The following is a 71823-nucleotide window of genomic DNA, read 5'->3' on the forward strand; positions in this document are numbered from 1 at the left end:
GAAATAAGAAGGCTCATTCCCCAGTTAGATATAGGTGTAGCCTCAGATGAGTAAAGGGTAATGAAAACTTAGCTGGCTTCAAGTGATGTGGAGGTTCATTGGGGAGACACTTCAATAATTGGTTCTCAGCCCTAAGAGATTTTGTATACAAGATAAATATTAAACTTTATATGGAGTCAAAACTATTTATTTCACTTATTCCCCTCCACACAGACACTCATCTCCATTCCCACTGTTTTAGTATACACAAAACTTTCTAACTGTCTGAAGGTTAGCAGTCTAATTTGTTTGGACTGTGGGTTTCAAAAAACTGAAATTGTGATTTGTCATAGACCAACTCCCCAGTTGACATGGGCAACTGGTGCCTCTTGAGTCATGGGGGGCACAAGCCCCCTTTGCCCCCCCCGACACCAGTCAGCAACCGGGGGGGTGTACCCGGCAGCCAATCACACTGACCTCAAGGGTGGGATCCCCCACGGCCGATCTCACTCACCAAAAAGCAGCTGCGCCGCTTTTGCTGCCAGCTCTGCTTCCCAGCTGGTGTTCACAGGGGGGGCAGCAGTGCTCCCACTCGCCCCCCTTGCCCATCGCCTAAACAGGGAGCATGCCTAAACAGGGAGTGCACCCCCGTTCACACCCTATGCATCACCGCTGCCACTTTGGCAGTCTTTGGTAAGTCATCTAGTTTCTCTGGGTCTCAGGTCTCCATTTCTACAAAATAAAGGTAATATTTTACCATCCTGTCTCTAGACTGTAAACATTTCAGGGCAGCTATTGCCAATTCTGTGAGCTTGAAAAATGCATAGCATATTGGTGCTTTACAAAACACAGAAGAAGACTGAATCTTTGTCTCCCTGCCCAAGTAGCTTATCCTGTAAAACAGATTCAAACATCACAATTCTAGGGGAAAGGTGGCGTCCATACAACAGTTCAGTCATGGTTGTAAGTCACATTGTTTCTAGGACAAGCTAAAATAAGTGTCAGGAATTGCTGTGTAGATAGCTACCTGTTGGAACAGGAAAAGCAATGGCTATAAATGACTGGAGCACAGACGTGAAGTCCTTGGCTTTGTCAGAGCCATCCTGTAAGAAATCATGCAACACTACTGTGTTCATGTCAGGGCTCCTGATTGCCCAGGAAACAAAGTGTAGCAGCTAACAGTGGGCCTAACAAAGAGTAAACTATAGCAATCAAAACCCACTTTACATCTGAATGACAGCATCTGCCAGGATGCATCTTATCTGCATTCTCTTAGTATCTTCAGTAAATTCGCCCTGTCTTTTCCTGGATGCCCCTGCGTAGACAAGCCTTCAGTTCCCCTCGGTATAATATCCTGCTTCTTTACTTCACCAGCATGTTTTGAAGATAAATTCACAACTCCATGAGGGGAATACAGCATGATGCTAGACACGACAGATAGGAACATGAAGTAAACATGTTGCAAACCTCCTTTAGGTTCTGCTGACGCAGATGAGCCTGTGAGTCAAGAACTGTTTTGACAATTCAGGAAGCAAAAACTGCTCCTGCGGCTGAATAAGCATGAGACTCACTGGGGTAGGGAAGGGCTTTGCATGTGTACAGTGTGCTTCAAGGCCCTGCTGCAGCAGGAATGCAAGTGGTAGCAGTAATAGAGGCAGGATGAGGCATGTGTTTGGCCTGGGAGATGAGGATGCAATTCTTGGCTCCGGCTCAGCTACTTGGAGTGACCTTCATTAGTCTATTCAACCTGTGCCGGAAGACCGGTGAAATGGAGCCACTCCTCTCTGTCTGCCAGGGTCCTGCCTGGATGCTTGAGACACTGAAGCACAGACAGCCCCTGGATCTTCCAGGTCCAGCTGTGTCCCTCTACCACTTCCCTGCTGGTCTCATTTGTAGAGGGCAGGCATGTAGGTTGTAGCCATGTTGGTCTAAGGACATAAGCAGACAAGGTTCTTTGGGTAAATCGGATAGCTTTTATTAGACCAGCTCAAATATTTGGAAAAATTCTTCTTAGCAAACTTTCAGGTATAAATAAATACAGGCTGAGGAAGCATCTGCACTTGCTGCGAGGACATGGCTTCAAAAACCTGGTGTGGGGTCAACCCAAGAGGAAGGGGAGGCCTGCCTGATCTGGGAAGGGAAAGTCAGGGGGACATTTTCTTTCTGTAGGTGACTTCATTGTTAGGAAGTTTACTTAAAAATCATTCCTGCTGAGGGAGCGCGGTGCCCGGTTTCCAGCTGAGACCGCCTAGCACGGGCAGGCGCCGCAGGAGCGGGAGGGGCGCCCCACCACCCATCCTGCAAATGACCTCAAAGCGCGTCTGGAAAATTTGGGGGAAGGGAAAGAGGCGATGGCACCCTCGAGCCTTTGTCCTTGAAAGCGACTGAGGGAAGCGGGGGTGGCGGCACTCGGTCCTCCAATCACAGTGGTGCGAGGCGCGGAGGAAGGCGAGCCCGGCAGGCCCCGCCCCTTCCTCTGCGGGCTCCGCATCATCCCTCGCGCCCCAGGCTCCCGCCGCTGCTGTCTCACCGCCAGCTCCTCGCTGTTGCCTCGCCCGCTCTCGCCTCCGCCTCGGCGCCCGCCCGCAGGTGCGTAGCCCGCGGTAGCCCCGCGCCCTCCGGCTGCAGCGGCGCGGGGTGCTGGGCTCCTGAGCCCTCCCTGCCGCATCTCGGGCGGGTGGTGCCGGACCGCCTCTGCCTCCTGCATTGCTGCCCTGGGGATGCGCGGTGGGGGATGATGCATCAGCGCCAGCACTTGGAGGGGTGGGCAGAGGAAATGTCTCTCTCTCTTTCTCTCTCAGCAGCGGGGAAGCGGAGGAAGCAGGGCCTGGGCTGGGCTAGGCTAAGGGGGAGAAGCCGCCCGCCCCCGGGGATGGTGGGGGATGTAGTGGGAGGGTTGTGTTTCATTAGAGAAGTAAGGCTAGACCTCAGGGGATGAACTTTATAGTCCCCCTCCCTGAGCAACGCCTGTGTGAGGCCTGTGTTGCCTCGGGGCTGGCCGCAGTCTCATTGCAGGGCTTTGATGGTGCTTTGTATGGGGCTGCACAGGGCTGCCAGGGGCTTGGGCTAGATCAGTGGTTCTCACCCTTTTTTTAGAGCAGGGCCCGTATTGTAAACATGGATGGCCAGTCCTCACCCAGTGCCCCTCACTCCCAACCCGCTGCCCCACAGTGTGTGGGGCAAGGGGGGGCCCCAAGCAGCCTTTTGCAGGGACTGGTAGTGGGAAAAGGGAGAAGTTGTAGATTCTCCTTTAAAGGAGAAAGCCATCTTTAAAGCTTGTTTGCAGCCTATTCCTATATTGTTGCAGCCCACTTTTGGGCCATGACTCATGAGTTGAGAGAAGCTGCTCTCAGTGACCTTTGCAGGTCCCTCCTAGCTCAGCTTCTCACCCCTTCCTCCCATTTCCCCCTTTGCACGGGGCTTCAACAAGAGGATCCGGCCTGAAGGTCACCATCCTACCCCCACCCCGGTAACCCTCCCTGGCAGCAAGCCCTTTGCACGGGGCAGGCCAGGAGGACCTGTGGCCACAGGCATTGTTGCAGCCAGCATGTGACTCACGGTGATGGGGTGGTGCTGTGCATGCACAGTGGACATTTCTTTTTGGCAGTAGGAGGCTGTCACGCCCATCTCCTGCCCTGTTTCCTGCAACGTAGGCTGTGCTTGGGAAGCTGAGGGTGGCTCCTGCCTAGCAGAGTCAGTGCTGCTGTTGCTGCTGCAGGGTTAGGGCAGAAAGCCCAGTTTTAGGAGCCACAGGTAAGGCTTTACAGTCGGTCACGCAGCCAGGCTGGGAGGAAGGCTCCAATGGCCGAACCTGGGCTTCTGGGCATAGACATGTGCAAGCCCCCTGCTGGGTGGAGGACCAGGTGCATCCTGTGCCCTTGCCACGAGGCCTGGGTACACCAGTGCAGTGACTGGAGTTGCATCCTCAGTCCCTTCCTGAGGTTCTGGCTGCACTTCTCCCCGCACCTCTTAGCTTATGTGCTCCCCACCTGAGGGTAACTAAAATTCTGGCATCTCCTGGTCAGCTGCCTCGTGGCTGTGGCCAAGCTTGCCGTCTGTCAGACCAGGAAGGAGGTCTTGGTCAGGGGGAACACAACCAATTGTGAGGTTGTTTTTCTGTCCCTCCCTGTAAAGCTGTTTTCCAGTCCCTTCTCCACTCATGTCTTCCCTGCAGAGTTTTGCTGGCTCATGTCCACAGGCTCCTTGGTTTCGGAGGAGGAGCGGGTGTTGGCTGGTGGTGCTTTGCTCTGGGTCCCTACTTTGATCCCCTGTTGCTAACTTATGACCATTGCTCCCATCCCTGTTTTCTCGTGTTGGTCACCGTAATACTTTTAGTGGCTTCCGTAACTAAGGAAGGCTTATAGTTGTCTTGGTGAGCCTAGGCCTACTGTTCCCCATTACGTAACAAATAGACTTGTCTGTTCTCTGCAGCAGCAGCAGCTTCATGCTCTGCCCTAATGCCACCTTCTCAGCCATCTGCTTAATAATGTAGGTAGAAAACGTTCTGTGGAGAAATGCAGAGCCTGCTTTCAAGAGCCTGTATGAAAACCAAGGAACATATATTTCTCTCCTCCCCCCAATCCCTATTAAGATTAGTTAATTCCAGAATTAAGCTTGCCCATGTAACTTTAATTTGGCTCCCTTGTGCCATTTTATATGTTGTGATGTGCATCTTATCTTTCAAATTTATTCAACAAATGAAATGGGATGTGGCCATGCCATTTCTGGAAGAAAAATTCTCTCTTCCTTTTTTGCCCCACCTGACAGCCCAGTATGCATTAGGAAATTCTTTCTTGACCAGTGCACTCAGTCGCTTTCAAGAATTTCATAGAAAAATGAAACAACAGTTCCTGATGTAGGTGGATTAGTTGTTCTGTTCCTGCTGTGCCTGTGATTCATGAGATGCATGTGCTGCTGCAACACATGCGTTTGAAAGTGGCATCTAGTTTGAGGTTCCTGAAACTCTGCAACTGAAATCTGACTTGCTCCTGTGGGCTGCTACAGATTGATACACAGAGATCATTACCCAGGTGCTCGCTTTTGCTCTTGCTTTCTCTCTCAAACCCCCTGTGAAGCGAGTTAATCTCACGTAATATATCTTGGAGGATCAGGGCAGTGTTTGCAAATGGCTGTCAACATGCAGCTTGAATATATGATGTGCCTAAAGTTAAGTGAGAGGTTGATGCAATATAACTTTGAATGTTTTACTGTTTTGAAAGAGAGAACTCAATGGGGAAATGGGCTCAGTGGTACGATGGAGTAATCTGCAAATTGATTAGGGTAGAATATCTGAAACCAAGTAAAAGTAACTGCCAAAATTAGCTCAATTCCAGTACAGATTATTAGACACATATTGTTTATAATACTCATTATAGTGCTGACTTGCACTATTTATGCAGGGCAAAGAGGGGCATGGAGATTCACTATAACAACTTAACTAAATTATCATGTTTTTCATGTCTTCCATCTGTGTGGTTTGAAAGGATTTACAATGATAAATATCCTCAATGCACCTCAAAAGTTACCTCTACCCTGTCACAGTTCAACAGCTCAAATACAACAGTGACTGCAGAGAGTGAGAACATTCTGGCCAAGTGAGATTTGAAACTTGATTTGAAGAAATTTGGTAGGTAGGCTGTATCTATTCAGGTGGAAATAGGCAACACCAACAACATAGTGCCAACATGTGTGCAGTGCTACAGGCACTGCTGTATTCAGTAACTTGGAGATCCATATCTGTGTATGACACTTAAATCTTGAAGGCTACTTTTTAACATGGAGATTGAGAGAAATGTAATTCAGTTTGATCTGTGTTTCTTTTTCTTGCAGAATACAATGTCTACTTTAAAGGAGAAACTTATCACACAAATAGCATCAGAAAGAACCATCCCTAACAGTAAGGTCACTGTTGTTGGGGTTGGCCAAGTTGGTATGGCTTGTGCTATCAGCATTCTTGGAAAGGTATAGTATAAAAATGATGCAGTGCTAAAAAAGTAGCAATTTTAATGTATTGAAAAGTTGGGTTGCCTTTGTTTGAAAATGTGGTGACTATTAAAATTAATTACATTAATCAATTATATTCCTTCAACTTGGCTAGGTAACCCCTCTGCTTCATAAGAGACTAATTTTGCTGAATTTATTTCCAGTTTCTCTCCTCTGGCTCCTACAATGGCCTGTTCAATAAAAAGTTTAGTCGTCTTTATCCAGAGGTGAATACTTGACTCCATTGTTCAGGCAGGTAATTAAGGACTTGTGAACAAGTCCTTGCCAGAATCTTCTACCACTGATTCTTTCATCAGGCTGTTCCTTTGGGAATAAGTTCAGAATTGACTTTACTGCTGGGCTATCATACTAGGTATACAAGACAGGTCAGAGATCGCTGTGAAATGCGGGGTAGAAAACAAAATAATGTATAGTCTTATTTACTACTGTCTTAATTCATGTGAGGCCTGATCTGCAGCCCCCTGAAGTTGGTGAAAAGACTCCCTTTTGATTTAAGTAGGTGTTGACATAAGCTCATATTGCCTGGTTGTATAGCACTCGTATCTGTCAAAGCCTTGTGTGCAAGTGTTGAAGAAACTAAAAATTCGGCACCAGATCTTTTCATGACCCTGGTTTTATGTTGCCTTTGCTTAACCAGGTATTTTTGAAACCTCAGGTTTCTACCTGTTAAAGGACTAGTTTCAAGCAATCTGAGAACCTTAAGATTGACTAGTTTTAGTGAAAGCACAAACGAGCAGAAGTTCACTATTTAAAAAAATAAATAAATTAGAGGTGCAGGTTAGATCTCTAAAGGCATTCAGGCCCTTAAAGATATAGACAGGTATTTAGTAGGACTTAAACACACAGGTATCTAACTCCCACTGATTTCAATTATCTTACCTTCATCCTTATGCATCTAAATCCCTTTAAAATCTGGTCCAAATGAAACCTATAGACAATCCCCTATATAGAACAACTTGCAGATTTAGTAGTAAGTGCAGTGACTTTTGCCCTAAACCTCTATTTAAAGTGACACTACTCAAGTGACCTTTTAAAGAAGTGCATTCCTTCTGTTCCAGTTGTCTTAAAATTATACATTCTCTCAGGTGTGGAAAAACAAACAAACAAACAAACCCTTAACTATTTTCACCTTCTCAAACTTTCCTTCTCTGATATTTGTGATTCTCTTCAGTCTTCATCAAAGAGCTCTCCTGTGTCATGTTCCTCTCCCAGAGACATGAGGAAGGGTATTGTGGTACCCCAAATTGTCTATGTCCCTTCCAACTATTACAATTGGGCCACTAAAATATCACTCACAAAAATCTTTGCCTTCTGCAAGGAATAACCTTGGTGAACTCTGCAAGGGAAACCCTGGAACTTGCATGGAGAAGTTATAAAACAGAAAATAAACTTTTTTACACGTAGAAGAAATATCTTTAGATAATAAATAGTTCATAATAATACCTGTAAAATTCATACAAGAGGAATCTATTTGATGCGACTGTTAAACCCATTATTAAAGAGAGACTTACAGTCATAAGAATTTTTTAAGGATATTTGCCTTCAGAATTTCAGGCATGCACCTCCAGTTAAAATCAATGGGTGTTATAAACGTAGGACTAGCAAGGGTCTCTTGGGTCATTGAATTCAGTTCCCCACATTTGTAGGTAATTCTTAACCTGAGGAATCCCTCAAATTCGTGCACAACTACAAAGCACAAGCCCTAAAATACCAAGAACATCTGAAAACATGCCACAAAGTTGAGGCCGCCATCAGTACCCTGGCACTGCATTGATGAAGGAAAGCAAAACCTTTTGCAGTCTGACCTAGGGGAAAAGTGTCTTCCTGACTTGAAATTAGGTGATTGGAATGACTCTCAGTAGCACAATAAGGCCCAATAGCCAGGATCCTTTTCAAAATACCAGCAGGAGCATTAGTGCGCCTCAGTCAAAAACCTCCATCCTTAGGTATGGACATCATCCCAATACCTTGGAGAAAGGTAGGAGGGGTGGGAAATGAAACAATAACATTCATGAGGGGAAAACTACTCCTTGGTCCCAAATGTTAACTGTGAAGCTTTGGATTACCATTCACCTTGCACACTACTTGCATTATGTCCCAAGCTGGGGACCACAAATACCATGATTCGCCAACATTGGTTGTAGAGCCAGTATTTCCCATCCTATCAAACCATGCCTGCTTTCCACAGACCCATCCAGTTCAGTTTTGAGGTGATTCAGGTTCTTTGCCCCTTCCACTTTGCTTGAGAGACAATTCCAAAACTGTATTCCTGATGATTACAAATCTTATCTTAATTTCTGATACAAGCTTCTCTGTAGCCCACTTTACCTTATGGTGATGGCATAGTTTAAAAAGGCCGCCTCCTAATATTCACCTCTATAACCTATGGTAGAAATTGGCCCTTAATATTTTCTTTCATGGGGCTTTTACTTTGTCAATTGCACAAATATCATTGCTTCATTGAGATGGATTACCTCTAGCATCTCATCTCAGATTTCATATTTTTGCTTTAAGTCTGCTGGCTGCAATTTAAGATGTATTTGTACTAAAGTATTTTTGGGTGTTTAGTCATCATAATAATTATGCCTTGCTCTACAAACTCTTAGATTTTGACCCAACAAAATGCTGGCTGCTTTCAGTTAAACCTTAGAATGAAGCTTGCCCTTACCCAGATTTCCAGTGATCTCTTAAAATCAGACACATTTGCAGTTCACATTTTTTAACTATCAAATTTGCCACAAGCTGTGGCATTTACTAAAGTTCAGTTTAGTTTTAAAGGTAAAGGATCATGTGGGAACAAAATATTTTGATGGGATGGTTTTAATTTCCCTTCCCATTTATTAAAAAGAAGTCATTGAGATTTCTGTACCAGTTTAGAAGAAGTATAAGTACTTTTTGTCACAGCTTTAAAATGAGTTAGTTTTAGTAGCTATGTGCACATTTTAAGCTCTATGTGAGCCTGATCCTTTGGAACTTTATTCATGTGACTGTTGCCAGGGAACCAGATATTTCCCTGGGCAAGTATCTTTCAGTATAAATCCCTCCAAGCTATTGGTCCTGGTCCAAATGTTCTCTGACTTTAATGAGAATTTGGCTCCTGATTTCACTGGGCCTGATTAGATGAATAAGGGATGCAACAGGAGGGCCCTGAGATCTTCATGCATTATATATATTTAAACATTTTCCATTCTCAAAGCACTTTACATATGCTAACAATGCCTAACTCTGACGTAGGGAAGTACTGCTAGTTTTATAGCTGAGTAAATAAAGAACAATGCTTGTGCAAGGTTAAAACTTGCAAAAAGCATTTAGTGGCATAGATGCCAATCCTCAAAAGAGATTTAAATACTTAGAAGGTTATTTTTAAAAAGTACTATTTAAAAAAAATAAATAAATAAAGTGCTGCCCTGTGTTTCGATGATTTGTTGACATGGCAAGCTATGCAAGTGCTATCAATGTATCTCTAAATGTCATACTTTAGAGAAGGAATAGAAAGTGTTCCTCTGTCCCCTTAAGTAATCTCAGGACATTTGATGAGTAGGAAAATATTATGTTTATCTCCTAGCTTTTTGTGTGCAGGCAACAAGTAATTGAGTTCAGTTTAACAATCTATCTTGGTGTTTGAATATTTCTGGTGGGGAAAAATTGGGAAATAGATCCACTGTTTTTTACTCTAATTAGACTATTTGGTGAGAACCTTTAAATCAAAAGATTTACTAAATTATGAAGCAGTGGAGTTAATTTGAAATGGCTGTTTGCAAGCCAATTTTACATTGTAGATCTAGAGCAAATACTTCAAAGGAATGAACTTTCTTGCCTGGATGTTAAGGAAATGTAACTATTGTGACTAGAAAAGAGATGCAAGTTTGTTTTGAGTTAATTAACTACGTAGAGAATTGTTTTTATGGTAAACAAGATATCATGACTGTAAGGACCAAGTAAGGAATGGAACATGTGGAATGAATAGCACATTTTTACTGTTGGTATGTGTCATTGTATTTTGGTTCTGACATGTATTTCCATAGTCAGCTTTTGGACAGTATAATATCCCTATTTTTACTTTAGAGATTCAGAGAAAAGATTTTTCTACCGTGTGACATTTGATATATTGTGTAAGTTGGTGGGATACTTAAACTTGATAATGAATAGTGGTTCTGTGCATAACTTCAATTATTTTTTTTGTCATTAGCGTCTTTGTGATGAGCTCGCTTTAGTTGATGTTTTGGAAGATAAGCTGAAGGGGGAAATGATGGATCTTCAACATGGGAGTTTGTTTCTTCAGACTCATAAGATTGTGGCAGACAAAGGTAAATTCAGATCTTCTTTCTCAAATACAACTATACTGTGAATATACTTTGTTGAAATCTATACAGGGCCTCCCATTGTGACACCAAATCAGGGCTTGATGCTTTAAAATTTAAGGGTGAAGTTAGGAATTGAGGGGGAGAATTGGTAACATTCTTAGATGAACAATCAAAGTTTGTCTAGACTGGCAACTGTTTTGGATGTTAAAAGATCTTAATCTCATGGCTCTTTCATGTTTTTAATTACCCTTAGTTGGTAGGTGACTTCTTCAAGAATAATGAAACAGATATTAATGGAACTTCAGGATTCATTTTGAGATAAAGAGAGTGTTATTCCTGTTTTGTACACAAAGAAGCTCAGATGCAGAGGGGCTAAGTCACTCAGCTAACATTACAGATTGAGTCACTTGCAATGTTAAGAACAGCATCCTGAACCCACTTCTGTTCTTACCAGTAAACACCACTATTTCCTGAGATGCTGTCAGACAGGGCAAGATGCCACCTTAGAGACTAAATCATTCAGCAAGGCACAAACTTCCTTAAGTGACAGTCTACATTGTCAGATGCCCCTATTGCTATTGAACATGTTCCCTTTTTGGCTTCAGGATTTATGTACCTGTAGAGCTAATGGAACAGTATTTACATTCTGCTGTTAACATTAAGCTTATTCAACTGTGTTCTGTTTCAAATATATATCTTCTCCCCCCTCCCCCAACCTTTTTAAAATTAATTAATTAATTATATATTTTTTTGTTAGATTATGCTGTCACAGCTAATTCCAAGATTGTGGTAGTGACTGCTGGAGTTCGTCAGCAAGAAGGGGAGAGTCGCCTTAACTTGGTCCAAAGGAACGTGAATGTCTTCAAATTTATTATTCCTCAGATCATAAAGTATAGTCCAGATTGCACCATTCTTGTGGTTTCCAACCCAGGTAAAAAGGCTTATTTTTAATAAGCAAGAATTTTTGGCTTCTTGAGAACTGGACTTTTATTTGATGAAGCTTCCTAAAAATAAGTTCAGTCTAACTACTTGAACCAGAAGAATATAAACAGTCATGTGTTCAGAGTACTATGGTGGTTCTACTAGTGGTGAAATAAAAACATATGATTTAAATTTACTCTAGCTTAGCGTCACTAAGGACTCTGAACTATGCTTAAGAACCCTTCCTAACATGTTTCGGAGCTATGTATATGTTGGCTTAGAAATAGCTACTAGTTCAACCAGTCTGGCTTGGAACCCCATGGATGCAAAAAACTAAACAATGCATTGTAGCGATCGTCTTTGTTGCATATGAGCCATTAAGTATACAGGTACAAAGATATGTCTATTAATCTGAGTGAGGAACCCAGTTCAAGAATGTACAGTATAATCACTAATAAATTACAAAAACAATGCTGACGTAAATTTTACCTTTTGAGATTTGTTTTCAGAAAAATATTTCAGTAATGAAATTTATTTACTGATGAGCATTGTCCTTTTTATTGCTGGCTCAGTGGGTAAAACCCAAGTCATTTAATATAGAACAATGTATCAAATTCTTATCAATTTAGATCTCATCAGTGGACATGTCTGCACATGCACTGTAATGTGCATTAGTGTAGTTTAATGTGCATTAAAGCATCACAAAGTCCTCTTTAGCTAATGTGCATTAAAATAGGCTGCCTGCGCATTTTTTTTCCTAGTAGTTCAGTGGAGGTACTAGTTTTAATGCACAGTAATGAATGTGTAGATACGCCCAGTAGTGTTGCATTCAGCTCTTGCTTTTGTAGACATTAACATCTAAGAGAATGTTTTCTCCATATTTATAGTTCCTACTTTTTCTGTGGGAAGAGAGTTGAGGTGCACAGCTCACATAGGTTAATATGTGAATCTGTGTAGACTCTTTTTGATTTCTAGCAGGAATCCACTGGCCTTGGTTTTTGGGAAGCCCTGGCTGATCAGAACACAAGCCATCACTAATGCATCTCCAGCTTTCAGGAGTTGAATTAACAAATTGGGTAGTTTGTACTGGGGGAAAAAAAAATAGTTGACCTTTTGACTCTCAGTCGCTTGGGCCTGTAGGTGGGCTTTTTCATTAATATTGCCAACCTTTCATCACGTCGAAGCACAAAAGTTATTGTATGCCATGATAAGGAGGTACATTTAAGCATGACTATTCCAACAAGAAGTTTTGATGTCTATGCAAGACTTATTCAGCCATACATTTTCTCATGCACAAATCTCTGTCCATTTTAATTCAGTCACATTTTAAGTGATATTCTCAAGAATAAGATCACCACACACGGGCATCTTCCTGAAGGCAGGTAGTCCAAAAATTCTACAAGTTAGATGAGCACTCCTATCCTCTACGTTGTTTAGGATCTAATTCCAGTGACTCAATCTGCACCTTCAGGTCCTTTAGCTTATAAGCATCTACCCTGCCACATGTACTAAAGCTGCTGTATGATATGTGTGCATTTTGTGGAAGAAATCAGTTTTGCTCACTGCTTTTGTTCTCATTCTTAGTGGATATATTGACGTATGTCACATGGAAGCTAAGTGGACTGCCCAAGCACCGTGTGATTGGAAGTGGTTGCAACTTAGATTCAGCCAGATTTCGCTACCTGATGTCCGAAAAGCTTGGCATCCACCCCAGCAGCTGCCATGGCTGGATCTTAGGAGAACATGGAGATTCTAGTGGTAAGGAACATTTCTGGAACATGTCACCTGACTTGTAAAAGTCTGTGGTTGACATTTTCAAGATGGCAAAAGGATTTGGCTACCCATCCTCCTTTTTAAAATTTAATGCAAGTTTTATAGTTAAAGCCTTCACTACAATAATGGAGGAAGCATGACGGTCACTGAAACTTTCGTCCTCTCTCTCAATATATTACAGTGGCTGTTTGGAGCGGAGTTAATGTGGCGGGGGTTTCCCTCCAGGAGTTGAATCCTGCTATGGGTACTGACCGTGATAGTGAGAAATGGAAAGAAGTCCACAAGCAGGTGGTTGAAAGGTATAGTGAACTGAGGAGAGAGGTAGAATGTTACCCACTTTCAGCAGCATGTGCATCATCAGGCATACTCTCCCTCTCTTTCTTTCCTTAATTGTGCTATACCTTGAATACACATTCATCTATATGATTTTTATTTGTAGTATTAGGACTGAGCTAAATGCAAAGCAGTACTGGTATATGTATATTGGTTTAGCATGCCACCTCCAATGTGAACTGGTAAGTAGGCAGACTTCATCATTTACAGAGCCACAGTCAGCACGTGCTTTTTTCATGAGTTGTCCATACACGTACGGTTCCCAATGATGGGGAATTACTGGAGGGGGGCAACAGCAGGAAGGCAGCATGAACCTGTGAACAGAACACTGGAATTGAAGTTATGAATCATGTTCTGTTCCTGGCTGTCATTTCTCAACTTTAGAAAGGAACTCATTACCCCCTCTCTGTATCATTTAAGCTTATGTTACCTTGCAACTGCCTTTTATTTTGAATGCAACTTGAAACCACCTAATTGTGTGTTCTGCAACTTTCTCTTAGTGCCTATGAAGTGATCAAACTTAAAGGATACACTAACTGGGCCATTGGCCTTAGTGTTGCTGATCTACTTGAGACCATGATGAAAAACTTGTGCCGGGTTCATCCAGTGTCAACAATGGTAAAGGTAAGGGATAATATTTAGTCAGCTGCCCCAACTTATTGTGGCAGCATTATGTATGCAGCTCTGCTGGATCTGCCAAATATTTGAGGAAGCCTTGTAAAATGATGCTACTCTAAACTTAAACGCCAGCAGGAGCATTGTACATGGATTATTGCTCGTAGAAATCCAGCAGTTGAATTATCTTGCCTCCCTAAAAGGAATTGTGAAGTGGGTACTTTTCTTGTACCCAGTGTGGTATTTCATTTGGTGTTAAATTCCCCTTTGGTAGGGTGCTGCTGAACAAGGAAGATTCATGCAAAGGGCAGAAAACTTGAACTTCCACCTCTGACCCATAAGATAATTTCTTACTGATTGTTGTTAGGGAGAGGAGCAGAACCAGCATTTCTTGTCACTGGCCTGGCCCTCCTGGGATAGCTGTACACATTTCTAGGCCACTCTCTGTCACCACCATGTACCAAAACCTTGAATCTGAGTCTTTTGTAAGCCACTTGCCATGCACATATAAAACAGTTGAGATTTTCAAAGCTAATGTTGGGAATGCCAGCTATATTACTGTAAGTGTTTACTACACCCTTAAAGGCAGTTACTACTTTCAGTCACACTGGTATCAGCTCTGAAGTCTAAGAGTTTTTTATATTGGGTTCACAACTGTATTAAGTAGTGATTCTCAACCAGAGTGATGCAAGATGCTTTCAAGGGTTCTACAGGGTGCCATGCAGTTAGCACGGTTAGGTATAAAAACATGATTCACAGAATAAACCCAGGGCATCCCAATGAGCATGCACATGCATTTCCCTGGGGACAAATAGCAGCATCACATACTTATGCTGCTGCTACTTGTCTCCTGGGAACACCCCTGCACACATGCTCTGGCATGTAACAAACTGCCCCCAGCGCAGTAGGGGAGGCTGCCGGTCCTAGGAGCCTCCCAGGGCTGCAGCAATGGCAATCTGGGTGTGTGGAGCCTGGCCAGCATCCAGAGTATAGCTCTGGCTAGCCAGGCTCTAGTTTTGGGTGGCACATGTTCCAGCCATGTGCACTATCATTTTTATTTTATTTATTATTTTAAAACAGGGGTTTTTTCTTGTTTTTTTTCAATACTGGGATTTTCCTTTTTACGTGTACCATGTGCATCTTGCAGTGCCTTAAAAGCATTTGAGGTGCTGCAAAGTGCATGTTCACCTGTTCATCTGGATGTGCCCAGAGATTTCAAAGAGGAATTTTTTATTGTCATAAATAGCAAAGATCACAACAGGTCAGAAGGAGTTTTGCAACAGAAGAATTGCCCTTTTAAACAAGTGAAAACTAAGAGCTGGCATAGTCTGAGGTGTGCCTTGTGCCTAAAAAGTAGGGAACCACTGGCATAAAGAAACAATTTGATGCTTCTTCCAGTTTCATCTCTTTACTGTTTGCTTGTGGCAGGGCATGTACGGCATTGAGAATGAAGTCTTCTTGAGCCTCCCTTGTGTGCTAAGTGCCTCTGGACTGACAAGTGTGATCAACCAAAAGCTGAAGGATGATGAGGTGGCTCAACTGAGGAGCAGTGCAGATACGCTGTGGAGCATCCAGAAAGATCTCAAAGATCTGTAACCTGTATGCTAACTTCCAGCAATAGGAAAACTGCATTTTGTGTGAGCATTTGGGCCCTCTAGTTATCCATCTCTGTGGCTAATGTTTTATTGCTCTACCTAAAATGAAATGAGCTTTTGTCCACAGCAACTAACCCTATGCTTATTTGTAATGCGCAGAACTTATGAACAAATAAACTTTCAGGTGTGCTTCACTTGCCTCAAGAGTTCTTCCTCCTCCCTTTCCATCTGTCTACAGTCTCTCCATTGTTTACTTATCATGTAATACACATAATATTTTTGAAGGAACTTTGTAGGAACTGTTTTCTTGTCTATTACTAAGAGATTCCATTCATACAGAAGAATTTGGTTAACATGCACAGTTATCCAAGGTCCTCCATCCAAGTACTGAATAAGGGGAAGTCATTTCCCCACATCCTTTTTAACAAGGGAGCTTCTCCATCCCTCACTTTGAAATGACTTGAATAGAAAAATCTAGACCTCATTTTAGTATTCAAGATCAGTTCCCAAAAGGGACACTGAGCTTAGCTTATTTTTTAGCCAAAATGTTAAGATCTTGCAGACTGCTTGGTTAGAAACAAGTATTTTTTTTATAATTAGAAAGCTGGGGATTACTGTCTTTTTAACGCTAAGCCTTACGGTGAAATCACATAATTCTGATTTACTACTGATCTTGTTTCTTTTTTTCTTGGTTCTATTTTTGTGTGCTTTTTAGTGATCTCTATGTTCTAATTTTAGGTGCTCTCAAAAGATAGTGTTTTATCCTCTGTGAAAAACCTTTAAAAAACAATATTCATATGTCGTAAAGCACAGGGACTGCCAACCAGGAGTACATGTACCCCCAGGCATGGGCAACTGGTGCCTCCTGATCTTGGTGCCCCCCCCCCCCCCCCCCAGTGGCTGATTGCTGACTCAGGGGGAGGGGCAAACCAGGGTCCTGGCCGTTGGCCTTTGCTGGCTTGGTCTGGGGGGCGGCAATCTCAGGGGAGGCACATGCCTTCCCCCTCCCCCCCCCATGTCCTTCCTATGCATTGCCTATGCCCCCAGGAGCACTTAGATCTTCAAAGGTACACGTGGGCTGGCAGGGATGGAGTATGCCCTGGGGCACAGTGGCAGTGTCTCCCCCAGTATATTTGCTGCTTAGGAGGGTTGCACCGGGCACTGCTAGCCCCACACCACATCACGGTACCTCCCTGACCCCACCCCAGGTTGCTCCCGATTTGGTTGCTACTCAGCCAATAGCTGGTGGCGGTGGCAGCCATCACATGTGAACTCTTTCCCCCCCTTTACCCCCGTTCCTAGCATTACTCCTATGCGCACCTTGGGTAGGAATGGGGAGTGTAAGCCCCTGGATCTGCGTGTGGAGCGTGGTGGGCTGGGGCTGTGCTTCGGGGAGGGGGCACTGGTGCTGGGAGCAAGGTTGGAGGGGCTATGGCAAATTGTGGAGTGGCTGCAGCCTCTCCCGTATCCACCCTGCCTGCGCTACTGCTGCCCACCCCCAACACAGCCCAACCCCATCGCTAGGAAGAGCTCAGCCCCTGCCTGCTCCATGCACAGATATGGGGCTGTGCACATTCTCCCCCCTCCCCACCATGTCCTCCTGGAGTGTGCAGCCCAGTCCCAGGCTCTGCATAGCTGTGCAGCACCTGCCCCTGCCCCACTTTCTCCCTCACTGTGGGGGCCTATGGGGGGTGGGCTGTAGTCACTCCAGAATTTGCTGTAGCCCCGCCAGCCCCACTCCCAGCATTGTCACCGCTGGCCATGAGCACAGCTTGACTCAGCCCCTGCCCGGAAAAGCCCAATGCTGCCCTGCCTTCTACTTGGTTCAATAGGCCTCAGCCTGCCCTGCCCCGCCCCATGCAAACTGGTGGCGCACATCCCTCCATCCCTTGCTGATGGCATGCATAGCAAGGGGATCCACACCCCTGCCCACATGGCTCAGTCCCACTCCCCACCTTGGCTAGGCAGCCCCTGCCCCAACCCCACTCCCTCCCCCACCACTGGCCTGCCCTGACTTGCACAGATCTGGCAGGCACGTGCTCCACTTGCCCTTCTGAGGTGTGCGCAGCGGTGGGAGTTGCCCCCTATGCCCCCTGGATCAGCTGCTCGTGGCTCCATCCCGCACCCTACCCCACTCTGGCTGTGCAGCACCTGCCCCAGCCCCACTCCCACACTGCAGGGAACTCAATCTCCTCCCCCCCCCCAAAAAAAATATATAAGGAGGTACAGGACCTGAAAGCGAGTCAGAAGGGGTACACTTGTTAAAAAAAGATTGAAAACCCCTGATTTAGAGGACTATACTCAAAAGAAATAACAGCTCAAGTACTTTGGCCTGTCAATGGACAATGGGAAACCACCTCACAGAGGACAATCTTTTGAAAAACTACCTCGGAGAATGTGAGTCGTTAGCACAGGGCTGTTTGATGCCTTGGTTTTGCTTGCACTATTCTCTCCTTTCCCACAGTAGGGACTGAATGGAACAAAAAATCTTGTCCAGATCAGTATTTTGTGAATGTTTTGGATGCTTGATCATGCTTCAATGTGTCTTGTAGGTTTAGACCTGAGAGAGGTTCAGCTCTACTTTTCAGAAACCATAAAGGTGCAAACTGGTCCCTGTTCTGTAGTTAAGGAAAAATGGCTCATAATTATTTTTTTTCTATACAATGAGAAATAAGCTCAACTAGAATGTATCTTGCAAACAACCTGCCCTCTCTACCATTGCTCATAAAAATAAATAATTAAAAATCATGTGGGTTTATCCATAAAGCAAAAGCAAATTTAGTTTGCTACCATTTGTTTCTGTACGCCCGAGATAATTCAAACAGAAACATTTATTCTGTACATGCACATGTGCTTTGCAAAGCGGAGTGTGTGGCTTTGTTAAACTGTAGCAGGCTACTGGCTCATCAAGCTGTTACAGTTGTGTTTCTAGTGGTTGCTACCTGATGATTCACAGGAAAACACCACCCCTCTCCCTCAGAGCAGGTGGCCCACTCCAAAATGCCATATATGGATTTGGTTTTTGGTTGTAGCTGTGCTGGTCTAAGGACATGTGATAGGAAGGAAGCAGGGTTGGTTGTAAAGAACACAGAAAATCATCTTCCACCCAGACACAGATGTCAAACTTTCTAGTGCTACATAACTTGGCTTGAGAAAGGCCCAAAGCACAAAGTTCAGAGCTAAAGTTTAAGGGGGTTTTGATTTGTGTATAATCTCTGCTCATTTATGCATGGCTGCAGCAAAAATTAATGGTCATGTTACTGTTTCCTGTTTTGCTTCAACTGCGATAGTACTTTGCGAGCGCTGAGTGTTTCACTGTGCTTTAAAGGCCTACGTTTTCTGCAGTGGGCTTGGTGTACAGTAGTAATTAGAACCCATTAGTAATGGGTTCTAATTACCAGGAGAATGGCCTGGGGAAAAGGACTTGGTTGTGGGAGTCTGCTACAGGCCTCCTTATCAGGATCAAGAGCTAGACAATGTATTCTCTAGGCAGCTAGCAGATGCCACACAGGTGAGGGAGGCGGTGGTCATGGGAGATCTAAACTACCCAGGTATCTGCTGGGAGGAGCAGACAGCCAAAACAAGCCGCTTATGGAGGTTCTTACACTGTGTGCAGGACGTCCACCTAACCCAGGTGGTGTCTAGTCCCACCAGGGGTAGCGCCTTGCTTGACCTGGTCTTAGCAACAGGGGATGATCTCGTGGAGAACATGCAAGTTCGTGGTAGCCTGGGAATCTCTTCAGCCTTTGCAAGAGACGGCTGAGGGGAGACCTTGTGGCCACCTATAAATTTATTAGGGGAGGTCAACGGGGAATAGAGGAAGCACTGTTTAGTAAGGCGCCCCAGGGAGTGACTAGGAATAACAAGTATGAACTAGTTGAGCGTGGATTTAGGTTGGATATTAGGAAGAAATTTTTCACAGTAAGGGTGGCCAGGATCTGGAATGGGCTTCCAAGACAGGTGGTGCTATCACCTAGTTTGGAGGTCTTCAAGAGGAGGCTAGATAGTCACCTGGCTGGGGTCATCTGACCTCGGTCCTCTTTCCTGCCAGGGGTAGGGGGTCGGACGCGATAATCCATTGTGGTCCCTTCTGCCTCTACAATCTATGAATCATTATGTGCCTCCTTCAGGCAGGCGGTTTTATAGGGAGAGCAAGTATGGAAAGAACAGGGATCCTACTGAGTTTGAGGGGCAGAATTCAGATCCCAAGCAGGCTTTCAAATGTAGTTCAGTGTTTAGGTTTGGGGTTTGGCCTGGCATATTAGCATAATAATAGGCCATGTCTAGTTTTGGATTCAGACCCTGCTGTTCTTCTTTTTGTTAAGGAGGTTTCCCAAGCACAAATTTGCATCTATTTAGAACTTCTTTTTTTTTAAGCACCCAGATCTTATCACTTGGATAAAAGCCAAACTCATTTGCAAATGAGAAAAAAAAAGCAAGGTTGAAAAAAGAATTGTGGAGGCTGCTTTCAAAAAGCACAATAGCAGAGTGTCTAAATAGAAGACTTTTGCTTTGATAGATTATTTTTGCCTCCCTTTGTTGTCTCCTTTCAGCTTTGAATACCCCAGCCAATTCAAGCAACAAGAATTTATTCTTTGCGATGGCCTATATAATAGTGAGAAATAGGACTGTGGGGAGCTGCTTTTATCACGTTTTGGGATAAGTTGGTAGTTTCCAGTCTCTAATTAAAAAGCAGTTAGCTGGGATGTAGAATGGCTTGAGTTATATGCTCTTTGTAGAAGACACATTAGCAATCTTATTCTGTGCAAATTTGACTAGCTAATTATGCTCTGTACCTTCTCTGCTGTGCTCTCATTTGTATTGTTTTCTGTCATGCTTAGATCTTCAAATGAATGTAGATATCTCGTTCTCTTGATTTCAGTGGGAGTTAGATGCTTCAATACATTTAAATACTTGGCCCTAAGGCAATTGTCCTAGGTCGTAGGATCATAGAGCATGTAAGACAATATGCTCATTGCTCTCTAGGTCAACAGCGTGAATCCACCTCCACTTAGACCAAAAGTAGTTATCTGGCCACATTAAATAATTTGGTGGCCTTTGGCATGTGAACAAAGGAAACAACAAGCTATTATTAAAACTGGCCCCAAGGGGCATCATGGTTGATGATACCAGTAGAGTGATTAAAGGCAGAGTAGTGTGTGGGGAATAAACTAACTTCTCATCTCTGGAGTCAGGGCTGAATCATATTAGTGGAGTAGTTGGGGAAGCTAGGGCAATTACAGGCAGTGCTGCTTTTAGTGGCTAGAGAGAGGACTTCACTGTGCAAAAATGCTTTTCATTAGCATTAAACTCATCTTTGCCCTCTAAAAACAAAACAAAACAGTATTCCACAATTTTGATGGCTTCATTACTTTGCTGACAACCTTGAAATTCAATATAAAAAAGGAAGTAATTGATTCAATAGCACACACCTGAGAAGGTGATCTTCAGTCCACTAAAGCTTGTGCTTATATATAGAAAGAGCTTTCCTGGGCTGAATCTTACTTTCTCAGGTGTGTACTACTGAACCTTCAGATGCACAGTAGCACACACACTTTGGTAAGTTTATAAGGTGCAAATCTACCCTGCCTTCTAATTGGTTCAATAGTTTGATGAAAAAACATATAGCCAATCAGACATGAAACTAACAGCTCAGGGGGGTTAAAATACAAAATTAGCTTATGAGGACTCTGGGGAGAGATTCCCAGGAAGTAGCTTTGGATAAAGGTTGCATTGCATGAACATAGCAAAAATGTTGCTGCTTTTTTGTGAAATGTGCGCTCATTTTCCCATGATCTTGGGACCTCTTTTCATATCCAAGTTGTAAACTTCCTGAGATGATACTTCATCATGGAATCATTGTACCTGTGCCTAGGAGTGGTTGCTATCAATGGGAGTTGGGGGCAATCTGCATCCAGAAGAAAGGCAGTTTGCATGGAAATCACTATTGGAAAAAATGGTCCTCAAGACCATCCCCTGCTACCAGTGCTAGATTGTTTCTTCTAATAAATTAATTTTTCCTTTGACTAGTTCAGCTTTAAATTACAGTCAATTGGGCCTTCATTGCTTTGTTCCTTTGTTTAAACTTGTTAATTTGTATTTGGCTATCACAAGTTTTAGTGCAATGGAGAAAAGACAGGGCTCCACATTCAGAAAACATAAAAGTGACTTCTTCATTAAGCATATTGAATGTGTGTAGACTTGGTAGCTTTCTGTGGCCATATCTACACGTGCACTTTAATGTGTAGTAGCCTATTTTATAGGGCTGTGCGAAGCTTCAGATGGTTATTCGATTTGGAGGAGATTCGGCCTGATTCGGTGGCAGAATCTCCAAATCAACATTGAATCAGGGGACTAATTTAAAGGTCTGAATTGATTCAAAGCTCTCCGAATCTTTGCCAAAGATTCGGAGAGGTTTGGTGATTCAGACAGACCCCGGTGGCTGCAGCAGGGAGCTACAGACACTCCAAGCTGGTAAGTACTAGGGCAGAGGCGGGCAATTATTTTGGGCAGAGGACCGCTTACTAAGTTTCGGCAAGCCAGCAAGGGCCACATGACAGGCAGCCCAGGGCAGATTAATATTCATTTTCTAAATTTTTTAGGTGTTCTGTGGGCCGGATAGAATGGCCTGGCGGGCTGCATCCGGCCACTAGGCCATATTTTGCCCATGCCTGTACTAGGGGCAGGGGACGGGGGGCAAACAATGGGGGGACTCCTGCCTGCTCCCCCAGCCCTCCCCATGGCTCTCCCTGCCTGCCCCAGCTCGGTACTTTAAAAAAAAGCCATGGTGCTCACCTGGTGCTGCCGGGTGGGGGGGGGTGTCCCCACTGCCCCCCACTGCCCTATAGTGCATGGTGGGCTCTGTATGAGCCCCCTCAACCCCCCCACTTCTCCTCCAGCCCTCCCATGGCTGCCCCCCCTTCTGGGGCTCTGGCCCTTTAAGAAAAAAAAAGCCAAGAAAAGCACCAGGACCCACTGCTCCTGGTGCAGCCTCAGGGCTCCCAGGGCTTGTGCAGAGCCCCCCACGTGGCATGGGGCAGTGGGGGGCAGCAGGGATTACCCCTTGCTGGCAGGAGCGGTGAGTCCTGGGGTTTCTTCAGGTTTGTTTTTTTTCTTAAAGGAGCTGGCCCAGGCAGTGCAGCCATGAGGGGGCTGGGGAAGCGGGGCAAGGTGGGGGTTGGGGACTCGTGCAGAGGCCCCCATGCAGTGGGGGGCAACGGGGATCACCCCGCCCAGCAGTACCTGCTGAGCTGGGGCTTTTTTTCCCCAAGTACGGGGAGCTGGGCTGGGAAAGGGGTGGGGGATGGGCTGCTGCCGAATCTCCGAATCAGATTCAGCCATATCAAATCAGGACAGTGATTCGAATCACCGAATTGAATCACTGTCCCCTGAATCGGCTGAATCTGAAGCAAATACTAGCCACTTTGCGCAGGCCTACTATTTTACTGAGTGTTAGAGCACCACAACAAAAGCCATACTAACACACTAACGTGCAGTAAAATTAGGCTACAGTGCATTAAGCATCAATAAAAAGGCATACACTTTTGCTACTGTGTCTTAGGGAAGCCCAATGCACATTTAGTTAGTACCACACATTAGAATTACTGTCTGTAACGTGCAGTAACAAAAGCTCATTAATGAATGTGTAGAGGCACCCTGTATCTCAAGGTTTCAGGCTGAGGAACATACACTGTACTGCCTGGCCCTATCAATGTCAGTGATAAAACTTCTATTGAATTTAGGGGTGCCAGGACCTTTCTAAATCTACCCTAAGCAGTCATGGGATGAATTGCTGACACTATATTACAGAGTTGCCCAATTAAATGCCTTTATTCTAGGAGTTGGTTCTCTGTCAGAGTGGATGAGCTGCCAGGTAATAATTAACTTAGATATTCCATAGAGGGTCCATTGAAGAGTTCATCTTCAAAAGGCTGCAATTTACTCATTGTCTGTGAATAATTTATGGGGAGACATAAAAAAGCAATGCACAATCTATCACAGGTGGTGGAAAAGCAAAATACACTTCCTGAGTAAATATTTTCTTATACTTTTTCCCCTTAAAATCTCTTCTGACATTTTGCAGATCTGTTTAGATTCAGCAGTTAAGGTCATGAAGTGACCTGAATTAGTCTGAGAGAATGCTAGTGACTTGCCCTTTCTAAAAGGTAATATTGAATCAGCATTAATTTTCTTTTTCTGTAATTCATTCTGTATCCACTAATTCTTTTTTGTTCTGTAACTCAAAATATAGTCAGTGCTTATATAACAGGTGCAATATGAGAAGCCAAGGCAGATAAAGTTAGACAGATGGATCTTTTATGGCCACAGTTTTCAAAGCTTGGAGACTGGAGTTAGGCATCTAAATAAAAGCAGTCTGATTTTTTCCAAACCGCTGATTGTTGAACAGCTCCTGTTGCTTTCACTGGAAATTGTATCTATTCTGCTCTCCCTCTGAAATCAGGACGCCTCCATTTTGGTGTCTAAACATTTCTCTCAGGTCTTGGTAACTAGGATTGAACAGTTAGCCTAGAAGTTGCATAATTAAAATTTCTTCATCTCATGTTTGTTCCACTGTAAATTTTCACCATCTTATTTATTTTAGAATGAAAAAATGAGAAGTGAATGCTTTTTTTGGCCACTTTTATAAATCTCATATATGAGTAGAAAGGTAGTTTGCTGTATTAGAAGTCAGGCAGAAGGCAAGGCAGGGTAGCATCTTACTAACAGATTCAAAGTGGCATAAGCACTCATAAATAACAGTCTACTTCACAGCATCTGACAAAGTAGCCTGTTGCCAATGAAAGCTTAAACCTTTTTGATTTAATCACTAAGGTGCTGCCCAGTTCTGCCTTTTGCCAGTTTTCCTTTAGTAATCACCATGTCATTTCTTGCAGGAGAAAAAATAGCCATGGTTTTAGAATGGATAAAAACCATAAAGAAAATTAACCAATGAATTCTCTTAGGACTTAATGCAGACTCTGAAGTCAGTAGAGAATGGTTCCTGTGGATAGTCAGGCATGTGCTTAATTTAAAGTATGTGCTTATGTACTGTTTATTGTGACTCAGAACGTGCTTTGTTGAACACTGATCAACTTAAGGATGCAGTTGATCTACGCTGGTCTATCACCTGATATTTTAGTTTTTTCTAAAGTCAGTGACATGCCACAGGCTTAGTAAGGGGGAATGCCCCTTTCCTCCCTGAATATTTGGATTTAAAAAATATTCTCTCAAGACACAAATTAAATGCTTATTTGCAGAAAGAGAAGTGAAATGATGCACCCCCACAGAAAGAGCTAAAGATAAGCTTGTTGAAGCTCAAAGGGCTGTCAGCCTTGATAACAGTTTCTGAGTAGACCATACCAGATAAAAGAGCCATAAAGCAGCTGGTGCTGCTCCTGGTCAAATAGAAAAAGACCAAAAACTCCCTTCGAGGAAAGAGAAATTAAAAAAAAAAAGAGAGAGAGAGAGAAATGAAAAGATTGAGAGTGGGAGGATATTTAGAAAGGAAAATTTGCATAATATAAAGGCAGTACAAATTCAGTCACTTATTATTGTGATTAGCATTTGCAGAGATGGAAGAAGGCAACAGGTAAAGTCACAAAACTGAAAAATCCTCAAGGGTTTATAAATATAATACAAACATTTTGCTAAGCTAAATAAATGAAGAGAAGGCAGGCTCACCAACATTGCACTGGCATTAGATTTACATTTTCCTTGCTCAATTACAATTCTGTCAGACATCAACTGAGACATGTTAAAGGGTGCTGATTTTCAAAACATGCTGAGTAAGCACTCATCCTTTGAGTCCTGAACCCTTTTTGGGTGTCTCTAGGTAGGTAACCAAAACATTTATGGCACCCGAAATCATTAGTCACTTTTGCCAACATTTGGTTTAGTTTGAGCTTTAATGGGAGTAGTAACATTTTGAGGCTTTTCAAAGAAATGAGATCTCATTTGCTGGCCAAGGTTTCCCAAAGCAAAACCTGAAAGGGTTAAAGTTAAACTTTCTCCCAGTGAATTGGATTACCTGGCATGAAATTCTCTTGCCTCCCATAGGTAGACAAGGTTCTTTGGGTAAATCTGATATCATTTATTAGACCAACTCAATTCTTGGTTTACATAACACTGACTGGATATTTTGTATCTGGGGCACTACACAAATTACAGTTACACAGAGAAAACACAACATAAGCAGGTAAAACTTAAGATATCACATGCATGTACATACATATTTCACACACATGCACAACACTCATTTCTAATCTCCTGCAGGAGATTTATCTTATTGGAAATTCCATTACACTCGATCAGAATGCCATTGCTGTGTTTTCTTCCTTCATATTCATATTTATACTGGTCTTCCTAGTTTCTACTCGAGGGCTATTAACCCAGTGATCAAAGCATACACCTAAGTCCAAGGGAACAACCTGTTATTTCTACCACAGTGTGTCAGTTAGTTCAATGAAGGTTTTTCAGAAAGTGTTAACCCTTGACCCCACCAATGTGAGAATAAGATCCAAATGTCCTAAGGAACTATGACAAGCAATGATTTTGATTTTTATGAATTAGTTCCAGTGGACTTTTATTATATCTAAACAAAGAATAGTAATTTATTCTGAGAAATATATGACCATATTATCACATAAATACCAATTTTTCTGGTATACAACATATACCCCGCTCCAAAAAATAGATGCTGGAAATTGGGATACACATTATAAGTAAGGAAATATAGCAGTCACCATTTCTGCCACTTACGTTTCTGCCAGGCAAAAGCAAAAGTAATTCTACATACAATCCACAGGCAGCAGAACAATGAATAAACTTGGCTCCCTAGCTACTGCTATTCAGTTACTTAATACAAGGTTCATTCTATCTTGCAGAAACAAGTTGCATATCTTATTCTAGGCAATTTTTATGTGAGAAAGTATGGTACATGAAAGATATCTTTGTTTACTTCATCCAGGAATGTCCAACTTCTAAGTGGCTGGGGACCATATGCCCCAGGGCTGCATGCCATGAGGGCTTTACTAGCAAGGACCACAGCCTCCAGGCTGTGCACCATGTACCTATGCAGGTGAGCACTCCCCAACCATGCTGTATCAAATACACTCAGGTGTAAGCTCCCCCACCCTGCTACACTGTATGCATGTGGGTGGGCATCCCCACACACAACCCCCGTACAGTGCAGCAGCCTGTCTCACCTGCAGCTTACAGCAAGCTCCCTTGTAGCACTGTGTTGCATAGATACATGGACTGCCATCTTACCTGATGGATGTTGCCCCGCCCCATGCCCTGGGGCAGTAGAGGCCAGGTCAGGCAGCAGAATCCAGTAGAGGAAGGGGGAGCCAGAGCAAGGGGCAACAGCAACGAAGTGGCCCACAGGCTGCCAGTTGGACAGCCCTGATTTAGTCGGTTAAAAAGCTTCTGTCTTCTTATCCTTCCTAAAAGTATTTGTTTGCTTACAGTAGTAAGAGTACAAATGTACTTAAAATTTTATAAGCATTTAAAATACTCACACGACACACACAAATACACTGGCTTATTCCATAATGTAGTGCTCTAATCATCTATAGCTGGGCAAAGCATGAGGTGTGTATAACACTAGGGTTTTAATTTCATAGTTTCATAGTTATTAGGGGCTTGAAGTGATCTTTGTTGAGCTTTATGCCCCAGTTTTCCGTAGGCTTATATAAATAGAACCAGATCCCATGGTTGAACTTGGACAGTAATGAGGAGATTGAGAACTGGGAGCAGCTACAAGTGTACTTATTACTAGGGCTGTGCGAAGCTTCAGGTGCTGATTTGATTCAGAGGATATTAAGCCTGATTCAGTGGCCAAATCTCCAAATCCGAATCAAATCAGGAGACCAATTAAAAGGTCCGAATTGATTCGAAGCTCTCTGAATCAATTCAGAAAACATTCAGAGAGCTTCAGAGATTTGTGCAGTCCCCGCTTGCTGCTGCTGGGAGCTGGACCCAGACTCCGTGCTGGTAAGTAGGGGCCCGGGGAGGGGGGTGCTGGGAGAGGAGGGAGGGGACTATGGGGGGACCCCTGCCAGGTCCTATCCCCTGCCTGCTCCCCCAGCCCCCCTGAGCATCTCCCGACCCCTGCCTGGCTCCAGCTCCCAGTTCTTTAAAAAAAAGCCCCCACTCACTGGCTGCTGCCAGGCAGGGGGCAATCCCCACTGCCCACTACTGCTCCATGCTGTATGGGAGGCTCTACCATGAAACCTCCATCCCCTGCCTGCTCTCCCAGTCTGCCCCCCATGGCTGCCCCACCCACTCCAGCTCCTGGCTCTTAAAAAAAAAAAAAAAAAAAAAAAAAAAAAGCCCCGTACTCACTGACTGCTTCAGTGGCCTCTAGGCTTCTGAGGGCTCATGGCAGAGCCCCCCCCACAGCATGGGGAAGTGGGGGGCAACAGGGATCGTCCTGCCACCTGATAGCAGCTGGTGAGTGGGGGCTTTTTTTTTAAAGAGCCGGGAGCTCAGGCCAGGAGAGTGGGTGAGGGATGGGGGCTAGTGAGAGAGCCCCCCACACAGTGCAGGGCAGTGGGGGGCAGCGGGGATCACTCTCTCACCTGGCAGCAGCTGGTGAGTGCCAGGCTTTTTTTTCATTAAAGAGCTGAGGCCGGACAGGCAGCCATTGACAGGGCTGGGAGAGTGGGTGGGGGATGGGGCCGATTTGGAGATTCGGCTGATTTGGCAGCGGCCCAATCTCCAAATCAGATTCAGCTGAATTGATTCGAGATGGTGATTTGAATCACTGAATCGAATCACTGTCCCCTGAATCGACTGAATGCGAATTGGCTGAATCCGAATCTGAAGTAAATACTAGCCGCTTTGCACAGACCTACTGGTTACCAATATTCAAAGTGGGCAGAATTTGGGGCTTGCTCACAGATGCTCTCCATATCTTTGGTTATAGTCAAGGTCCTGTTCCACTTCCTGTTTCAGTTGGCATATACACTTTTAGTGCACTATGCTAATTAACTGAACCATGTTTGAATGGCACTGTGCCTGGATAAATTAGTTCTGCTGAGTTGCCAGTGGCTACCTACCAGACCAGAATGTACGGAGTTGAATTAATGCAGCACCAGGCAATATTATGCTGAGTCCTAGTGTCAATGTAGGCCAATTTTGCAATGTACCAAATTTTTCTTTGAGAGTCCTCACAGACACACACAGTCCCAGAATGCAGTACTGATGCAGCAAATTGAAGACAATTGGTAGCTTTACCAATATTCCTAACAGCTGATGTCATTTCTTCTGAAGTCTGGACTTCCCTTGATTTTTATAATCATTGTTCCATGATGGGACTACTAATATTAATATTAATACTAAGTCAATATTATGCTGTGTGATCTTGGGATTTTGGTTTTTGTTTTGGCCAACAAAATGTACAGTTTTGAATGGAGTTTCTTCCTGGTATTTATTTAAAGGCTTTGTTTTCAACCTAAAAATGTAATCTAGATCTCATTGTTTTAAATTAATGTTTTATATTTAGTTCCAGTACTGTTACCTGTCAGCTCTGTGTTCCTGAGGGAGCCCTGGCACCGAGCTTGCTGGACTTTTTCTATTCCCCTCCCCCCCATCTACCCAGAACTAAGCAGAAGAAAAGTTTAATAGGCATCTCAGGCCATACATTCCCCGGTCCCAGTATGGGAGGCATACTTAAACTTGATTGTCTAGAACCCAGTCGCCAGGTTAGGGAATGCTGAGGCAAGAGACCGAGTCAGAGGGTGTATGTGTGTATATGTGTATTGATTTACACAATTAAAAGAATGCTTTGAAGAGGCTGGACTAAGGGTATAAGAAAGCTGTAAAACAGCAAACAGCGTGCTTTGAGAGACAGAAATCTCTATGACATTATCCACTGTTCTCAAGAAGCTGGGATAAACAGATCGTCTCCCTTCAACAATCGTGTTAGAAACTTTGCTTGTCAACACATCACCCGAGTGCCTTGGAACAGTGAGATCCCATCTCTCTCTCTCTCTCTCTCTCTTTGTCTTTCTCCCTTTCTCTCTCTCTCTTTTTCTTTTTCTCTCTAAACATAGCTTTCTGAACCTAAATTATATTAGTTAAGCTTGAGCTAGGTTTCCCCAAATACTCAATTAAACCAGAGTAATATTGTAATTGTTTTTGTTTGTTTTCCCTTGCATGTCTGTTACTACTAGTACCATTATAACTTTCATATACTTAGCAATAAATAACTTTTATAGTCAAACTGGTAGTAACTGGGTGTATTTTTCCTTTTCTACTTCCCCTTCCCCACTTGCTCAGCAGCAACGCTTCTTTTACCTAAGCCAAAGATCCCTGTGAAGCCCAGAAATATTGTGGGGTCTGCTCATCAAGAGGCTACCACTACTAGGACAGTTAGGGCAAAAGATTGGGACGTGCCGAGTTTGAGACACAAAAGGGGATCAGCTTGTATAGGCTGATTGACCCAGTTTGGCCATATGAACTGAATGCTGGCCCATAAGAGTGTCAGCTGGACACCCAGCTGGATTCAGAGGTTCACCTGTGTGCTTGTGTCTGACTGCATTTTATTGTTACCTTCATGAAGTGATTCCTGGCATATGAGGGTGTCAGCCTGTACATGCTGATCAACCCCGCCAGTTCACGCGTGTCACGATATTCTGCATGTGTGTGTGTGTATTTGACTGATTTGGTGTCTGGAGGAACCCAGCCCCACTGAAACTGAGTCCTGCAAGATAGCTCCTTTGGGGGTGAGTACTTGTAGAAGGGAGAGATACAGCTCCGTATAGAAACACAAGTAACACAAGCAGCACATTGATAGAATTACAAAGACACTAGAAACGTATCCCTAATAAATGAGCACACTCCAAAGTGATGGGCAAATCTGGTAACAGTACCACTTTGAAGATGTGTTCAACAGTTGTGGCCTTGGGGTGCATGTTCCAGCAGGTACTGTCAGCATGTCTCTTTCTTCTAAGACAAAACTAGAGTCAGGATGAGGGGTGTTTCTAACCAAGTTAGGTACTCCATTGGATTGGAGGAATCCTGAACTAGCCAGTTAGGTCAGAATTGTGCTAGTTTTGCACCATGGTCACTGCATAAGCAGTTGTTTTAGTGTCAAGGATCTACCCCACAGCCTCTTCAACAAATATTAGGAAGGACTTTATATTATGACACCCTTATCTACAGAATCAATAGGCATAATAGACAAAAAGATGGATCAGACAGACTGGCATATGAAACAAGACCATACCTGAAGAATCAACTGGCTGAGTGGATGCTAAGTCTTCATAAGCAGAAGGCTTATGACTTATGAAGACTCTTCATTTTGGCAAATGATCACCCCAAATAATGAGAAGTGAAAAAGTCTAGTCATGCTACAGTTAGAGAGAAAGGGAGAAACAGAAATGGATATTTTAGTGCCATATTTTAGTGCCAGCCGCACTGTGTGCTTCCAGCTGCCATAGAGTCTGATCTTGCTGACTATCAGGGTCCAGACCCAAAGCCCACTGAAACTGAGAGCCTTTCTGTCAACCGTAGTGAATTGTGCGTCATGTCTTAAATATGTCATGCCAATCCATTGCCATTGCTCCTTAGCAAAATCTTCGGCAGTCCAAAAATGGAAACATTCTTTCTGTATTTCTGTAAGTTTTTTGAGGAAAAACACATCTATCCTAATCCCAGAGTTACATTGTGCATCAAAAACAAGCAACAGTTTGCCAGAAAGTCAGAGAGACTTTGGTTCTTGCACACAGAAGTTACCTCTAGAAAATGGAATTTAGGATCCTAAGTCTATTATGCAACTGTTTTTGAATTATAACACAGAGCATTTTATAGATCAAAGGTCTGAAGATTGATTCTAATGCACAGAACAGTATGAGTTTTATCTCCTTTTTTGTTTGTAACATAATCAACTTGCTACAAATTTCTTCTCAAATAGTATTAGTGATAGTGCAATAGACATCCTAATTTATTTGCACAATTGAAAAATGAGATGCATGAAATAGTTCCTTAATAGTGCTGTTCATTTTAAATCTGGAAAGTAGGCTTTCATCTTCTAAAAAGTTAATCCTGCCATCAGTCATTTTTGCTCATTCATTATTTAATGCATTTGTAGAGTTTGATAGATAGATGTGTTCCTGAAAAAAGTAGAGACAATAATTAAACAATGAAAGCCAAGTGAGGGGGGAAAAATTGACATGCAGATCAAAGGAGCACTCTGAAAAGTAAAAACAGCTGTAGAGATGGAACAAGAATAAAGTTAAAGGAAAATATAGACAGAAGGGATTAAGCAAGAGAGAAGAGAAGAGACAAGAGAAATAACGCAGGCTTGAGATTTTTTATTGTTTGTTTTGATATTTTCCCCTTATGTGCATAAATGCCTGTTATACAGTCATAAAGAAATGTATGTGTCTTTCAAGAAGACTGTTTATAAAACAATCCATTATCAAACCTCACAAACAGAAGAGTTAAAAATTGCTTACAGGCAATTATAAACAAACTTTAAAGCGAACACATCCAGTTTCCCTGGAGTAATTTCTTACAAAACAGCGTTCATTTGTTCATTTCTATGAGTTGCCATGGGTTGTGAATTTTACCTTTTCACAAATAGTCTTGTCTTCTGTGCTATCTGGCAGAGATATTAATATTTTTATTTGCTTGTTTGCTTTTTCTGCTAGCATGATTGCATAAGGAATGTGCAGTAATCTGCCTTCCAGGAGGCACTGTTTAAATTCAGAAGGCTGGTGGCAGAAAGTTATCTGGGCATAGTCAATTCAGTATGTGTCTGTATGGGTTCATCTACATCAGACACTGAATGCACAGTAGCCTGATACTACTGCAAAGTAGTGACACAAAAAAAGCATTTGCCAGCACTACTGCGCTTACTGCAGATTTATTTAGTACTTGTTTATACAAGTACTTAATAGATGCACAGTAGCCACTGTGCAGTAGCATCACATGTAAACATGGCCTATGGCATCCAAGGTAAGCTGGAAAGATCCTGAAAGCAGTGCTGGCTGGGACTCCCGTCAGGGATGTTCTAACTTGTCTATGCTGCATGGTGCTCTCAGCTTGCCTCTGAAGCAGATCAGACATCCCCTTACAAAACCAAGGGCTTGTTTGTGTTTGATTTTTTTTTAAATCTTTCAGCGCCATTGGAAGTAGGTGCATTTACAAGCACAATTAATGTAACTGAATATACTCCACCTCAAATTGAGCCGGAGTAAACTAATCCAGACATCACTGTCTACACATGCATTTAAGTGCAGTAATTTACTACAGCCTAGGATAGTACCATATTTTCACGCATATACCCCACGGGTTATGCATGATTTTACAAAAAAAAATGATAGATGTGGGCTATGCAAGAGTGTGGGCTATACAGGTGATACCAAGCCAAGCAGCGCCTCCCCACTGGGCCCCGGTGGTGGTGCAGGAGGGCTGGGGAGCCACAGTAGGGCCTCGCCATCTATATCCTTCTCATCTGGGGGTGCTGCGGCCACCGCTGCCATGGCCATTGCCTGCTGGGGCATGTAGTGGACACCCAGCGGCACCTCCCCACTGGGCCTGGGTGGTCCAGGCTGCGCCACTGGGGCGGGAGGCAGCAGTGCGGGTGGGCTGGGGGGCTATGGTGGGGCCTCACCCTCCATCTCCTTCTCTCCCAGGGGCGCTGCCTCCGCTGCAGTCGCTGCCTGCCGGGGCATGTAGTGGACACCCAGTGGCACCTCCGGGGCCCAGCGGGAAGGTGCTGCTTGGCTTGGAGTCCTCACCCTCCATGTCCTTCTCGCCCAGGGGCACCTCCTCGCCCAGGGGTGTGGGGAATACAAGGAGGTGCGGGGAATACACGGGTGCAGGGTATGCATGGATTATTTTTCGAAAATGCAATTTTCCACGGGTTATACATGGGTGCCGGTTATACCCGTGTGCGGGGTATATGTGCGAAAATACGGTACTGGTATCTGACAAGACTGTTCTCTGCTGGAGAAATTAATCTACTGCACACTAATTGCGGTGCACATGTAGACAGTGATGCTTGACTGTGCATTAAATTAGTCTGATGCATAGTAAAGCGCACATGTAGATGCACCCACTGTGGAGTATTTTATTTTCTTTTTCTCTCAATCTGTCAAAGCAGTCAGCCAGAATCTGGGATTGTATGGTGTAAACAGGTACTTAAAAAAAGGAACAGCGCTCATGAAGCAGCAGTTTCTTGATCCTATATAGAACTTTTCATGTGAGGATGACATTAAAAGTGGTAATATTATCTCTATTTTAAAGAAGAGAAACCTGAGGTAGAGAGTGGTTGCATGAATTGCCCAAGCTTATATGATGATAGTCTGACTTTTATCTTACATTTGGTGATTTTCTTAATTCCCAATTCCTTCAGTCACAGGATTATATCATCAACTTCTCTGTCACTTAGGGAAAAAACAGTTCTAGCCATAGCATTTGATGAATAAAGTAGCAAAATGAACCCCAAAGATTTGAAAACCAAAATTCAAAGAAAAAGAAAAACGGTGGTGTTATTAACTATGGGTTTTGTATACCAATCATGTTTTAAGGCTTGACATGTTATTTTTTAATACTTTGGGGGGTGGGGGGTTAGCAAGAGTCTGATCATAGAATCTTAGAAAAGTGGAGCTGGAAGGGACCTCCAGAGGTCATCTATATTGACCCTTTGCTTGAGGCAGCATCACCCCTATACAAACCATCTCATACAAGTCTTATTCCTAAACCTACACAATCAACTCTGTCACAGTGTATCTTGTATCTGATATTGTTATCAGCTTCCTGATCATTGTCTTTTATTGGCATTGATTTACAGGTTTGAACTCCTATAGCCAAAGGACCCTAAGGGAGGTAGGCACCTAACTACCATTGACTTTCAATATGATCTGCATTCCTAATTTCTTTATCTTCCTTTGAAAGTCCTAGCCAGAATGGTTATCTACAGTAATAATAAATGAACAAATGTGAGGTCTTTGTGGCACAGAACATTTCTGGGTAATATATGTGGTTGTAATTCTCGCCACAATGGGCCCCTTGTCCTAGATTAGATACTGTAGTTAAAGAATTATTGCAATATGAATAATAAATAGTATTTTTTTTGCTTTTAAGACCAAAGTAAATTTCTTTCAATAGGATTCTGCAATGAAGTACGATAGGATTACTGGATGATCTAATATGCTATCTTGTTTCAAGAGTGCTTCTAGCTCAAAAAGCAGGAGATATTCCTCAGGATAAAACTTTTATTGATATACTGGCTTGCTGTCTTGTTATTTTAAAGAGGTGTGTGGCGGCCTCTACTGGTGCATGTCCAGCATAGACACAAAGGGCTGATTTAACTACCTCTCCCTTTCCCCACTGCTGCCGTCAACCACTGTCTGCATTGACAGACACTCCCCTGTTTCTCCACCCTGAAGCTCCCAACTCGTGTTCCTGAACTCCTGCCACCTGGGTTTCCACCACTCTCTGAGGCACTTCTCTGGTCCCACAGGAAGCACTTATAGGGACCAGCCACATTAATCAGGAATGTGTCAGATCAGGGACACAGGGCATAAACATTGCTGCTGGGGCTGCCCATCCCTCAGTGTTGTCTGCACCCAGAGCCTGGCCACTTCACAGTGACACAGTGCCTAAGCTGTGGGTCTTGGGGAAAGGTCTGGGTCTTGCACCCTAGGGCGAGACAGGGGATTGAGGCACACACTTGCAAAGACATGTCCTTCCAGTCAGACATTTTTATTTGCATAAGGCTCCACAGCTGGCCTATGTATAACCTCATGTGCAGCTTTGTTGCTGGTTTCAGAGCTAACTAAATTAAGGAATTCAATACAGGGTTCTTTATGCACCCATAGCCTTATGTGATTCAACTGGGAAGCATTTATCCAGTGTTTGACATTTTGCTTGTGCTTGGTGGCCTCTCCAGTCACTATGACTGGGGTCAGTGGTGTCCAGTTGATGCAGCATTGATGATCCTCCAGAGACAGAGAGCTACAGAAGAGGCCTGACAGTGGCCTCCTGCCTCAATTGGCTGTACAAGCACGTTCTAGCCTACCACAGGCCTGTACAGGCTGTGGTTGGCTAAGTGCACATAATAGAATTGCTCCAGGCCTCAAATGGCTACAACATGCCTCCAGAGATGGCATGTAACTCCACTGAGCATTCTCAATAGCCACATGGGCAATCTGTATGGCTCTGCTGTTGCTGTATAGTTCATCTACATGTGTAACTGCAGTTCATTTCTGGACAAAATGGGAATCCCTGTTCATGTCCTGCAGTATCTTGGAATCCTTAGCTCCTGATCTCTGGTGACATATGAACCACAACTTCTGTATTTCAGCTTCTGGATTGGTTTTTGCCTTGACCTTCTTGCTCCTGAACCGTGGGTCAGCTTCTGATGTTTGGCTTCTTCCATGACTTGTCCACTCCACAGACTGCTTTTGCCTTGGTCCTAGCACCTGTATGTGCATCTACCCACTCTCATAACAACACTTCCAGATCAAAAAACACTTGGAAACAATTTGTCAGTTGCTTGTCCAGAAGTGAAAATGCTGTGGATTTCCAACTTTCTCAGCCCAGCCCTTTCCCCCTCTTCCCCCAACTTTATCAAAATATGCTTAAAAACCTAGGCAGGGGTGGGCGAAGTCTGGCTTGCGGGCCAGATTGGGCCTGCAGCAGACTCCATTTCCCAGCAGCCCCTGCAGTGGCAGCTCCTTCTGGCTGCTGCCTCTGGACCCGGGCCCACTTCCCAGGCACCCCACACCATCTGCCCCACACCCACTGCTGGGGGTGGTACCTGCATGGGCAGAACATGTGGCCAGGCAGCTGGGATGGGGCCATGGCCAGAAGTGAGATGAGAGGGTAGGCCAGAGACATCCCAGGATCTTGGCATGGTGACAGCGCAGGGCTGGGGCTGAGACAGGGCCGTAATCTGCTGCCCTCACGCCCCTGCAACAAGCATGGGTTTTGCGGACGGGCATTCATGGAGCGGATTGTGGCTCTGCCGTGGCCCCCCCACTGTCTACACCTCAAGATCCCAACCCTGGAGCAGCTCCCCAGCCATGCACCCTACCCTGCCAACAGCCGGATCCACCATTTTGCTCACCCCTGACCTAGGTGCTACTATGGCTAAATGTTATAGAATATCTGTTTAGGAGTCCTGTGGCCTAGTGAAACTACAAGGCTGTGGATTTTGACTGGGGTGTGCAAGTGTTCCTGCTGGGGATTAATCTGGAAATTCCTGACTAGAGGGTCTTGCCCTTCTACTCAGAGTCAGACTGATCACCATATTTGGGGTCAGAGAAGAAATTTACCCAGTGGTCAGATTTGTACAGACTATGGGGTTTTTGTCCTCCTCTGTAGTTAGGAGTGTGGCCCTCTTCCTTAGATCTCTTGCGAGTATTTTAACAACCCTACAGTAGCAGGACATTAGCTTCCATGGTCCCTCTGCTGTACTGGTGGCAGATTAGGGAGTTACATCTTATGGTTGTGTGTAAGGGTTGACTGTGTAGTTTTGCTAAGAGGTTAGATAATGGATTTGTATAGGATGGTTTGGATAGGGTTGATCTTGCCTCAGACAGTGGGTTGGACTAGATGACCTTTAAAGGTCCCTTCCAGCCCTACTTCCATGATTCTCTGGGCCTGGGTTAGATATCTATTAACTCTAGCACTTAACTGTCCAAGTGTACTCCTAGCCCATCCAGTTTAATTAAACAAAAAATAATCCAAAGGGTGGTTGAGTAATCCTCCTCCTCCTCAATGTTTCATGTGACTTACTGCTAAGGTTAAGGTGGAGGCCTGTTAACAAAGAAATATTTTTTCAGGGACTTGAGAAAGGTGGAATAGTTTTGTATTTAGATATGTACATGCCCAGGTGCTGTTTAGGTCTTATTTATGGTATAGGGCTTTTACTGACAGGCAGCAGGTGCCACAGGGGAGGTGTCAGAATTTGGACACAGCTGCCAAGCTTCATCTGTCTCTGCTTGATTCCACTTTATCAGGCACTCACCTTCTGCTGATGACGGGGTGCTGGCAGAGGCTGCCTAAGCTTGTAGGTATGATGTTATTTTGTTCAAAAAACAAAGGCATCTGCCACTGTAGAGCAGCTCAGAGTGTAGATATCCTCATAATTTTGCTGGCAGAACTACTGGTATGTAGTACAGGCTGTGTCTTGACCTCTAAGCAATACATAAGGAGTGTTAAGGTATGTCCACATTTCTTTGTGGCATTCTTAAGAGGCAATGCTCATGAGCATGACCTACCCACTTGCTCCTGCTCATACATACTGAATGTGGAAATGCAGCATTTCTGCTTTCTAGACACCAAAGTCTTGAGAACTGCCACAGTAGGGAACACTTTGTTCTGGGGCTGATACATGTGAATAAAAACTGGTAGGAGGGTACTACATAGGTGTGTCCCTTTTCCAGAGGGCTGTAGAAGTGGTGTAGATGTACTCTTCCTTAGTGCCTAAAAATGGAATGCCAGCATGCTGAGCGGGAAGCCACTAGAGAATTCCAGGGAGAGTTTGAGATTGTGCTCCTCTTTACAATACTTTATAGCCTGATACTCATGGCACTCATGTGGGAGATATGGGACGCATCAACATGTGCAATTAGTGCACATGAATAAGCTTATAGCTCTGGAGTTTTTTCTCCTAGGTACACTGTTTGAATGTGTGTCTGGGAGAAATTATCTCCAGAACAATTAGCTCTGGAGTAGTTTATTCATGTGCAGCATGTGGAGCCCAGTTGGAGCAGCCCCAGCTGGCAGGGGACCTGGGGGATCAGCCTGTCAGCCTGGAACTTCTTCAACTGGGCTCAATGTGCTGTGGAAGGGTGGCTGGGGCATAAGGGTGCTTCAGCACAGGTCTAGCTGGCAGGTAGCTGCCACACTGAAGCACTCTTGTGCCCTAGACAGCTGGGGTAGCATCTACACATGTGCTGCTGCTCACTGAAAAATACAAATCCTACCCTGCTGCGGAGTTTATTAATTTCATGGACCCTAAGAGGGGCACACCTGTAGATGCTGAGACATTTACTGGGCATATCTACACAAGATGCTTTACTGTACAACAAACTAATTTTCTGTGCAGTAAAATGTCACTGTCAACACATGTGCAGTAATTAGGGGACAGTAGACTAATTTACTGCTCTGCCAAACAGTCTCATCAGATACAAGTGGTATCTGGCAGCGCAGCTTAAATGCACTTGTAGAAGGTGATATTGAGATTAGTTTACTCTGGCTCAAATCGAGTCAGAGTATACTCAGTCACATTTGTTGTGTATGTAGATGTGCCCACTGCAGAACTAGTTAGTCAGCTCCACAATAAACATCTTATGTAGATGTGTGCTCATGGGCTCTGTTCAGCAGAGGAAGGAAATGAACCTGGGTATCCAATATACTGGGTGAGTGATCTAAGTACCAAACTACTGGGCCAAGAATAAGAAAGATGGTATTTTTTCCTGTGTTTCCAGATGTCCTGAGAACTTCTTCAGGATTAGGCCCTGAAGTGGGAGAGAGACGGGAATCTCTGGTTTCTAAATCCCAGGTAGATTTAGGTACATACTAGTAGATGCCTGGCTGTCTAATGAGTCTATCAGGACTCAAACAAACCTATGCAGACCTAGCAGTAGAAACATGGGTGCCTTTGAAACTTTACAAGTTGAAACTTACCATATTTACTCAAATATAAGATGACCCCCCCATAATAAGATTCTATATATGAAAAATTTATAAATCTGATTTATTTTCCCTCCGAAAGAAGTGGGAAGGCGACAAATTCAAGGCAAACCTCAACTAATTAGAGGTTTGCCTTGAACTTATCACCTTCCCACTTCTATAGGAGGGAAAATAAATGTGGGGGCTCAGGTAGCTTTTTTGCCCTCTGTCCCCACCCCAACTTCTTCCTCCTACAGCTCCTTCCCCGCTTCCTTACTGTCAGACCCTGCTGTCTCTGAATACATAGAAGTGAGGAACACATTTGAAAAAACTGACCTTGAAATAAGTATAGTTTTGGCAATTTGCTTATAGTATCTATAGATTTATTTCACCTAGAAGTGATGGATTTTACCTTTTTTTTTAAGCTGCTGGATGTTTTAGCACAGGTACATTTATATACATTTACATTTATATATTTATGTGTTTTAGCACGTAAGTACATTTTTAAGTAGTACTTCAGCACCTACTTAGGGGAGTACAAAATATGTATGATATTAGTTCAAAGCTAAAAGACTCAGGATTTACTATATAGTAAGTTGGGCCCCCCAGGGGCCCCACCAGAGGCAACAGCCCCACAGGTCAGCGCTGCTCAGTATGTGTACTTCAGATCCCGCCCCCCACCAAAGGTTTCCATGTGCTAATTAGCCCCCAACTCATGACTGGAACTGGGGGTGGGGGTTGGTGTGCAGTTCTTGTAATTAGTCCTGAGATGCTCCAAAAATGTATATGCAGATGAGGTGCATGGCAACCTGCTCCAGTTTTACTTCATGGAGGTTAGGGCCACAGTAATCATATGTGCCAGGCTGGGGGGAAAAGCGGATGACAGAGGGATTCTGAGTAAACTGGGGCCCCATTTAGTGTTGTTTACTAGACATTTAACGCTGGTGAAGAAACAGAAATCATTGGAAAGAAAGGCACAGCTCAGCTGTGGCACTGAAGAGAAAGTTGAAATGTAGACAGTGTAATCGCTCACCATGACTTGAAAAAGAGTCTGCGCGGAGGGGTGCTGCATTCAATGGGCACTACTATCTTGGTGTGTCTACACATGCATTTAAATGCAACTAAAGTAATTTTTAGCAAGTGCTAGGTAGCTGTATCTTCTCTGTCCTCTCCCACCACTTTCTGATAATAGGACTGAAGGTTGCTTAGAAACATTTTAGCACAGTCTGTTTCCTTAAGCTCAATGTGTCTGTACATCAGCAAGGTCCTGCATTACTACAGGACACTCCTGACACAGGACACAAACTGGTCGAAATGGGTTGTCGGGGACCCCCGCTGTTTAGTCAGGTGTCCGTATAGTGCCACCTCCTTTGTCATCAGGTTAGTCCCTGTCACCTCTTCACAGAGCTGGCTTACCTTTTTCCACACTCCCTTGGCATAGGGACAGCACCACAGGAGGTGGTTTATGGTCTCACTTTCATCTTGGCAGCTTTCCCTGGGGCAGTTGGGGCTAGTTCCTTGCCCCTCTCTGTAGCTCCAAGTCCTCACTGGTAGTGCGTGATGAGCTATTAGCCAGTTCAAGTCTCTGTGGTCCTTTTGTAGGGCCTTGTGGAAGATCCAGTCCCAGACAGCTTGGCAATCATCTTCGGGGAGCAGTGAATGAACTCAGAAGGGAAACCCCATATTGGGGCTGGGACTAAAGAACTGTGATTGGGTTGGGGAAGGGCAGGAGGTGGGTGTGCGGGGTTGCAGGGGAGCAGATTTGTTTATTGTAATGGGTGCGTGGTTTCTTAATGTGGTTTAAAGTGTGCAATGGAAAGTTTATGCTAGATGATGCGTGTGTATACACACACACACACACACATATATATCTTTTTTTTTTTTTTAAGATTTTTAGCACGTGTTCCTGTTACCGTATGGCTGAGGGTGAGCAAAACTCAAGGGCATCCGAGCCCCAAGCCTCCTGGCTTGGGCCTGCACATAGGATGGATGTCTGCCAAATGATTTGGAAACATCTGAAGCCCCAGGTAGGGGTAGAGGATATTTGCCAGTAGTAGAGCCACATGGTTCTAGAATGACTCATGGATTTGAAATTCATTTGGCTGATTTGGCTTGGAACACAAAAAAAATTACTTAAAAAAAAAAAAGATATTTAGCAGGTGTTTTCATGTGTAGGCGCTAAAGTTAGGGCCAAGGACCTGAAGCCCTGCCATATGCCTCTAATGGTTGGGCAGACTCAGCACCAAATTAGTGCTGGGTTGCATCTATGCATGCATTAATGTGCTTTAACTAATTACATCTAAATTTTGTACCTGAATTTGCAGGTGTCGAATTTAGGTGTGATTAGCCTAATTTTGCTATTTTTAATGTGCATTAAGGGTGTGTACATGTAGACACACACTCATAATGTGCAATTTAGGCCTTTGTGAAGTGGCTAGTATTTGCTTTGGATTTGGATTTGCTGATTCAGGGAACAGTGATTCGACTCGGTGATTTGGTGATTCAGTTCACTGTCCTGAATCAATTCGACTGAATCTCCGGATCAGCCCCATCCCCTGCCCGCTCGCCTAGCCCCATCAATGGCTGCCTGCCTGGCCCCAGCTCCTGGCTCTTTTTAATAAAAGCCTGGCACTCACCAGCTGCTGCCAGGTGGGGGGGGAGGAAGGAAATCCCCACTGCCTCCCACTGCCCTGCACTGCGTGGGAGGGCTCTGTCATGAGCCCCTATCCCCTGCCTGCTCTCCTAGCCCAAGCTCCTGGCTCTTTACAAAAAAAAAGCCCCCACTCACCAGCTGCTGCCAGGTGAGGGGGGTGCGGTAGGGCAATCCCTGCTGCAACGTGATCCCTGCCTGCTGTCCCAGCCCCCCTATGGCTGCCCCGACCCAGCTTCTGGCTCTTTAAAAAAAAAAAGCCCTGCACTCACCGGCTCCTGCCAGTCGGGGGGGAGGGACGATCCCTGCTGCCTCCCACTGCCCCGTGCTGTGTGGGTGGGCTCTGCCATGAGTCCCCAGAAGCCCTGAGGCTGCTACAGCAGCCGGTGAGTGCAGGGCTTTTTTTTTTGAAAGAGCCAAGAGCTGCAGCAGGCAGGGCAGCTACAAGGGGGGCTGGGGCAGCAGGCAGGGGTCAGGGGGTGCTCAGAGGGGCTGGGGGAGCAGGAAGGGGATGGGGCCTGGCAGGGGTCCCCCAAGATCTCCTCCCCTCATCCTCCAGCCCCCCCTCCCCATTCCACTACTTACCAGCATGGAATCCAGGTCCAGCACCCTGAGGCAGTGAGCGGGGACTGCCTGAATCTCCAAAGCTCTCCAAATCTTTTCTGAATTGATTTGGAGAGCTTTAAATTGATTTGGACCTTTTAATTGGTCTCCTGATTCAATCTGGAATTCGGCTGAACCTCCTCTGAATTGAATCATCACCCAAAGCTACACACAGCGCTAATGTGCATTAAATTAGGCTAATGTGCATTAATGCGTCTTGTGTAGACATGCCCTCTGTCTTATTATGATTGGTTGCCCTAATATATCAAATGGATTTGGGAGTATCTGAAGCCCCAAACTGAAAAATCTTGGAGGCAAGATTGTTGCTGGTGATAGTGCCACACCAGCTTGAACAATGAGCCATGCTCATTTGTTTGAATTTGGAACTGATTTGGCTAATTTGGCCTGAGACATGAAATTCTAAAAAAAATTGTAGCATTTTTGGCACCAAGGGAAGGGTATCAGGACTGGCTCTGGCCTACTTGTGTCGGCCTGGTATTGCAGTACTTTGGTATTGCAGTACCTCCAGGCCCAGTTCACTGTGGAGAGAGCACCTGTCTGTTTTTTGGTTTTTTTTAAGGGCGAAAAAAAAATGTTCTTATAGGTATGTTTTCCCCTTATGGGTCTTGTGTTTTAGTCATGCTCAGTGTTGGCTGCATTTCATCAACTCCATAGTTGGTTTCCATTACTGAGCACATGCTACTTTTAGCAGCAGTTCAAAGATAGGCAGTATATTTAATGAGGTTTCTTTGTATGTGAATGTAAGATGAGGGGCCTTTTTCCCCATGTTGACTGAAGGAGAAAACTTCATCTTATATTCAACTAAAGACACTAGGTAATCACAGTGTTTTGGCATTTGCAGGACCATGCAGCTGCTGAGTGGGGGATTTGAGGATTTAAATATTGGACTTTGGTGCCTAGAGTATGAATTAGTTCAGAATGTTTTCTTGATTTGGGGTCTAGGAGCTTGATTCAAAGCTGAACAAAGTCAATAATTTATTGACTCCAGTGGACTTTGGGCTCGACCCTAAAGAAGCCAGAGGAAAGTGTACCTGTGAGATGAGGACATCAAAGGGATAAATGGGGTGAGCAAAGAAAGAGAGGAGGCATGTGGGTTACCTTGCATGGGTTTAACACAATTAATGAAACCTTCAAGAACTTTTTTTAGAGGCAAATCCAGATTTTTAATACTATTTAAGACTGAAAGTCACAAAACCAAACACAGGCTGAAAGAGCCTACTTATCATGATGGTCAGGGCCACAATCAATAGACAGGTCAGTCAATGTAACATGTGGGGTGTGTCTTGATGGGAGGGAGCAGAGGCAGGGCTCAAATCAGATGGCAAACTTATAGGGTCCTCCCTGAGGGAGTTTTCTAGGGGCAGTGCTGAAGAGAGTTTCACTTATTTTTGAGTCTGATAGATACTCAGAGTTGATCTGTGCCTCCCTCTGAGGAAAAGGCCTGCGCCCAGAATAGTGAAGACTTGCTTGGATAAGTCTTAAATTCCTGCCTTTGCTTGCAGCTGCCTAGCAAGTCCATGGGATTTCACTGAGCCAATTTAATACTGATGGTCAGACAGTTTGAACCCATTAGCTCCCAGGTATCCGAGTAAATTTGCTCCTTCAAGTTCAGCTCTCCAGCAGATTTCTGCAATTGAAACCAAGGAAAGCAGCAAAAATAACTGCAAATTTTAATAACAGTGGCATCCCTGTGTTGTAAGAGTTAAAGGCTAGAGCAAATATGCCTCTGGTTAGATCCCTATCCATGACGTCTCTTAATGGGCTTCCCCTGTGGGAGGATGAAGACCTGCCAGTGGAAGATTTATTGTTTTTTGAAGTCTCCTGGGAAGTTACCAACAAAGGTTTGTACAAAACTTATTTGGTTAATGTGACTGCTTCTGGGATAGTGGAGCAAAATGGATGCAAAAGTGGGGACTGCGCAAGGGATCGTTTTGTAAGTGCAGCTGGATGAAGTGCTTGGAAATAAGGTTTAGGAAATTGTTTCAAAAGGATTGTGTGCCACTCTGTGCATCACGTACATGAGGGGTTGTGTGTTCTATGCGTGTGCTACATGTGCATGTCTTTATACAGAATATCTGTGTATATGTGACTAAACAGATGTTTATGAGCCTCTGCTCCGTGAATGGGAGTGTATACATACTGTACATGTGTCTGTAGAAAGATGGATGCCACTATGCACAATTTTATATGTTCTGTATGTATGTGAGAGAGTGTGTTTGTAAACTGAGGTCCAATCTTTGCGGATGCAAAGCATGAAAGCAGGACAGACAGTAAATAGTTTCTTCAGCCTTCCCTTGCAAAATGATTCTAAATTGGTGTGAACCATTGTAGCCCCACTGAAGTCAGGGAACAGAATCAATAAGGGAGGAGAGCTGCACCGGTTTAGCCTGGTTGAGGATCAACTCTGTTGTTTGCATTAAAGGTAGAGCTTGCCGGGACCCTTCATGCCCTGTGCTCATGTACAGATTTGAATCCTGCGCACTGCACATGGCTCTTGATACTATGACCTTTCATTAGAGCAGCCTCAGCTACAAAGTTGCTAATCAAGCTGTCCTGCTTCAACAAAGCTGCTGAAACAATTCACCAAAGGGGAAGAGACACTAGTATTGCAGCATAAATGAGTTACTATGAGTAAATGATTGATCCTGTGTATCTTGCTGCCAAAGCAGATAAATAAAGAGGAGATTAGGTAGGAGAAAAGACTAAGATTTTAACCCTGAAGGAGAATTGTACATGAGAGCAGACAGTTGGAAGTCTTATGTGCTTGGAGAAATAACCCTGAATAGCTATTCTGTAGTGGCTCCCTGTGTGGACCTCTCCTATTCTGCATTAAAAATGCCTTTTTAGTCTTTTGGAGTAGATTAAGTTAAGGTCTAAGAGACAACCTTAATGTAGAATAGGAATGTCCCTAATTAGAGAGAAGTAGTCAGCCATTTTAGGCTAAAGTCAGGCAGAAGGCAGGCCAGGGTGGCACCTCAGAAAGACGCATAAGCATTTGTGACAGCCTACTTTGTTAGATGCTATGACAAAACAAGCCATTGCCTACAAAAGCTTATGCATCTCTGAACATGTTAGTCTCTACAGTACCACACTGTCCGGCATTCTGTAGGAGAGTTATAGCAGATAAACTGTTGCACTTTCAATTGACCTTACTTTATTTTCCATAGCTTCCACTGTAGGTTAACTTCTTATGCAAAGTATTCTCCAAGTGTGTTTTCAGTTGGGCTGTGAGAAACAGCAGCTTTCTGCTTCAATTTCCATTTTGACATTTTGATGGAACAGTGTTTTGTTTTGAGTTTCGTTTAGTTTCAAAATCACTGTTCCGTTTTGTTTCATTGAAACAGTTTAGCTGTTTTGATGTTGTTTTGACATTTTGCCCATCGGCTATAATGGGGAAACATGAAACAGTCTATACCTTCCCCCCACCAGGCTCAGTTCCCCAGGGCTAGGAGCTGCTGGGAGCTGAGTCCAGTAGCGGGAGGCACTTGCTCTGCACTGGGCTCAGTTCCCTAGCACTGCGAGCCACTGAGAGCTAAGCCCAGTGGAGGGAGGTGCTTCCCCCCACCAGGCTCAGTTCCCCAGTGCTGGGGGCTGGAACAGAGGCAGACTGGGAGAAGAGGCTGGCTGTGGCCCCAGGCTTTACCTTCTGGCTGGATTTGTAGGGCCAGGAGCCAGTTCCCCTGCCTGCGCTCCAATTGCCCGGGCCTGGACAGCGGCAGGAGACCTCGAAACCATGGGTCCTGGCTTGCCGCAGGGGCTTTTCATGGGCCCCCCGGCCTGGGCAAGGTGACGGGTGGCCATGGAGGCTGCAGTTCACCTGTGAGCCCTGCCAGCCTGGCTGCCAGCCCAGTCCCTGCTCTGTCCAACCCCAGCCCTCTACCAGGGGCAGACACTTTCACCTGGCAGCCAGAGGAGACGGTCCTGGAGCAGGGCAAGAGAAGGCAGAGGAGTGGCCTCCGATCCCCCAGCGGAGAGGGTTGCTTGCTCCCCACCCCTCCCACTGCTGGGAGGTGAGCCTGGTGGTGGGAAGCATATCCCCCCACCAGGCTCAGTTCCCCAGTGTTACAAGCTGCTGGGAGCTGAGCCCAGTGGTGGGAGGGGCTTCCCACCACCAGGCTCAGCTCCAAGCAGTTTGCAGCCTTGAGGAACCAAGCCCAGTGGGGGGAAGTGCCTTCTGCCACTGGGCTCAGCTCTAAGCAGCTGGCAGCGCTGGAGAACTGAGCCCAGAGCGAGGAAGCGGAGCAAAGTGCTGGGCTGTGTTCTGCCTCCTGCCACTGGGCTCTGCTCTAAGCGGCTCACTGCCCGGTGGAACTCACCTTGGTGGCAGGAGGCAGGCAGAGCTGGCGCTGCGCTCCAGTCAGCTCCGCCAGCCCCATGGAGCTTAGCCCAGCAGTAGGAGGCAGGGAGAGCCAGGGCTGCACTCTGTGCTGGGTTGAGTCACATGGGGCTGTGGAGCCTTTCAGAGTGCAGCCCTGGCTATCCTGCTTCAAAATTCGAAACATTTCAAAATTTTCAAAATGTTTCAGTTGGCCTCATTTTGTTTTGACACTGTTTTGAAGCCCTTCATATCATTTTGATTTCACTGTTTTGAGCTCGAAACGAGTTGAAACAGTGTTGAAACGAAATAGCTGGTGAAGGTTCACACAGCCCTAGTTTTAAGTACTCCATGTATAGTAAGCAATTGGCAAGTAGGTGGCAGCAGAAATCTGGCTAAATCAGTGTTCTAAATAATTGACAAACTAATTCCACAGTGTAAATCTTCCAAGTCCTTTTGAAACATGGCGCAATGAATTAAAAAAGAAGAAAGGAAAAAAAATGACTGGATTTGTCATTTTTTCTGTGTTTGCATAATACACATTGTGCCATGTCCTCATCCATATAGCTCTGTTGATCTAAGGGCAGCTAGCCTGATTCTGATTATCTAAGATCTAGTCCAATATTAGAATTACTAAATGTAAATAGAGTATGCTGACAGTTACGCAAAGCAATTAACTGGTACATAACAAATGATCCTCAGCCTGACAGTTGGTTACTTTTGTCACAGCAATTAGCTTATTCATTTAATAAGAACCATCTTTCAAACTATCCATTAATTGATCATGACTAGAAACACATGAGCAAATTAATTTATTTGTAAACCTATTAGGACAGGTGTGGCTAGCAAGTCCTTTGCAGCATGTACTCCTTCAAGTATTGTATCCAGTCTGTGTGACTGGAAATTGAAGTTGTATGGTATGATACTTCTCCCTGATCACCTAACTTTGATTAACAGCAGTGGTACCTGAGGAAATTTTGGGGGCATTTGTTCTCTCATTAGGGAGAGGGGGAGCAGCACTTTATGGGGAAAGTTGGAGGAGAGGATAAACAGACAAAGGAAATATTAGGAGTTACTATATCTTTCACACAAGAAAAAACACTGGTTTTGGCTAGCACTCCTGAGAAAGCAGGAAGGAGACCTATAAACTAGATTTGTTACCTAGGAATTAGCAACCTTTTAGCAATGGTGGGCTGCATGGGTGACTGGTGCTACCTGAGTCAGGGGGACATGCCCGCCCCCCCGTGGCCAATCAGTGAACGAGGGGGAGGGGTTCCCCCTGCGGCTGATCACACCGACCGGGATCATTGCGCCAGCCGGGAAGCATGAGCAGTGCTTCTGGAAGTGGCTGTGGTGCTCCTGGAATGCCAGCGGTGCTTCACCTGGCACCCCCCACTCTGGGGCCGGCACTCATAGGGGGGGCACCGGTGCTTCCACTTGCCCCTCCTGCCCGTCACTTAAGTGGGAAGTGCTACCTGTCAGGGGGTGCACCAGCACTCTCAGGGGGTGCACATGCACCCCCGTGCACTCCGTACACATCACCACTGGTGGGCTGAATTAAGGCAGCTTGGTCCTAAGGCAGGCCACCATTTGTAACCCAGTCAATGCTACCAGTATCCCCTGCTGCTGATTGTTGCTTCCATCTGGGTTTGATGGGCCAGATAGAATCTCTTTGTGGGCTGGATCTGTTCTATGTGCCATAGATTGCTGATCCTTGGTCTAAGGCAGGGGCAGGCAATTATTTCAGCTGGAGGGCCACTTAATGAGTTTTGGCAAGTTGTCAAGGGCCACAAGGGTAGCCTTGCCCCTTCACAGGTGCCCCACCCCCTGGTTGCCATCTTGGGACCAGAACTCCAGCCCCCTAACCCCTGACCATTGCCATTGGAAGTACTCTTTTTGGGAAGGGGGTTTACCATCTTGGGATTGAAAAAAAACACAAATTATATACTAAAAAATCAAACATGCAAAATAACATATTTTAATTTTATTTTAAAAAAGTTGCCCTGATTTATGTGTGTTTGTGTTGCATATATGGAGGTGATTGTATAACAGCTCAAAATGAAGTCTTATCCTTGTATATTGCAGGGGCTGTGGAGGGGTATGGGTGGGTGAGTACGGGGTTTGTGGGGGAATGTTGGTGTGTGGATGTGTATGTATGTGAGGTGTGGGGGTGTGTGTGGATGTGGGTGGGTAGGTATGAGGGGCTTATGGGGGTGTATTTGTTGTGATGTGTGGGTGGGTAGGGGGTTTGTAGGGTATATGGAGAGGGAGGGTGTATGTGGGATATGCATGGAGGTGTGGGTGCCTGTGTGTGGTGGGGTATGTGCATGTAGCTGTGAGAGGGGCTCCCCCCAGAGGCTCACAGATGTGTATAGGGGGTGCATGTGGGGAGGGGTGCAGGGTGTGTGGGGGGAGGGGGTGTGTGTGTGTGTGTGTGTGTGTGTGGTGTTTGTGGGGTGTGATTGTTTGTGGGTGAGGGTGTGGTTGTGGAGTTTGTGGGGGAAGATTTGTGGGTATGGTGGAGTGTGCATGGGAGCCCCTGTGGGTGCCCCCCATAGTTGATCAGCACCTGCCCCGCCCCACAACAGCTCAGAGCTCATGTGCCCTGCAGTGCCTCCCCACCACTATCTACAGCACAGAGCCACAGCTGTGCCCCATGTCCACTCTTGTCCTACCCTCACTGCCAGTGGGAGCGGACCAGCTGGAAACCCATACCACAGCCCTGACTCCAGGCTGCCCCGTGCTGTCCGGCCATGGCACATCCTATTGCCCCCTGGACATGCAGCAGGGTGGGCTGGCTCCGTGGCTGGATTACCTTTCCAGGGTGACCAGGCAGTGGCAGCTCCTTCCAGCTGCTGTTGCTGCTGGCCCCAGCCCCGTGGTACTGGCAGGGACCCACACGCACAGCCCCAAGCCTGCGCACCCTGCGCCTGCTCCAGACTCATCTGCTCACGCTAAACAGTGACAGCAGCTGTAGTGTTGGCCAGGCAGAAACTGCACTTCCTGCTTCAGCTGCATGAAGCCCATGCCCAGGATGCCCTGCTGCTCTGCCTCCATCACTGCCTCCATCACTGGTACTGGTCCAGGCTGCCCAGTAGGGCAGCAGTGGCAGCACAGAGCAGCCTCAGGGCAGCCCAGGCACAGACTCTGAGCAGCTACAGCAGGGAGTGCTGGGAAGCAGTGAGGGGGAGGGCTGCTTTTCCCTCACACTGAGCAGCAGTCTCTGCCCAGCTAATGCTGCTGCTGCCAGTATGAGAAGGCAAGTCTGGAGCAGGCATGGGGTGGGCTGAGTTGGGGCTGTGTGCATGCAGGTCCCCACCAGTACTGTGGAGCTGGGCCTGTGGTGGCAGCAGCCAGAAGGAGTCACTGCCACCTGATCTGCCTTTAAAGGCAATCCAGCTGCAGAGCCACCCCACCCCATTGTGTGTTCAGGGAGTGTTAGGATGTGCCAGGGCCAGATGGTGCCTGGGCCAGGTGAGACAAAGGGACCCACCAGGGGCCAGCTCTAGCTCCAGTACTGTGACTGTGAGCTTTGCTCTGGACTTACAGGAAATACTGCACCAAACTGACCCAGCTCTACCAGGCCATTCAGACTCGGGAGTCAAAGATGGCCAGAGTTGAAGTTTGCCATAATGCTAGCCCTTTAATCCACTGGCAACAAAAACTGTCATGCTTGTAACCATAGTAGCCCAAATGGCCTGGTAAGCTTAGATGGTCCTTTGATCTACTGGGTACCTAGCAAACTCTACATCTGATTTTTTTTTTCAGAAGTCCTTCCCCTCTGACTATGCAAAGGAATGTTAGAATGGGTGTAAATGTAAGGCCCTTCACACTTTTGGAGTGATGCTGGGCATCCTCAGGTTAAATGACAGTTCAGGACCTCTAATTTATTTTTTTTTCCTACTTGCAGTTTAAGTTCCTTGACTGTAGCATTCTTCCCTCCTTATCTAGCTGTGCTCTTTCTGGCTTCCCTCCATGACCATGACGGCAGGAGTGAAGGCCCTCTTTCTGTCAGCAGTACTTTGACACTGGGTTGGCATGCAGCCATGTGTCCACAGGATGGTATATATGGACTTTTACAGAGAATGTAATAGGGTCTGTAGGATTATCCCTGACTAAACCATTGCAGTGGGCAGGGACCCAGTTTTTTAATGAGCTTGTATATTGGTTTGCACAATTGATGGCTTTCCCTCAGAAGTTTTGGATGCTCCCATAATAAAATAATGACTATCAGGCCTCTCTGCCTGATGTGCCGGTAAAGGCAAAATAGGATCTGATGAGATCAATCCATTCAATCGTACTTTCTGCCATGTCAAATGGCTCGATTGTAGGATTAAGCATCAGATTCTATCATGTGTTATTGCTGGTGAAGGGGGAGCCCAAGATCATGATCTTGGGCTCCCCCCGCACTGGCAAATAGCAAGCTTCTGTAGCTGGGAGCCCCCAGCTGATCCAGGCTCCTAGTGATGGGGGTACACCATGTGCTCCTGCGGCTGGGAGACCCATCCGCTCTGGGCTTCCAGCCATGGGAGCTCATGGTGCACCTCCATGGCTGTGAACCCGATCAGCTGATGGGATTCCCAGACACTGGGTTACAACTGTCCACATTTTCAGATAATGATGTCATAAGAACCAGCCACAAAGTTATTATACATTTTTTATGTCATTAATCGCTTTAATGTGTGGCCAGGTAACAATTTAAGACATGATTAACTGGTTAATCACATCTTAAGTGAAACATGTCACAGGGGCTTTATTCACTAGAATTATAATCTAATCCAAATACTCCAGATAAGTCTTCAATGAAGGAAAACACTGATAAAATAGTTTTCCACAAAAAAAATTAGTTTTGTGGGAACATGCTGATTTCAATGACATTTCCAAGAGGGAAGAGTGGGGTAGGAATCAATAGATGTCATTTTGAAAAGGAGAATTATTACTTTTTGGTTTTTTACTTTTTATCCCATTGATTTATTAATTAAATATATTACATCTTTGTTTTATTTATTATAGTTTATACTTGATATTATGTGATGCTAGATTAGCATTATTGAAAGGAGAGAATTAAACATTATTGAAATAATAGTCAGAACTTTTTCAACAAAATATTGTTTATAGGCCAATAAATCTTTTAAAGTGAAATGGATATCTCAATATTTCTGAAGCATTCTGTTAAAAAATAAATTTAAAATAAAAAAAGTTTTTTTCTCTACTGCTATTAAATTTCCATTTTTTTCAGAAAAGGGGGAAAATAATTAAACAATTTGTTTTGTTTCTAACCCTTTGTCAACCTAGTCTAAGACACAAAAAGGCAAAAAAACTGAGGTTACCCCAAGTGTTCAGAAGAAGTAAAGGAGGAACAGAAAAATGGAGAAAAGAGAGAGCAAAATCCAGGGAAAAAGTAAAGGGCTTTCGTGTTTATGAAGGGTAGTATCAAAATATACACAGATGCACGTCACACCACTATACTGGTACATTTGTTCCTGAGCTGGCAGTGTCTATGGGAGAAATTGTTAGGCTACAGTTTTACTGTATTACAAAATTCTTTGAATAGAATTGTGGGAATTTTAGTGACTATTAGGAGTAAATATTAGGGCTGTGTGAAGCTTCACCTGCTGATTTGATTCAGAGGAGATTCGGCCCGATTCAGTGGCCGAATGTTCATATCTGAATCGAATCAGGGGACCAATTAAAAGGTCCAAACTGATTCGAATACCTCCAAATCAATTTGGAGAAGATTCACAGAGCTTTGGTGATTCAGGCTGTCCCTGCTCAGTGCAGCAGGGAGCTGGACCCGGACTGGTAAGTAGAGGGCAGGGGAGGGGAGGCTGGAGGAGGGGACAGGGGACCATGGGAGGACCCCCACCAGGCCCCATTCTCTGCCTACTCCCCCAGCCTCCCTGACCCCTGCCTGCTCCCCCAGCCCCCCTCATGGCTGCCCTGCTCAGCCCCAGCTCCCAGTGCTTTGAAAAAAAGCCCCCACTCGCCGGCTGCTGCCTGGCGGGGGGGGTGATCCCCACTGCCCCCCATTGCCCCATATTGTGTGGGGGGCTCTGTCACAAGACCTCCAACCTCCTCCCCACTCTCCCAACCCCCTCAAGGTTGCCCTGCCTGCCCCAGCTCCAGTCCTTTAAGGAAAAAAACAACCCCTGAACTCACTGGCTCCTGCAGCAGCCTCAGGGCTTCTGGGGGCTCATGCAGAACCCCCCACATGGTGTGGGGCAGTGGGGGGGCAGCAGGGATCTCACCCCCACCCGACGGAAACTGGTGAGTCTGAGCTTTTTTTTTTTTTTAAGGGCCGGGAGCTGGGGCGGGCAGGGCAGCCTTTGGGGGAGGGGGGCTCATGGCAGAGCCCCCCATGCAGCATGCAGCAGTGGGGGGCAGTGGGGATTCCCCCCCCCACACCTGCAGCAGTTGGTGAGTGGGGGCTTTTTGTTTCAAAGTGCTGGGAGCTGGAGACGGGCAGGGCAGCCATTGCTAGGGCTGGGAGTGGGCAGGGGATGGGGCCTGTGCAGTTTGGAGATTTGGCTGGTTCGGCAGCAGATTCAGCCAAATTGATTTGGGACAGTGATTTGAATCACTGAATTGAATCACTGTCCCCCGAATCGGCCAAATCCAAATCCGAAGCAAATACTAGCTGCTTCGCACAGGCCTAGTAAATATGGACTTGTTTATTATTCATCATGCTATCAATAGAGATAGTAAATTTAAGGCTAAAGTATCAGGTCTCTTACACTACATGTGACCCCAACACACAAAGTTCAGATCTGCTTCTGAATATTCCTTGGCTTTGGTGGGAATCAGAAACCCAAACCAGAGCTACATCCAATATTTGCCACAAATCTTCCATCTCTTTAATGAGCCAGATCAAGTCCTAAGATCTGAACACCACTGAAGTTTGGGGGAATTGAAAATTTAACTTCAAATCTTCTTTCATTGTACAAAGATTGGATTCTTGTATCTTGGTTGGCCCATAAATATGCTTTCTGTGGATAGAGTTTCCAAGTGCAATATATGACTCCAGTCACTGGTCAGACTTTCCCTGCTGTCTTTAAGGCATATCCGACAACATCTGCTTCTGTGCAGGTGCACAAATCTACTTCTCTTGTCCAATTTATATATGCATAATCAGAGACATCTGTAGTTAATTAGCTGTATACCCATGGCAATGGAGGGGACAATTGAAATGTTTGAAACCAGACAAACTACAGATTTTGTGGAAAATTCTTTCTATAGGTTTTATTTAATCCTCCAAAATCTAACCTTTCATTTTTTTAAAGAAGGATTTTCACTTTTCTTGGAATGGAAGCAGTGAAACAATGCATTGTCATTTTGTTTGCCTTGTTGTCAGATAGACAAGGCAAATGATTTAGTGTAACACACAAAGTGGTGTGCACTTTGAACTCTTTTTATTCATCCTAAAGCAGTGGGGTCTTCCCAAACTCCTTCAATCTTTTACAAGCCAAACAGGGTCAAAGCCAGTCTTATCATGGGAATGGCATCCTGTGGCCTGGTAATGAGGATAACTATATCTATTACATTGTTGTCAAGATTACTACAATTATGTAGTGGGTTGTGCAGTCCACGACCTGTATGTACTGCATTGCTTCTCCATTGTGCATTGGATGCTTCCTGTCATTCAGAGTTTAAGGGAAATTTTTGAAGATAGAAATGGCAGCTTAGATGCCTCACTACTTGTGAAAAGCTTCCCAAAAACATACAGTGCCTCCCAAGTATATTGCTGTTACGAGAGGTGGTCCCTTTGTAATAGAGAAGAGATAGGTCTCAGATGTGATAAAAACAAACATTATTTAATGAGGTTGCTGGATACAGTTGGAGTCAAAAGAGTCTAGTGGGACTATGAAAGCAAGCTTAGCCCTCAGGCCTAGTCTACACATGGTTTTTATATAACTGTAAGCATTTTGGTTAGAGGTGTAATTTAAAAAAAGATGGAAATAGCTATACTAGTTAAATCTCTAGCATACCACAGTAAAGGTTCCCTGTCCTACTATAGCTTATTTGCCTTTCCATACAGAAGTAAGCTATTGTTAGGTTAGGCATATTTAGATTGGTATGACTGCATCTGCACTAGGGTATTACTTTAGCTAGTTAGTTAACATGTAACAACTGTTGTGGACAGACAAGATATTCAGATACTTTCTCTCAGCTTGCTGACTGAGGAATACAGTCTGTGTTGCACATCCTTTTCCAAGTTGAAGCAGTCATGATAGAGACAGTTGATTTCAGGTTGTTGTTTAGGTTTTCTGGTCTTAATGACATAGAATCACAGAAAATTAGGGTTGGAAGGGAGGTCACATCTAGTCCAGCCCCCTGCTCAAAGCAGGACCATGCACAACTAGATCATCCCAACCAAGGCTTTGTCTAGCTGGGTGTCAAAAACTTCCAAGAATGGAGAGTTAATGACCTCTTTGGGTAACCTGTTCTGCTTTTCCGAAGTCCAAGGTCCTTACTCTGCTGCTCCCCATCCTTCCTTTCCTCAGGATCCTGAACTCAATCATCTCATGGCTGCTGCTGCCCAAATTGTCATGCACTAGTACATTCCCCACCAATTCTTCCCTGTTTCTGAGCAGCAAGTCTAGAAGAGCTTGGCCTCTAGTTGGCCTCTCCAGCACTTGCACCAGGAAGTTGTCCCCAGCATTCTCCAAAAACTTCCTGGATTGCCTGTGCACTGCTGTATTGTGCTCCCAGCAGATGTCAGGGTGATTGAAGTCCCGCATGAGAACTAGGGCCTGTGATTGGGAAACATCCACTAGCTGTTTGAAGAAAGCCTCTTCTACCTCTCCTTCCTGATCTGGTGGTCTATAGCAGACCCCCACCATGATATCACCCTTGTTGCTTTCTCCTCTCAGAGACTTTCAATAGGCCTGTCTCCAGTTTCACAGTGGAGTTCTGAACAATCATATGGCTCTTTCACATATAGTGCAAATCCTCCTCTTCTCCCTTGCCTGTGCTTCTTGAACACTTTATACCCATCCATGACAGCGGTCCAGTCATGTGAGCTATCCCACCAAGTCTCTGTTATTCCAATCACATCATAGTTCTGGACTGTGCAAGGGCTTCTAATTCTTCCTGCTTGTTTCCTAGGCCCTACGCATTCATGTACAGGCACCTAAGGTAACTAGTCGATTGCCCTGATTTCTCAGGAAGTATAAGAACACCTCCCCTGTTGCCCGCTCCTGCTTGTTCTTCCTCCAGGTTACCCACTTCCCCACTTACCTCAGGGCTTTGCTCTCCATCCCCTGATGAACATAGTTTAAAGCCCTCCTCACTAGATTCGTGAGCCTGTCTGTGAAGATGCTCTTCCATCTTTTTGTCAGGTTGAGTCTGTCTTTTCCTGGCAATCCTTATTCTTGGAACATCTTTTCATGATCAAAGAAGACAAAGCCCTGCTAGTGACACCACCTGCACAGCCAGACATTGATCTACAAGATGCACCAACTCCCTTTCACCTGACTGAAAGTATCAAAGAGAATACCACCTGAGCCCCCATCCCCTTCACCTTTGCACCCAGAGTCCTGTAGTCACTTTTGATCTGCTCAGGGTCTTCCTTGGCAGTGTGGCAGGGCACTGTAGGTGCCTGCCACTTTAAGGGCCTGAAGCTAGCAGCCAACAGGTGCCTGATGAGGGCAGCCATTTTGAACCTAGAGCTGCCCATATAAATGGGGCAGCTTTGCTACTGGAGGCTAGACAAGAACATTGCTTGGCTGTAGGGCTACTAGTATCATCTGGAGGTAAGGGAAGAACTGTAGGGGATGGTCAGGAGACTCCTGGTCCTGGGCATGACCTAAAACTGTCCCCTGCCAGGAGTGGGTGGCCTGGTGGGGCTCTCAGTGGTGTGGGAGCCCCCAGGAGATGCCAGGCCAGTTACCACCCTGGTGAAAGGTGGGTAGGGGTGCCTTAATCCTAGCCCTCACCTTCAGGTGGGTTTGCGTTCCATTGGAGGTAGTTGCAGGGGTGCAAGCCCCAAGAAGGGAGAGTTGGGGCCAGGTACAGCTGAGGCTGCCTGAGCCCTGCGGGGGTTTGAGACCCTGAGAAGGAAGGTTGGGCGAGGTATGGCCAAGGCCACCTTATCCCTGCAGGGGTTTGAGATCCCAAGGGGGAGAATTGGGGGCCAGGTATGGCTGAGGCCGCCTGAGCCTTGCAGGGTGCGGGACCCTGAGATGGAAAGCTGGGGCCAGGCATGGCTATGGCCACCTGAGTCCACCAGAGAGCAAACCTCGCCTCCCATGGCCCCAGTGAAGGGGGTGGTCTGGAGTCCCAAGTAAAGGGTGGAGATCTGGGAGCCCTGCATAGAGGTGGCAGGGTTGCAGAGCCCTGTGTAGAGGGCGTGGTGTGTAAAGATCACAGACAGGGCAGCATTGTGATCTGTTGCTCCAGGGGGGGAGTGAGAGTACCCTGTGAGACCCTGGAGCACCAGTGGGGCTAGGCACAGCTTTGGCCACCTGAGCCCACTGGGGAGCAAACCCCTGTGGCCCCAAGTGAGGGGGTGGAAATTAGCTCCAGTGAAGGGGACTGAGATCTGCAGCCCCAGGTGAGGGGTGGTGTGCTAGCCCCAAGTGAGAGGCAGAGATGTGGAGCCCCAAGTGAGGGGGGTGATGTGGAGCCCCAAGCAAGGGGAGTAGGCCCAGGTAAGTCTCTAGATGCCTGAGGCCAAGATTTGGGTCAGGGGCTGAGTGAACAGGGCTCAGCCCCAGAGTGAGAAAGGCGAGTCCTGACCCCATTAAGTCCTCCACTGCTGGGAGGCAGAGTGTGGGTCAAACGTAACATCTATAGTAGCACCACGACCTGCTGCCCCAGGGGGGGAGTGAGTCCCCTGTGAGACCCTGGGGCACCAGCCATGGTGTGAGGTACCCCAGCTCCCCACATCCAGGAAGGGAGAGAGTGTGGGGCTAGTGAGGCCGGAGGTAAAGTGCCTCCTCAACTGGGCCATGCTGGGGCCAGGACCAAGAAGGTCAAATGGGCCAGGTGCCCACTGCAAGGGGCACCCATAGTCATGGGCCTGGGACCCCGCCTGGCCTTTGAGGTGAGGCCAGGGCCTGTGTTGGGCACGGTCCCTACTCAGGACCTTTGGCCCTAGAGGGGAGCCAGCTACAAGGAGCTTGGCAGCCTGGATGAAGGCAGTGTAGGCCGCCAGAGCAGGGGGTACCAAAGGAGGGTCCTATGAGGAGGATTCTGGAGCCTAGTGTGGGGCTGGTGTGCTTGTTACATCTGGATGCCATCTGCAAGGCTTGGGCTGTGGTGTAGGGGGAAGCAAAGCTGCAGATAGCGCCCCTGGCATCAGGGCAAAAAAATGGGCAGCCTCCTGCATTATTTAGCAGCTTATTAATTTTCCAGCAAGTTATGGCAGGTGAGACAAGCAGTCAGCGTGCCCGGAGGCAGGTGGGAGGCTGGCAATGGCTGGCCTGAGAGAAGTCCACTTTGCCACAGGCAGTATCATTAGTGCCCACATGAATGAACAGCATGGGGTAGTAGTCAGAGAGCCGGATAAATCTTGGTAGTCCCTCCATGACATCTTGGTTTTGGGCTCTGGGACAGCAGCCCAGACAACAGGTTAAGTCACCAGATGAATCCCTCTGTCCCCTATAGAACGGAGTCTCCAACCACCACCACCTGTTGCTTCTTCTTGGTAGTGGTAGTCTTGATCCTTCCCCCTTAGGGAGGTCTGGCCTGTCCTCCTCCACCAACAAAACATGCTCCTCCCTCTCTGTTGCCAGGACTCCATATCTATTCTCTGGATTAAGTGCTGCAGATGGAGATGAAGATTTCTGCTTGCTGCCAGAGGTCACAAGCTTCCACCTTCCTGGGAGCCCATGTCCTCTCCCTTCTCTAGTGTTACCTCTACCAGTTCTTCCTCCACAGTCTCGGAGTTCTCCTCCAACATCGAATTGATGAACTCCCCATGGTGGAGGAGCCTCATCACCTCCTTCTGTAGCAATTTTGCCTGTTCACTGATAGACACCGCCAGGAGGGATCACTCATGCTGCAGACACTCCCCAAACCTGGTTGTCACTGGAAGGAACCTGCAATCTTTGGTCCCCCAGTGACAAACCTGGACTTGGGTGGATACCTTGATGGTGAGTGGTCCTGCTTGGACAGAAACCTCACAGGTGCAAGCAGAGACAGTGACAGTGGCTCTGGCACTGCAACATCCTCCAGTCATTTCCCTGGGTCTTTTAATTGACCTCTTCTCTCTTACTGCTGTTTTTCCAAGCATACCTTCCCTAGCAAACTCATCTGAAAGCAAGCCTGTTTACTGTTCCTTGTCCCCAAATGGTTCCTTTTTCAGCTTGGTGTGAGTAGGCAGGGGAAAAGCCCTCCCCTCAAAGAGGGGGAGCAGCAAACTGACATGAGAACTGCAGGAATACTGCTTGCCTTACCAGCTGCCCCTGTTTGCTGGCTCCCTGGTCACTTGGGGAGTCTCCTTTTATATCCTGCTAGGCCTAGGTTGGCACCACCCTGACGTTAGGACTCCTGTTAGGCACAGGCAGCAATCACTCGGCTAGCAACAGTTCCAGCTTTTCAGAGCACACAGCCCACCACACAAACGCTCAAGTCAAAGGCACAGGGAGCTCTGGATCATTTACCTTCCCTGGGCAGGATCTGGTGCCTGGCTTCTCTTCCCCTTCCTCCTCTTGTTCCCAGCAAACTGCTTGCTGCCCCTGTTTGCTGACTCCCTGGTCACTTGGGGAGTCTTTTAAATACATGTTGAATCGGAATTGGTACTTCTTACAGTTTTATTTCTGCAGCTTCAGCTCTGTGTGCAGCTTAGGGTAAAATAAAGCAATTGAAACAGACGTATAAATAAGGAGCAGAGGGTATTTTATTCTTTGTTCTTGCACTATGGTCTACTTCCAACAATAATAATTGTGCTTGCTTATATTATAGAACTTCAAGTGCTTTGTTTTTATTGCAGAATAAGCTGATAAGGCCATTACCATGTTAATGGCAAATTGTAGTGTGTTTACTGAAGATAGTCTGGGTAGCAACATACCCTTTTAAATACAGATGTGAAATTCTGCCTGCAGTGGAGTGGCCAGACTCCAATTTACTTGAATAGGGACAGGGTTTCAGCCAAAAAAGAAACATGAAAAGTAAATAACCTAGAGACGGACTGGGTAGAGATGCACCAAGTATTTATGAACCTGCATCAGCACTTTGCATTTTGTGCCCGTTTATCTCTGATATTCCTTATGATTTTCTTTTGCAGTTGGTGGCATCTATACTGTGATCCAGACCAAAGCCAGAATTACAGCAGATGAATGGGGTGAAAACTACTTTCTGATGGGTCCCTATTTTGAACATAATGTGAAGACTCAAGTAGAAATATGTGAGCCTCTCAACCCGGCTATTAAAAAGGCAGTGGAAACAATGAAAGGCCAAGGGTGTCAGGTAAATAAGGTCTAATGTCACTTCCTGTGGCAAATAATCTGATTTGAAAGAGATTACCATTTTGACTTATGTACTTGCCATTTCATTTGATATAGCAGTTGTGGTCAGTGTCATAGCTAGAAAAGCTTAGACTTTGCATTAAAGTAGCAAGGTCAGTTCATTGAAGGTTATTTCTGAAAAAGAAACAGTTTATCCAATTAGAGGTTTAAAGAGTCTTTTGCATGCAATTGGATTAATGATTTACTTCTCTGGTCCCTAGATTGGTGCAATTCAATAGAAAAGATGTGACCTTAAGTTGACCGAACTGTTATGTAATTCTCTTATACTGCATTTGGTCTTCTGAAACTGGTGAATAAATTCTGAGAGGGGGGGGGGGAAGCATTTCACCATACTGATATTTTGCTTCTTTAGAGCTATGTTGGCTTTGAAAGCCAGAGCTAAACCACAGTGAGGTGAAAAAAAGTTGCATGTTGACAACCCCTCCACCACCTGCTTTGTCAGGCAAATGTCCATCTCTGGAGTGGGGTCAGAGGGGAGAGCAACAAGGGTGATGTTCTCTTATAGACCATCAGACTAGGAGGATGTGGTGGATGAGGCTTTATTCAAACAGCCAGTAGAAGTTTCTTGATCACAGGCCTAGTTTTCTTGGGGGGCTTCAGTCACCCTGACAACTGCTGGGAGAACAATACAGCAGTGCACAGGCAATCCAGGAAGTTTCTGGAGAGTGCTGGGGACAACTTCCTGGTGCAAGTGCTGGAGAGGCCAACTAGGGACCATGCTCTTCTTGACCTGCTGCTCACAAACAGGGAAGAATTGATGGGGAATGTAGTAGTAGATGGCAACTTGGGCAGCAGTGACCACAAGATGATTCAGTTCAGGATCCTGAGGAAAGGAAGGAAAGAAAGCAGGAGAGCATTGATCCTAGACTTCAGAAAAGCAGACTCTGATTCACTCAGGAAACTCATAGGCAGGATCCCCTGGGGAGAGGAGTCCAGGAGAGCTGGCTGTACTCTTAAACAAGCCTTACTGAAGGCACAGGAACAAACCATCTAGATGTGCAGGAAGATTAGCAAGTATGGGACAAGACCAGCTTGACTTAGCAGGGAACTCTTCATAAGCTAAAACACAAAAAGGAACTTTATAAGAAGTGGAAACTTGCACAAACAACTATGGAGGAGTATAAGAGTATTGCTTGGGCATGCAGGGATGAAATCGGCAAGGCAAATGCAGAATTGGAGTTGCAGCTAGCAAGGGATGTTAAGGATAACAAGAAAGGTTTCTACAAGCTGAGGCATATGAATTATGAGGGGAGGCTGAGGGAACTGGGCTTATTTAGTCAGGAGGAGAAAACTGCAAGAGGATTTAATAGCAGCCTTCAGCTACCTGATGGTGGTTCCAAAGAGGATGGAGCTAGGCTGTTCTCAGGGGTGGCAGATGACAGAACAAGGAGCAATGGTCTAAACTTGCCTTACTTCAACTTGAGGTTAGATATTAGGAAAAATTCTCATGACAAGGGTAATAAAGCACTGGAACAGGTTACTCGGGGCTTCAGAATCTCCATCTTCAGAAGTTTTTAAGACCCAGGTAGACACGCGCACGCACACACCTCTATGGACCTATCTTGCGATTGACATGATTCACTTGACAGTCCAAAAAACTTCTGCAGTTACACCATCATTATCCCTGTTCTGCCATCATCTTCCTGTCATCTTCCTTTATTTTCCTGTAGCACACCTCCAGCTCTTTCACTCTCTCATTCTGACTTCCCCCTTGACTGGGAGGCTTGTATATCTGTACATGAGTAGATTCCTGGTCTTCCACAGGGTGTTCCTGAAGCAGGAGATGAACTGGTCAACAGAACCATGTGCTAATTAACCCCCAACTCATGAATAGAACTGGATGTTCTTGTCATGAGTCCTGGGATCCTACAAAGACTTATATGCAGGTGAGGCATAGGGCAACCTGGTCTGGCTTCACCTCGAGGAGGGCAGGGACACGCTAGTCATATGTGACGGATTGAGACCAGGGCAGATGGAGGGATTCTGGGTGAACTGTTTGGGGCCTAATTTGTTGGGGGGGGGGGGGGGTTGGTTTTTTTTTGGCCAGACATTTAAGGCTGGTGAAGAAACCGGATTCTTTGGAAATGGGAAAGAAAGGCGCAGTTCAGCTATACGAATGAAGAGGAAATCAAAAGGTATGCAATATAATGGCTCACCAGGACTTGGGGGAGGGGGGGGAGTCAGCACTGAGGGTGTCTGGACTCAATAGGAACTACCATATATCTTATTCAGATGGGCTGCATTAAACTACATGGACTCATACCAAAGGGACCTGAGGAAACATTATTAAGGACTTTATTAGCATGTGTTAAAATGAGTTTATAGAAAGTAAGAAGCCTCTGGGTTTTTAAGGGGTTGATTTTCACTGAAAGAGTGCCTGAAGCTGGGACTGCATGAACTGAAACGCAACATGGATCAGGACAAGGAAGAGATTAGAGAAGAACTGGAGGAAAAAGAACTGGACACACTTGTTTCACTGAACCAACAGGGAAGGGTAGAGTTTTCACATGGTTACTGAGGTAATAGTTTTTCATGGGGCTCAGTATGAAGAAGTTCTGTAAGAGTGTGGGGTTTGTTTGTTTGTTTGTTTGTTTGTTTGTTTGTTTTGTGGGAAGTTGAAGGCTAATACAGACAATCGAGGAGTGTATGGGGCGTTTGAGGAGGGGTAGAACCTTTTGTTTCTCAAACAATGACACCTTTTTAAGGTGGCTTAGGATTCATATCCAGCTCTTACTAATGGCTACACATACCACACCTTGGGCAACAGCTTCCACCAGTAGGCTGGACTTAGTGAGGGGGGATAGTTTTCATCATTAAGAGCTGCCCTCTAATCATCACAATGGCAGCTGTGGCAGAAGAGAATATTTCCAATGGCAAAGCTGGCAGATGAAGATGACCGTAACTACAGCCACTGCCTTATGGATTGCCTTGGGAGAGGTGAAAGTTAAAGGAGTAAACCCTGACAGAAAATATGGAGTGGAGCCACTAAGGTGGTTAGATAACTTTATTCAGTCTTCTTTCCAGCAGTTCCTACAACTTTCCCAGCCTCACATTGCCAACTTATACACAGGAAAGGTAGAACCAATACGAAGTTGAAAGGGTGATTCTGCTGCTTGGGTAACTCTTGATCACCTAGCAAATGCCCAGGCTTTCTCTCCCTGGAGAGGTTACTCAAGCTTTGCCAATGTGTAGAAACAAACAGAAGTCAACAGTTACCAGTTATAAGTCATGGACTGACTAGTGTAGATCCAAGCACCAGTGGTTATCTCTGATGGTGGGAGAGATCATTGCACCTCATTGGAAAACTACCACCCACCCCAAACTGGGCACTCTGCAGCCACTAAGGTGTCTTCCTGCTACAGTCTGCTGCTTCAGTGGGTGCTTGGAGCTTAGAGATTCAGATTGAAAGCAGACTCCTATCATGCACTATCAGCTACTACAAAAAATACAAGGAAAAAAACTTTTGATTCTAAAGATTGGAAGTTGGAATGTATGTACAGTGACCCCAGGTATATCTGATGACCTCCAAACTATTGATAATGCACGCAAAACTGCAGTCATTGATGTAGAACTGCTGGAACTGAATATTGATATTGTCGCTCTACAAGAAACCAGATTCTCAGGTACTGGCTGCTTGAAAGAGAACTACACCTTTTTCTGGTGTGGGAAACCAGCTCAAAGAAATCGGAGAGCATGGTATTGGATTTTCAGTAAAAAAAAAAAAAGCTGTGGTCTGCAATAGAAACCCCAAACAAAGGCTCCAAAAGATTAATGGTGCTTTGACTTGCTACTGGCTCTGGTCTTGTCAATGTCTTAATGCTCCAACTCTCACCATTTCATCTGAATCAAAGGACCACTTCTATGATTTTTAGTGTTTTAATCAATAATATTTCACCCAGTGAAAAAATCCTTCTGCTCGGAGATTCAACGAGGGTTGGTGCTGAGCATGCTGTCTGGCCTCGCTGTTTAGGCACCAAAGATGTCAGAAAACTGAATGAAAATGGACAACATTTGCTCACGCTATGCTCATGCAATGAGCTATGTATAACAAATTCATATTTCAATGTGAAACCTCAGCACAAACTATCTTGGTGCCACCCACAATCTAGATCCTGGCATCGACTCGACCTGGTTATCACCCACTCTCGAGACTTCCGTGATGTAATCATTATGTGATCCTATTAGTGCTCACTGTGATTATTAATCATTCATTGGTATGTACTAAAGTCAAATTGCATCCCAAGATGATAGTATACAAGAGCAAGAAAATCCTTACAATGAATAAATGCCATGCAGCGGAAAGCTGAAGACACATCATCTCGATGAATTAAAACTCTCTCTGGGGCTCCATCATATCTTAAGCTGTATAATAATACTGCTGAGGAGAAATGGGTCCAGCTTAAATGAGTCCTACTCAAATAGGCAGACAAGGTTCCTTGGGTGAATTTGATATCTTTTATTAGACCAGCCCAAATGGTTGGAGAATAGTTATTAAGCAAGCTTTCGGGTTCAAAAACCCTTCGTCAGGCTAAGGACGCTGCAGCAGTTGCTGCGTGCTCTTTCATTCCATCCAGGAAGAGCAAGGAAAGCTTGCTTAATAACTATTCTCCAACCATTTGGGCTGGTCTAATAAAAGATATCAAATTCACCCAAGGAACCTTGTCTGCCTATATCCTTAGACCAACATGGCTACAACCTAAATCCCTCCTACTCAAATATGCATTCAGTGACTGTTCAGAGAGTATACCTGTGGACCAGATCTGATGGGGAAACTTTTTAAGGAGCTGGCAGGTGTCATAGCCCCACCATTGGCAAAAATATTTGAAGACTCAGGTGATGTACCTGAAGATTGGAAAAAAGCTAATGTGGTGTCCATCTTTTAGAAAGGGAGGCAAGTAGATCCAGGGAACTACAGGCCAATCAGCTTGACCTCAATCCCCAGTAAGATTCTGGAAAAAATTATTGAAGAGACCATTCTTGACAAGCTGGCTGATGGCAAACATGCTGAGCGACAGCTGGCACGGGTTTGTTGTGGGTAGGTCTTGCCTGACCAATCTCACCTCCTTCTATGAACAGGTGACGCATCATCTAGACAAGGGAGAAGTGATTGTCATCATATATCTGGACTTCAAAAAAGCCTTTGATCTGGTGTCCCATGATCTCTGCATGGAAAAAAATTGGCCAACTGTGGCCTAGGCTACATCACAATCCAATGGCTGGGGAATTGGCTCCGAGGTCAGACCTAGAGAGTAGTAATCAATGAAAGTGAATCATTATGGTGCTCTGTGACAAGTGGTGTCCCCCAAGGCTCTGTCCTTGGACTAGTTCTCTTTAACGTCTTTATCAATGATGTGGGCACTGGTGTCAGAAGTGGACTGGCCAAGTTTGCCAATGACACTAAACTTTGGGGTAGAGCTTCCACATCTAAGGATAGGCTGGTGGGTCAGACTGACTTGGATAGGCTTGGAAAGTGGGCAGATATAAACCTGATGATGTTCAATACTGAAAAATACAGGGTACTTCACCTTGGGAGGGGGGAAAAAAACCCCCACATCACACTTGTAGGCTCAGCAGTGCTATGTTTGCTAGCACCACGGCCGAAAGAGATTTGGGAGTCATGACTGACCACAAGATGACTGCGAGTCACCAATGCAATGTTGCAGCTGGTAAAGTGAAACAAAACTCTGGCTTGCTTCCATAGATGCTTTTCAAGTAAATCTCAGGATGTCATTCTCCCATTGTACTCCACCTTGGTGAGGCTGCAGCTGGAGTACTGCATCCAATTCTGGGCTCCACAATTTAAGAAGGATGTGGAGAAGCTTGAGAGAGTCCAGAGGACAGCAACTTGCATGTTGCTCTCCTCAACATGGCAAAAGAATAGGCCTTATGAAGAAAGGCTGAGAGCCATGGGACTCTGCAGCCTAGAAAAGTGCAGGCTCAGGGGTGACCTGGCGGTAACCTATAAGTACATAAGGGGCATGTATCAAGATCTGGGGGAATGTCTGTTCACCAGAGCGCCCAAAGAGATGACAAGGACCAACAGTCACAAACTCCTCCAAGACGGTTTTAGGCTGGACGTAAGGAAAAACCTCTTTACTGTCCAAGCCCCCATGGCCTGGAATAGACTCCCTGTAGAGGTGGCACAGGCATCTACTCTGGACTCTTTTAATAAATGTTTGGATACTTATCTTGTTGGGAGCCTTTGACCCTAGCAGACTTCCTGCCTCTGGGGTAGGGGGCTGGAGTTGATGATTTTTTTGAGGTCCCTTCCAGCCCTAATGTCTATTACCCGGGCATCTCGTGGGAGGATCACTCTCAGCAAAATCCAAGCGGTCACAAAGCTTCCTCTCGTGCGTGGATGACCTCTACCTGATTCAAGAAGTCTATGGGCGAACGAGAGGTAAAGCGCTGCTCGACCTGGTACTGGCTACTGGAGATGACCTAGTCAGTGACCTAGTGATTGATGGGAAGCTGGGTGACAGCGACCATGAGCTGATCACCTTCACTATCTGCCAAAAAGCTGGCAAGTCAGTCAGCAACACGGAAGCCCTTGACTCCAGGAAAGCCGACTTTGACAAGCTCAGGAGGCTTGTCAGTGAGGTACTAAGGGACCATGACCACAGGGAGAGGGGAGTTCAAGAAGAGTGGTTGCTCCTCAAGGGAGCGATCCTCAATGCACAAACTAAGTCTATTCCATCTTGGAGGAAAGGCAGCAAGGGGGCACAGCAGCCCCCCTGGCTCTCCAGGGACCTAGCAGACCTCCTGAGGCTAAAAAAAAAGGCCTACAAAGGATGGAGGATGAGAGTCACCTCCAAGGAGGATTATTCTGCGCTGGTCCAGTCCTGTAGGGAACATACCAGGAAAGCCAAGGCTGCAACTGAACTCCAACTAGCTTTGAGCATCAAGGACAATAAAAAGTCCTTTTTCAGATATGTGGGGAGCGAGAGGAAAAGCAGGGGCAATCTTGGACCCCTGCTGAACCAGATGGGGCAACTGACAACTGATGCCCAGGAAAAAGCCAACCTATTAAATGGGTACTTTGCGTCGGTCTTTCATCAGTCCCATGGGACGCCCATGCCTGCTACGGGACAGGGAAGTCCGGGTGAGGGTGATCCCCTGCCCTCTGTTAATGCTGACCTCATGAAGGAACATCTTGAGAAGCTGGATACCTTCAAGTCAGCCGGCCCTGACAATCTTCACCCCAGGGTACTCAAGGAGCTGGCGAGCATCATAGCCCAGCCTCTAGCACAGATCTTTGAAAACTCTTGGCGCTCTGGTGTAGTGCCCGAAGACTGGAAGAAGGCCAATGTGGTGCCTATCTTCAAGAAAGGGAGGAAAGTGGATCCGGCTAACTATAGGCCCATCAGCCTGATTTCTATCCCGGGGAAGATCTTAGAAAAGTTTATTAAAGAGGCCATCTTTAATGGACTGGCCGACGCCAACATCTTAAGGGATAGCCAGCACGGGTTTGTCGCGGGTAGGTCTTGCTTGACCAATCTCATTTCCTTCTACGACCAGGTGACCTATCACCTGGACAAGGGAGAAGAGATTGATGTCATATATCTTGACCTCAAAAAAGCCTTTGATCTGGTATCCCATGATCACCTCTTGGTGAAACTGGCCAATTGTCGCCTTGGGTCCACCACGATCCACTGGCTGGAAAATTGGCTCCGTGGTCGGACCCAGAGGGTAGTAATTGATGGAAGTCACTCATCATGGTGTCCTGTGACCAGTGGGGTCCCCCAAGGCTCTGTCCTTGGACCCATATTGTTCAACATCTTCATTAATGATGTGGACACTGGAGTCAGAAGTGGACTGGCCAAGTTCGCCGATGACACCAAACTTTGGGGCAAAGCGTCCACACCAGAAGACAGGCGGGTGATCCAGGCTGACCTGGACAGGCTCAGCAAGTGGGCGGATGAGAATCTGATGGTGTTCAACGCCAATAAATGCAAGGTTCTCCACCTTGGGAAGAAAAACCCGCAGCATCCTTACAGGCTCGGCAGTGCTACGCTGGCTAGCACTATGGAAGAAAGAGATTTGGGGGTCATCATTGACTACAAGATGAACATGAGCCTGCAATGCGATGCTGCGGCTAGTAAAGTGACCAAAACGCTGGCTTGCATCCATAGATGCTTCTCAAGCAAATCCCGGGACGTCATTCTCCTCTTGTACTCGGCCTTGGTGAGGCTGCAGCTGGAGTACTGCGTCCAGTTCTGGGCTCCACAATTCAAAACGGATGTGGAGAAGCTTGAGAGAGTCCAGAGAAGAGCCACGCGCATGATCAGAGGTCAGGGAAGCAGACCCTACGATGACAGGCTGAGAGCCCTGGGGCTCTTTAGCCTGGAAAAGTGCAGGCTCAGGGGTGATCTGATGGCCACCTATAAGTTTATCAGGGGTGAGCACCAGTATCTGGGGGAACGTTTGTTCACCAGAGCGCCCCAAGGGATGACGACTAGGTCGAACAGTCATAAACTACTACAAGACTGTTTCAGGCTGGACATAAGGAAGAATTTCTTTACTGTCCGAGCCCCCAAGGTCTGGAACAGCCTGCCACCGGAGGTGGTTCAAGCGCCTACATTGAACACCTTCAAGAGCAAACTGGATGCTTATCTTGCTGGGATCCTATGACCCCAGCTGACTTCCTGCCCTTTGGGCAGGGGGCTAGATTCGATGATCTTCCGAGGTCCCTTCCAGCCCTAATGTCTATGAAACTTTGCTTGTCTCAAAGTGAAAATGAAAACCTGAGAATTTCTTGTCCATGAAATGTTCTTTGTTGATGAAGCTGCAATTGTTAGTCATTCAGAAGCAGGACTGTAAAGTCTCATGGATCACCTTTTCTGGTGCTTGTGGTGATTTTCAGTCTGACCATTAGCCTAAAGAAGACAGTAGTCATGGGTCAACAAGTTGACCACCCTCCTGAAGTTAGAATAAGTGATGATAAAAGCCTGGAAATGGTTGAAAAATTCACTTACTTGGGCTCCATCATCTCGCAAAATTTTGTCTTGGGAGCTGAAATTAACACTCATATAAGAAAGGCAAGCGATGGCTAAGCTTCAAAAGGGAATTTGGAAAAACAGCGCTCACTATGTCAACAATGATGTCCAGCTATAGCAGTTGTGTATTTAGCGCTTTATTGTATGGCAGTGAAACATGGACTCCTTATGCTAAGGAAGAAAGAAAATTGAACCATTTCCATTTTTGGATGTCTCTACAGTATCCTGAGCATAACATGGCATGACAATCTGTAACTTCACTACTCTGGAATAGGCCAAGATACCCAGTATGTTTGTGCTTCTAAGACAGAGACACCGCTGTTGGTTAGGACATGGAGTTTTGGCCATTGCTTATACAATTCACAAGGAGATACTCTATGGTGAGCTGGTCACTGGCAGATGTCACTTTGGATGGCCCAGACTCTGTTTGGATGATTATCTGCAAAAAAAAACCTTTTGTGAGCTGTATTGATGGCCAACACCAGGAATCAATCACTTTGGACCACTATATGTGGAAAGCTGCCATGAAGCAAGGCCTACATCACTTCAAGATGAAGAGGATCAGTGATGAGCTAGAGAAGAGGCATCTTAGGCAAGCAAGACAAAATAGTATTTGGCATGCCAGTGCAAGCTCAACTGAGTTTTTGTATGTGCAAGTTGCTGGAGGGTCTAGCTGCTGTGCATTGGACTCTTCAGCCAGTCAAGAAGGTGTGATACCCTGTAACCCACGAAAGGTGCAGTCCCCATGGTCTTCTAGACTGATGCCTGACAATGACAGACAGTCAAAAAGCCCAAGGCTGAATCAATTCAACCTTTGCAGGTTAATCTAGGCTGCATAGATTGAATTGATAAGCAGGTGAACAGACATCCACTTCTGATTCCAGAAATGTAGCCATATGCCTGCAGTGGCTTGGGCCAGAAGCTGTGGGTATTAGAACACACCTCCCTGCTTGGCTGGAGCAGATGGCTTAGGCCAAGGCTAGCCTGCCCATCCTATGAGTCAGGGTTTGTGGGGGAGGTGCAAAGCATCCTGGGATGCTGGGGGACTCTAATTGCCTACAGACATTTAGGGGCCATGCTCTAACTGCTGGTGTTTTTCACACCTGGTGCTCCCCTCTCAGCCAGTCCTATTTCTGTGACTGCAGGAGTGAGTTTGGCCAACCAGAGAAAATTCCTCCTTTTATTCACTGAGCCAGACCTGTACCCCTGCAGTCTCAGGAGCAGGTCTGACTGAATGGAGAAAGCAGGGAGGTCACATTGCCCATTACCCAACACCATCAAGGAGAGAACAAGGGTCAAGGTATATTTTGTCCAATGAAGTGGATCAGCTGTGCTGCAACACATCATGGCACAGCTGATCCACTTCATTCAGCAACGTCTATTTCTAACCATAGGTTCTACACACATCTTGCCCTAATACTTGTGCTTTGCTCATGAAATTTGGTCACGTGCAAATTTTTCTGGCTGGAAACTAATTGGAAGTTGGCTCTCACGTTCATCTTATAACTTTGTCTGATAATACTGCCTCCCCTGAATAGGTCTTTTTTGGAAGATGGCTGATAGAAGGCAGCCCATATGTTGTACTGTTTGATATAGCATCCGCAGCTTGGAATCTGGACAGATGGAAAGGAGAATTCTGGGATGCAAGCAACATAGGAATCCCTTTCCAGGACAGAGAGGCCAATGATGCTGTGATCTTTGGATCATTAACAGCCTGGTTCTTAAAAGAGGTACTGTTTAAGGTTTGGAATAACAATAACTTCAAACTAAAGCTGCGGAACTGTTACAGATTTGAGCCAATTTTTGGAAAGTCACTTCTAACCCATATTGTGTAATGAGCTAAACCCCCTGATTTGTAAGCTCTCTCCAGCAACCACAAGGGAGTTTATTCCTGAACTGGATCCAAATTGCAGCTGTTGCTGTCTCCTAATTTGCTCCATCAGTAACATCAAACACATTGTTTCCATGTAAAGCTGCTTGCAAAATGTACTATTCCTTTGAGGTCATTTTCACCCTCTGTTTTTTCTCAGTTCTCTGAGTTCTTACTGGAACCTCTTGCAGGTGCAAGTTCTCAATCTTTTCTTGTGCATAGCCAGGTGATCACAAAGAAAAGAGGTGATCACACTCAAACTATCCTTGCCTTTAAGCTTTAGTAATTCTTCAACTTGGTAGCCTCTACCTTGCCTCAAAATGCAGAGCCATGCCTGGTTATCTTAAACAAATTAGTCTTACCAGCAAAATAGAAAGAGTAGATGATTATGCTTCTCAGAGCTCCCCAGCATGTGGGGGTTGCAGACAAATGGGGATCCAGTCCAGCCTGCTCTTCTCTACACAGGTAGCCAGCCCCACTTGTATTGTCACTCGAGCAGACTAAAAGCAGGGCTGGGGTCAGTTAGAAGGCTGCCATCTCCTTACATACAGTAGAAAGCAGGCATCTGTGGGGGAACTTCTGGGACTGATTGATAATCAGGATGTTATGCCTTTACATATTCTTTTTAATTGTTTTCAGATCTCCAGTCAAATTGATGACAAGCCTAACATAATTGCTCACTTTCATGAATGGCAAGCAGGGGTTGGTATAATCCTCACTCGATTTAGGAAACTTCCTG

The 71823-nt window shown here is 45.5% G+C and overlaps 2 protein-coding genes across 4 annotated transcripts in view; both read left to right on the top strand.

Moving 5' to 3' along the window:
* Window positions 1-2490: 2490 nt before the first annotated feature.
* On the top strand, window positions 2491-15722 carry LDHB (lactate dehydrogenase B). The gene is given in 8 exon segments (NM_001287287.1): window positions 2491-2568; window positions 5809-5940; window positions 10172-10289; window positions 11044-11217; window positions 12792-12965; window positions 13162-13279; window positions 13814-13937; window positions 15357-15722. Coding segments are annotated over 7 exon segments (1002 nt in total). The 5' UTR covers window positions 2491-2568; window positions 5809-5814; the 3' UTR covers window positions 15525-15722.
* A 27846-nt stretch (window positions 15723-43568) lies between these two features.
* Window positions 43569-71823, top strand: part of GYS2 (glycogen synthase 2) — an 85389-nt gene continuing 57134 nt past the window's right edge. Inside the window, exons 1-4 of one of the 3 annotated variants that reach the window (XM_059726596.1) lie at window positions 43569-44275; window positions 59978-60159; window positions 70753-70944; window positions 71724-71823. The exon at window positions 71724-71823 is cut by the window's right edge and continues 86 nt beyond it. In XM_059726596.1, the coding sequence (XP_059582579.1) occupies window positions 44155-44275; window positions 59978-60159; window positions 70753-70944; window positions 71724-71823 (595 nt within the window). In that variant the 5' untranslated portion in view covers window positions 43569-44154. The remainder of the gene's footprint in view (window positions 44276-59977; window positions 60160-70752; window positions 70945-71723) is intronic. The other 2 variants (XM_014609767.3, XM_059726597.1) reach the window with 2 other exon arrangements.

The sequence above is a fragment of the Alligator mississippiensis genome, chromosome 4 (assembly GCF_030867095.1).
Source record: "Alligator mississippiensis isolate rAllMis1 chromosome 4, rAllMis1, whole genome shotgun sequence".
In the NCBI taxonomy this organism is placed as follows: Eukaryota; Metazoa; Chordata; order Crocodylia; family Alligatoridae; genus Alligator; species Alligator mississippiensis.